At 37.3% G+C, this 52,500-nt stretch overlaps 1 long non-coding RNA gene across 3 annotated transcripts; it reads left to right on the top strand.

The window, feature by feature from the left end:
• The first annotated feature begins 18,732 nt into the window (after positions 1–18,732).
• LOC119088142 lies at positions 18,733–25,906 on the top strand. Of its 3 annotated transcripts, none has more exons than XR_005091720.1 (4): positions 18,733–18,852; positions 19,427–19,482; positions 19,987–21,073; positions 24,512–25,906. It is a non-coding gene; the product is annotated as an uncharacterized LOC119088142 (long non-coding RNA). The 3 variants fall into 3 exon arrangements; XR_005091721.1 differs by having other exon boundaries at positions 18,733–19,482; positions 19,987–20,158; positions 20,956–21,073; XR_005091719.1 differs by having other exon boundaries at positions 18,733–19,482.
• Positions 25,907–52,500: the final 26,594 nt, after the last annotated feature.

Genomic DNA, 52,500 nt, shown 5'->3' with positions numbered 1-52,500 from the left:
TTGTTATCGCTTATGGTAAACTTTGTGTTGATACCAAGAATAAAGATATTTATAACATTGCATGGCTGTTGGATTTTGGAAATATGTTAAGTGAATTATAGATAATTATTGCACTAAGTTTTCAAACTCATTTTCATGTAGGGGGAACATTAATCATGTCTGATTGTGCAGTCTGTACTAACTTCAGGTTTGGCTCCAGCCCCCACACAAAGCTAAATCCTTTGATATCAGTAACCTTGCTGTAGGGTACCACTCTTCATGGGAAGAAACATATTATATTGAGTGGCAGGAAAACAAAGAATGTGGGAATATTTTCCGCCTTAAGAAATCTGTTATCTATAGTTAAGCTATCTAAAATGTTACCATAAATTGCTATGGTATTAATTACTTTAAATTGCTTAATGTTAGTAATACTAAAAAGATTTTGTTTTGATTTCTAAGGAACATCAAGGGAAACTTAGAAATGAGCAAGTATTGTAGAATATTATTTCAAGATCTGTTACATTTGTTTATGTTGTGGAACACTTATTTTAATAATGCAAAGATGTATTGCATGATTTTATGTTGCATTTGTTTAACTCTGTGAAACTGTGTTACTTTTTGCCTGTCTGAAATACCTGATTGGTCTAATAAAAAGATGAATGTACAACAGCAAGGCTTGCAAAAGTAAAAAAAAAAAAAAAAAATGAAAAAACCCAGAGGCAAAAGGTAGGTGGGATAATTTAAGTTCAGAAAAGCTGCCTAGAAACAAGCCAAGCTAAGAGCAGGCATTTATAAGAAATAACAAGCCTCCCTGTGTATGATTTATTTGGGAGCTGGGAGGCCTGCCCCAAAAGAGTAAAGAGTAAAAATAAATAAATAAATAAATAAATAGAAATAACCAACAATAAAAAAAGTAATAGAACATTCTATGGAGAATGTTTCAGAAATATAATGACAAGAAATGAGGAAAGCTGAACTCCAAGTCTAAAGGGGAAAAGTTGTTTTGATGTTGTTGTGTGTCTGGAGGTAGGGCATAGGGGTAGAGGGTAGGGGTGATTGCTGATGCCATGAGGCTATCTTCAGATGTCACAATAGAATATTTGTCCCCAGTCATGAATTGCATGGAAGCATTGTCTCTGATGATGATGACATACTCTAGCAAAGGCTACACCCTGTACATTACAATTCTACCACTGGGAGTTAAGTGAAAAGAAGAATTTTTTTGTGTGATCCTTTTATTTTTTTCCTCTAACATTGCATCTTTTTGCTGTTTCTAAGATATCACCTGGACACTAGTTTACTGAAAAAAGGGCTATTTCCACCCTAATTATTTTAAACTGAAACATTCAAACAACAGAGCTTCCCTAAATCTGAAAATGTTTCACATATAAAGCACTGGAAGCTCTTCTTCAATTATTAGTTCTGTCTGCCTGATTTTGTCAGGATGGTAAACACAACTTCACGATATTCTAAGCAATATTCTTGAGAGCCTTCACTTTTGCATTCCTTTAATGAAGCTTTGCAATACCCCTTTATGCTGCTTCATAGTTTTTAAACAAACAAAAGATACACAAAGGATATTAATTTCAAAGTAATTAAGAAAAGACAATTAGTATTAGTGGAAAATTTTACACTGGGCTAACATTGAATTCTTAACACAGTGTACTTTGGTAATTAACCTAAATGGAAATTTGCTCAGCAAACATCTACTGCACCGGGTGGGATTTCATGACAACTATCCTTATTTGGATGATATAATTTGTATGCAGTTTTGTTCACCTGCTTATACATTTAATCTCTTTTTGTCTATTTGGCTTGGGTGTGGGTAATTTATCATAATTCCAAATGATCCTTTGCTTGGGTAAACTGGACTCTGAGGTCAATCCCCTGGACCTTTGTGGTAGACATTCAGTGCAGTAAGAGCAAATTGGGAGAGCTGTTTTCTTGATTCACAGACATAGTCCCATCACTCAATTGTTCCATTTAGCCACTGAACATGCACATTCATTCCACAGCTGAGCAATTCCAGGGCCAGAGGCAGCAGATGTAGAAATGAGAAGTGTGTGTCATCTGTCTAGAGCTTTGGAATGGATTCTATAGTCACATGTACATTGATATCAAGCCATCATCCTTGCTTATTTCTTCAGGGAATACATTTTAATGTTCTCAGGGATCTTGAGAGGTTACTTAAGTACTCATATATTCTTTAATCTCATTTGATTGCATTTAAGATTTTTTTCCTCTTTTCTTTTTTGTTCATTTTTGTTTTCAGAATTTGTTTTCCATTACTTTGGAAAGTGAAAAAAAATCATGCATGTATTACTTAAAATAGTTAAACAAAATACTTAGAGGAAGAAACATTTCTGAAGGAATAGTTTATTTTTTATATATATTTTAGATTTCTTATAGCAGTCTTAAAGGGAAAGGAGTGTTTGGAGTCCTTTTATGAGTGATGCTATATTCTGAAAGGGGTTTTCTTATTCACAGTTGAGAAATATGAGACTTGCTAGAATGCATTTCTCAGGTACTGTATATAAACCACTTACTTCTAATAATAAGCAAGTGATGCTGCCCTTCATCCCAATTTCACAGGTCAGGGAACTGCATTGAAAAGAAATACCCTTGAATTCTGCCTGACTCTAAATTAAGTCTGATGTTTTGAGCAATCACTCCATGGAGTTTTTGTAATAAAATTACACTTGAAAATGATAAAAGTAAGGCCACCCTTCCAACCCACCTATTCTCTTGGCACCTGTGAGGAGTACAACACTTTCCTTTACCAAGTCTCCTTAAATAGGTGGCAGTGTTCACAGTTGGGCTAACCCTGTGTTATCATTTCAATTTTTCTTTCTGGTTTTGATCTAGATGCAGTTTCTTAATTTCTCTAAGCATCTCTTTCTTCATCCATGAAAAGGGGAAAGACAACTTGCATCTCACCAGCTCTTTAAAAGATAAGATTAGATATCACATACAAAACATTTATTAGGATACCTTCAATAAGATGAGCCCTTTCTACTTGGTAGCCAGTTAGATGATATAATTTTTAATCTGGGTGTGCCTTCTGAGTCCAATAGCACACTTCTTTATTTTCAATCACAGTCTGTAAGCCCCTTTCCTTAGCCTGTAGCTCTGAGATTTTTTTTCAAGACTAGGTCTTGATGCCAATAAGGTAGTGACCACATGACAAAACAGAAGCATTTAAATCTACCATGGCCAAAAAGGTTATAGTAACTGATCATGCTAGATCTAAGATCCCAAGTCCTGACAGTCATTTGAAAGCACATCACAATGGTCACATTGTTCATCCAGTCCCCTAGTGTTTCCTTTGTCACCAGTACCATGGCCGAGTCAGACTCATCCTTCTAGTTCCCTGCTGACTGCTGTCTCTCCTCTCCTTTGCCTACTCTGTCATGATAGAGAATAATTATACTTATTTATTCTATTACCTTTTCTTATAAATGCCCCCCATCTTGATTTCCAGCATTCCTTGGAATAGTACATGTTCCATTAAAGTACAAAATTTACTAGGAGCCAAGAAGAAAGTAGAAGAAATCTCTTTCTGTTTTATGATTTATTTCTTTCTAAAAATATTTTGGTATTATCATATCATATATGTATATGTATATCATAATTTACATCTTACAATGTATATTATACAAGACCTAAATAACATGGGGGCTTAGAGGATGCCTCCCCAATCAGTGAAGTGCCTGGCAAGAAAGTGTGAAGACCTCAGCTGTATCTCTAGTACCCACATTAAAGCCTGTAAAGGTGTAAAGGTAGCATCCATAAATTTAGCCCAAGGAAAGCTGAAAAAGGAGGATTCTTGGAGTTTTCTGGTCAGCCAATCTAGCCAAATTGATGAGCTCTGGGCTCATTGACAGGCCCTATATCAAAGGCTAAGGTAGAGAGCAATTAACGAAGACATTAATGTCTCCACACACACACACACATGCTCATACACACCTGAATACATATACACAAATGAGATCAAAAAACAAAATAAAATAGTGTGCATGTGTGCTGATCAATGTTACAGATCAATTCTACTAGACTGTAGCACCCTTATTAGTCCTGTTGATCTGAATATTCTATGGAGGTATTTCTTAAATGAGAACAATATTCAGATTGGAATAAATTGGATTATCATCAACAATGTGGATGGGCTTCATGCTGAAGACCTGAAGAAAAATATCAAACCCCTACTTAATAAGAGCAAACAATCTATTGTTTGAGCAGACTGTCCTTGGATGTGAACTGTGATATCAATTTGTCCAGTATCTTGAAATCTTTAGACTCTCTCTCTCTCTCTCTCTTCTTTTCTCTCTCTCTCTCTATCTATCTAGCTAGCTAGCTCTCGTTCTCTCACTCTCTCTCTGTCTCAATCTTGTTTCTCTACAGATCATTAAAATGTACATAACATGCTCAGAAAGTTTTTTAAATTTGCTACTTCTATGCTCACATCTTTTACTCATGACTTTAAGACTACTGACATCTATGTACTTACAAAAAGATTATGATATGATACCTGGCTCATTCACTAGTCTCTGCACTGTATATCACAACAGAGGTAGTGAATACCTAGTCTGTGCCATGTGTCACAACACAAGTACTGAATGCCTAGTCTCTGTGCCAAATGCCACAGCACAGTTACTAAATGCTTTCTATCCAAGACTATCCAGGATGTATGGGTATGAAAGACTGTTGATGCATTTATGCATATTATCATTTCGATTTGCCCTTATTCCTACCCTGAATGTGTACTAGGGCTAATCTGGTAAACACCTATGGACTCTGCTCATGTTCCCCTCCCAAGAAATTACTAGACCTTTTCCACATATTTAGGTAATTCTTTCTGATTCAATACTATCTGATATATACATAATGTATCCCAATATTTATATTTATCAGCATTCTTCTTCATTACATTGTAAAATTATTTTCTAACAGTACTCATTGTACATAATGTCTAGTTACATACAACAAATTATTTCAGGAATATTGTTTATTTTGGTATGTTCCCCTTCTACACTAGACTGAAATTATTAGGAAATATGGGTTTCTTAATGCTTTTATATGTAACAAACTCAACCTATCTGAAAAATGCATAGTGAATTGAACCACATCAATGTATGTTCACATACTTGATTTCACATAAAAAAGTGAACCTAAATTTATTAGCTTATATAGGTTCTAGAAGTCATAATAGCCCTGATATATGACACAGATAAAGACATGACACTAAAATAAACCTACAGACTAAATTTCCTCATAAGGAAAGTTCAGTAAAATTTGGAACACATACACACACAAACACCAGTGAGTTTATGCTATTCATGTGAGTCAACATTGAAAGGTTAATGTAATTCACAAATTAAAAAAATTAACTCACAGAAATACTAAAAAATATCTGAACACTTTATCAAATCAATTTAAAAGTCTTAACAAAATCTAACACTCAGGTTTAGTAAAAATATTCTAATCTGGGAAATGAAAAAGGATAGGCCTGATGCTGGTAATTTCAGCACTCAGTGAGATACAGAAGATATCCTGAGTTTGAGGCCAGTTTTGGCTCTGTAGAGAAACTATGTTGGAGACCTTACCAGAAAGAGAGAGGAAGCAATGCTGAGAGAGTCTATAGGTGACCTAATGGTGAATGACTGACACTCCTCTCCTAAGATAGAGACAAGAGTCAGTCTGTCTGCTCTCACCATCATTAACCTTTCTATTCCTGGGATAAAACACTGACAGAAAACAACTTGGGAGAGGAAGGGCTTTATTTGGCTTCCTGGTTACAGTCTGTCACTGAGGGAAGCCAAGGCAGAAACTCAGGGAAGGAATGTAAGGCAGGAACTGAAGCAGAGATGATGGAAGAAATACACTGTTTTGCTCATAGCTTGCTTTTTTATATAATCCAAGACCACCTGCCCAGGGATGTTACTGACCACAATGGGTTGAACTGTCCTATGTTAATTATTAATCAAGAAAATGTCCCAAAGAGAAGCCCCCAGGCCAGTAGGATGGTAGAAACCCCTGAACTGAAGTTTCCTCTTTCAGGAGATTCTAGTTTTTGTCAAGGTAACAAAAATGAATTAAACTAATATTTCTATTCTACTCTATAGTTTTAAGTTACAGCTAGAGCAATAAGACTAGGAAAATATGTAGATCTCATCCATTTCTCCGTCATTGGGTAATCCCCGTGTCTTTCTTGGGGTCCTGTTTTACAAGTAGCCTCACTGGTGATGTGAGTAGCACTCCAGTCATCCTTGTTCCACATCTAGTATCCTCCAATGAGTGAGTATATACCATATTTGTCTTTCTGAGTCTGGGTTACCTCACTCAGGATGATTTTTTTCTAGATCCATCCATTTGCCTGCAAACCTCATGATGTCATTGTTTTTCTCTGCTGAGTAGTATTCCATTGTGTATATGTGCCACAACTTATTTATCCATTCTTCAGTTGAAGGGCATCTAGGTTGTTTCCAGGTTTTGGCTATTACAAACAATGCTGATATAAACATAGCTAAGCAAGTGCTCTTGTGGTATGAATGAGCATTTCTTGGGTATATGTCCAAGAGTGGTATAGCTGGATCTTGGAGGAGATTGATTCCCAATTTTCTAAGAAAGCACCATATTGATTTCCAAAGTGGTTGTACAAGCTTGCATTCCCACCAGCAGTGGAGGAGAGTACCCCGAGTTCCACATCCTCTCCAGCCTAAAGTATCTTCAGTGTTTTTGATCTTAGCCATTCTGACAGGCATAAGGTGGCATCTCAGAGTTGTTTTGATTTGCATTTCCCTGATGATTAGGGATGTTGAGCAATTCTTTAAATGTCTTTCAGCCATTTGAGTTTCCTCTGTTGAGAATTCTCTGTTTAGTTCTATAGCCCATTTCTTAATTGGACTATTGGTCTTTTTGATGTCTAATTTCTTGAGTTCCTTATATATTCTGGATATCAGTCCTCTGTCAGATGTGGGGTTGGTGAAGATCTTTTCCCATTCTGTAGGCTGTCGCTTTGCCTTGTTGACTGTATCCTTTACTCTACAAAAGCTTGTCAGTTTCAAGAGGTCCCATTGATTGATTGTTTCTCTCAGTGTCTGTGCTACTGGTGTTATATTTAGGAAGTGGTCTCCTATGCCAGTGCATTCAAGACTACTTCCTACTTTCTCTTCTAGCGGGTTCAGAGTAGCTGGATTTATGGATGAGATCTACATGAACAGCCTGGACATGAGTGGGAGCAATGAACGGCTAGGGTTGAGGGAAAGAGAGCGGGAGATCCCACCTGGATCAAGAACAGAGAGGGAGAACAAGGAATAGGAGACCATGGTAAATGAAGACCACATGAGAAAAGGAAGAAACAAAGTGCTAAAGAGGCCCACAGAAATCCACAAAGATACCCCCACAAAAGACTGCTGGCAATGGTCAAGAGACAGCTGGGACTGACCTACTCTGGTGATGGGATGGCCAAACACCCTAATAGTTGTGCCAGAAACCCCATCCAACGACTGAGGAATCTGGATGCAGACATCCACAGCTAGGCCCCCAGGTGGAGCGCTGGGAGTCTAATTAGCGAAAAAGACGAGGGTTTATATGAGCGAGAATTGTTGAAACCAAGGTTGGATAAAGCACAGGGACAAATAGCCAAATGAATGAAAACACATGAACTATGAACCAAAGGCTGAGGGGCCCCCAACTGGATCAGGCCCTCTGAATAGGTGAGACAGTGGATTGGCTTGATCTGTTTGGGAGGCATCTAGGCAGTGGTACCAGGTCCTGGGCTCACTGCATGAGATAGCTGTTTGAAACCTGGGACTTATACAGGGACTCAGTCTGGGAGGAGGGGACTGGACCTGCCTGGACTGAGTCTATCAGGTCGATCTCAGTCCTTGGGGGTGGCCTTGATCTGGAGGTGGTGGGAATGGGGGGGGGAAGCTGGGGGGAAGGGGAGGGGGGCAGGAAGGGGGAGAACAAGGGAATCTGTAGCTGTTATGCAGAACTGAATAGTATTGTAAAATAAAAGAAAAAAAAGACTAGAAAAATAAGTGAAAATCACACAGAATGAAAAGATGGCATAATATTCTTTATTTGGAAACAATTTGACAATACACAGAGAAAATCAATAACCATCCATGAACAATCCACAAGAACTAGTAATCAAATATAGCAAAATTATGTAATAGAATTATAGAAATACTGAAAATGAAAGGTTAGAAATATATACTATTCACATTCAGATCTTGAAATTTTTATGAATAAATCTAACATGAAAGTAAGCATATAGTATGTGGTGAAAATTACAAACTACTGCTGAGAGAACAACATAAAAGAAAACTGCTCTCTAGAAAATTCAGTATTTTAAAATTAATCAATTCTCTCCACATTGAATTTCAGGTTAAATGCAGTCTTAATCAAATTCCACCCATTTAAAAATGTAGAATCAATAAGTTGATTTTAATTTATGTGTAACTGTAAAGACTTAAGTTTTTTATTCTTGAAAAATCAAACATCAGCAGCCACACCATTATTTTATTTGTTTATTTTAGAATAAAGTCGCTTTAATATAGTTAACTCACACACACAAAAAAGAATATCCCATAGCTGGTTTCAAGAAGCCATTTAGATAGGTGCTTTGTCTCAAACTCTAGACATCTCAGTAAACTTATGTATAGTCAGAATTGCCATTCCAAAGCCAGCAACTTTGATTAGAGATTACATTTCACCATCTACTAAATTTTCATTTATTCATGACAAAAAAGAAAGAAAAATCTTGTGTATTTTAAACTAGAGAAACAAAACAGTATCAAGTGACTGCTACATTCAAAACTGCATGCCTTTGACCTAAAATTAGACCCATAAGACAATGAAGTAGAATACAGTCCAGAAATAAACTTGCACCCTCATCATGAAGCCAGTTTCCACTAAGATAAAAACCCATCCAATGGAGAAAAGAGTGTATTTCCAATGACCAGCTCTGAGATGACTGGCTAGTGGTAATAGCAAGGAGAAACTCCATTGTATATCTTACTTCATAGATACATTTAACTTGAGATGGATCTTGGAACCAGAAAACCTAAAACTACAAAGCTTTTAAAAGAAAATAATATATATTGTCTTCTACATCATGATACACAAATACTTCCAAGGACTCATGTTCTGCTTTCATTTCTGTTGCTTAGTAAACACCCTGACTAAAAGTAAATTAACTGAGAAAAGATTCCTTTGTATTTCAATTCCAAGTTACAGTCCACCATTTTAGAAAAGTCAAGGCAGGAACTCAAGCAACTAGTCACATCACATCCACAGTTAAGAGCAAAGAGAGGACAAGTACATGCTCATTTGTTCTCAGCTAGTCTTCTCTTACACTCACTGTTCAGAAACTCTGCCTTGGGAATGGTGCCACAAGCGATAAGCTGGGGCTTCCTACATCAATTAACAATCAGGACAAGCTCCCACAGACAAATCCACAGGCCAACCTGATGAAGATAATTCCTCATCAAGATTCTTTTCCCTGGTGAGTCTATGTTGTATCAAGCTGACAATTAAAATTAACCTTCATAACATACAAAACAATAATTACAAAAGAAAAATTTAGTAAGCATAATTAGTATTACTCAAAAGTTATTTGAAAAATCCTGATAGAGAGCAAATAAGCCACAATCTGACAGAAAATATTTGCAATCCATCAAAGTGAGGCTCAAATCCCAAATCAACCTAGACTACTATAAGTCAACCATGAAGATGGAGAGACATGCCAAAACGCTGGCAACAGATTTGTGGCTCCTTTCATTTATGAACTTGGGGGGCAAAATTAACAATGGGTAAGGTCAGGAGGTGTAATGTGTCCTTTGCACTGGCACCCTGTGTCTTCATTAAGTCCTAAAGACTTGCCAGCACCAATTTTCTTCTTCCACTTCATTGTAAAAGTGAAATGATTGCCCCAATCCTGTCTGGATCTAGCATTCTGTGATCTATGGTCTGTCCCTTGGTCTTTGCCAATATATGTCTTCTGTTTTGTAAAACTCAGGAAGCTATTTTAACAATGGCAAAAATATCAGTTAGGGTCAGGGAGATGTTTCAGTCAACTAAGTACCTGCTACATTAGCATGGAGACCTGAGATCAGATTCACTGGTTCCCAGGCATAGCAATGTGTGTCTATAACCCCAGCATTAAGGGTGGGGAGAGGGGTAGAGACAGGCAGATCCCTAGAGCTCAATGACCAGATGAATGCTCTTAGTAAGAGTATGTCTGAAAAAATAATAATAACTAATCAAAGAAATGCCTAAAATCAATCTCTGGCCCCCATAGACACATACCTACATACATGTAGGTATTACACACACACACACACACACACACACACACACACACTATATATATATATATATATATATATATATATACGTATATATGTGTATATATATATATATACTTCACACACAAATATTAATTTCAGTTGATACTTATGATACCATTAGCACATTATCTGTTCACAAGTTCTCATAAAGAGTGAATCACATCCACCCCCATTCCTGAGGCATAGTATATATTACAAGAACATATATCCTTCTGAGGTCTTTGATGTAGTTGAAGACTAGATAGTTATAATTTCCTTAGTTATGATGAAAGATAAGTTAGTTATGAAACCTTAGGCTCACAAATATAGGCTCGATAGGATATCTTCTTTAATTTTGCCAAATACAAATAGACTAGATATTATAAAGAGACTAGATATTGTAACTGTAATTCTTGCTTGATAATTGTTTTGTTATATGTAATTTTACTATGTGAAAGTTAAAATCTTCCTTTTTGAAAAAAAAAGAAAAGGGGAAGTGCTGCGGATATTGCTCTGTATAAATAAAATGCGGATTGGCCAGTAGCCAGGCAGGAAGTATTGGCGGGATAAGCAGAGAAGAGAATGCTGGGAACAGGAAGGCTGAGTCAGGAGATGCTGCCAGCCACCGCCATGAGTACCAACATGTAAGATACTGGTAAGCCACGAGCCATGTGGTAAGGTATAGATTCATATAAATGGGCTAATTTAAGATATAAGAATTAGATAACAAGAAGCCTGCCATGGCCATACAGTCTATAAGCAAAGTCTCTGTGTGTTTATTTGGTTGGGTCTGAGCAGCTGTGGGACTGGAGGGTGAGAGAGATTTGTCCTTACCATGGGCCAGGCAGGACTGGAAAAAACTCCAGCTACAATACTTATTTAGTACATTAATTACATTAATTATTTAGCTTATTAATTATAAGCAATATACTTTGCTGTGGGACGGTCTATATGTCAAATTGCTCTGATTGGTCAATAAATAAAACACTGGTTGGCCAGTGGCCAGGCAGGAAGTAGGTGGGACAAGGAGAGAGGAGAATTCTGGGAAGCAGAAGGCGGAGGCGGAGAGACACTGCAGCCACCACCAGGACAAGCAGCATGTAAAGACACCGGTAAGCCACCAGCCACATGGCAAGGTATAGATTTATAAAGATGGGTTAATTTAAGATAAAAGAACAGTTAGCAAGAAGCCTGTCACAGCCATACAGTCTGTAAGCAATATAAGTCTCTGTATTTACTTAGTTGGGTCTGAGTGGCTGTAGGACTGGTGGGTGACAAAGATTTGTCCTGACTGTGGGCAAGGCAGGAAAACTCTAGCTACAAATGGCGCCCAACATGGGGCAAGAGTTTCTACCTAAATCCCGAGAAAAGATTCTAAAATGGAGCTAAAAACAGCTTCCTAATTGTCTCTCTCAAATGAGCGGCAGCCTGTCGGTTTGAGCTACTGGCGGGTTCCTAGCGTGCGAGCTCGATCTGCAGTATGGCGGGAATGAGGCCTCTGCAAATGGCATATTAAGCTGGGCCTCTGCAAGTGGCACATTAAGCTGCATGGTGGATTTAGCTTTTGCGAGTACAAAACAAAAAGAGGTTTCTGGGCTACACGCTGCTTTGATAAGAAGCATAGACCCACTATTTCTGAAAATTGATGGCTCCCAGAGCTGGCGGAAAACGTACTACCGCCATGTTGGGAAGCTGAAGTGGGCAGAGCCAGCAGCCACAGTGCCGTTTCAGGCTTAAAAGGCTGCAATAGGCCTCAATTAAAAGCAATAGGCTCAAGCTAATATAAAAAATAAGCCACATAAAGATGGCTACCACACAGAGAATCTGGATTATGTTCTCTTTGATATTCGTAACTGAAGAGAAACATTTGATTGCAAAAGCTGTTGAGTTATGCCAAAATGTGTATTTTAAAGGTACCTTAACTTCAAAATTTGGATGTAAGGATATGTTGCTTTGGAAAGGAGGCTCTGCTTTTGTTTCCACAGAAAGCCAGAGGCTATGGATTTGTTCCAGATTAAGATACATCAAGTTTGACCAGCCAAGACCCCCTGAAAGGTCTCCGATGACACCATGGCCCAGATGATCCAACATCCAGAATCGTTTCAAGGCAACTGGCTCAGACGATACAGTCTCACAGACTACTCCATGATCCTAAAATTTTCTTTGTGTCCCCATAAGATACAGCGCCCCCCTCCAGCAGGAAGTAGTAAGAGAAACTATGCCCAAATTCCCAAATATACCAAGCTGACTTTGGAGATGTGTAAAAGTTAAAACCTTCCTTTTAAAAAAAAGAAAGGGGAAGTGCTGTGGGACGGTCTATATGTCAAATTGCTCTGATTGGTCAATAAATAAAACACTGGTTGGCCAGTGGCCAGGCAGGAAGTAGGTGGGACAAGGAGAGAGGAGAATTCTGGGAAGCAGAAGCCGGAGGCGGAGAGACACTGCAGCCACCACCAGGATAAGCAGCATGTAAAGACACTGGTAAGCCACCAGCCACATGGCAAGGTATAGATTTATAAAGATGGGTTAATTTAAGATAAAAGAACAGTTAGCAAGAAGCCTGTCACAGCCATACAGTCTGTAAGCAATATAAGTCTCTGTATTTACTTAGTTGGGTCTGAGTGGCTGTGGGACTGGTGGGTGACAAAGATTTGTCCTGACTGTGGGCAAGGCAGGAAAACTCTAGCTACAGTACTTATTTAGTACATTTAATACATTAATTACAATAAATTTGTTTTATAATAATGTGGATGTTACACACTTCTAGAACCTGGTATTTATAATACACAAATAAATGGCCACTAGCCTTTTACTCTTACGTTCCAGACATAGTTACACAAATGAATAGCCACAAATTAACAAGCTATATATCTGGTGGTGGGGGGGGGGGATCAGGTAGTTTCATTTTATTGATTTTTGTCACGATATCAAAATATATAATTTCTTACCTCTGGCACTCACTTAGTAATTTTATGTAATGAATTATTGGCTGCCAGTGGCCTAACTGAAAATTGCTTTAATGTAGGCTTAGTGCTTGAAGAGGGAGCAGTATTATAAAATGCATTCCACTGCTGTGTTTGTTTCTTTTTATCTCCAGTAAACAGAGTTAGAGGTAATAAAATGATGAAATGAATTAAAACCAAAGGATCACAGCACCAGAACAGTGGGGCTCGGAATATCTTGGAGGAGATCTTCTAGAGCTCTCCTAGGTCTCTTTAGAAATTTTTTTGATTTCTGTAGATCTATAAAAGTAGAGTCAGTATTCAAACACAATTCCAGGTACAAGCATTTCTGAAACCCTATAGGCCATTAATCAGTGTTAACAATGGGGGTTTGCATTGTGTGACTCTAGGCTAATGTTCATCTCTGTCTCCTGAATCTTTTCATGTACAATTTTTCTATGAGATGAGAAATCTGTTCCCTATCATTTTCCCTCTGTAGTGCCATTAACACTCTCTCCAAGCAGTCTTTATTGATTGTGATCTGATATACAGTCTCACAGTTCCACCAAAGTGGTGTTCCTGTGTCCTATCTCTGAGAAATAACCATCCAGCCTTCCTTAGACCTTGCCTGAAACACCCTGGCTGTCTCAAGTTGAATGAAACCTTAATTACACTGAAAATCTGAAAAGGTTCTGAGGGAAATCCAGTCTGTATCTAGCCCTGTTGCTATCAATGGGCCACTAAAAAAGTACATACCATCATTGCCAATGCTACTCTATCCAGACTTCTGACTCACTCCCTAGCTAAAATATCATTACTATTTCTTATGGTTAACAGGATAACCCATACTTGATGCGTTTTAATGATGTGTTAACTTCCCTGTTTAATTCCTGTATTTGCAAACCTTTTCCTTTAGTCAAAGTGGACTGTTGCATTTGTGTCCTCTCCATTGAACCTTAAAGTTCATACTGTCTGCACCAAGAACATTTTCCCTCCTGTATCAAGATGCCCTAATCACAATCATTTGCCACATGAAACTCAAACCCCAATGTCCCTAAAATTTCCCCTAGTCATTGTGGGGCTCAATCTCTTTTCTGGCCATGGCGCCACTGTGTCCCTCATAGTCAGCTCATCTTTCAACAATGTACATTACTGATTCTCATATATGTATTTTTTCCACCCATGTGTTCATTAATTGCTAAATCCATAGTGGGTTAAGTCACAGACTTTTAAAGAAACATAATATAATGACTTAGAAACCATGATCCTTCAGCATATGAATAAAGGCAGGCCATTCAGCATTATCAGAATGTTCTTTCCCTAGTCCACACACTTATAGACACCTAATTTTTTTTTTAATCAAGAAGCCAGAAATGCACACTGGAAAAAAAGACAGGCTCTTCAAAAAATGGTGCTGGCCAAATTAGATGGCTGCATCTAGAACAATGTAAATAGATTCATACTTATCACCCTGCACAAAACTCAACTCCAAATGGATAAAAGATCTCAACATAATGCCAGATACACTAAATCTGACAGAAGAAAAAGTGGTGAGTAGCCTTGAACTTATCAGCACAGGAAAAGATTTTCTGAACAGAACACCAACAGCAAGAGCATTAAGAACAACAATTAACAAATTGGACCTCATAAAACTGAAACACTTCTGCAAGGCAAAGGAAACCATCATTTTGACAAAGTGACAGACTATAGAATGGGCAAAGGTTTTGAGCAACTACATATCTGATAGAAGGCTAATAACACAAAATATATAAATAACTAAAAAAAACCTGAACATCAAGGAAACAAATAACACAGTTATAAATGGGATACAAACCTAAATTGAATTCTCAATACAGGAAACATTGGCTGAGAAACATTCAAAGAAACGTTCAACATCCTTAGCCATCAGGGAAATGCAGATCAAAACTGTTTTGAGATTTCATCTTACCCCAGTCAAAATGGCCAAGATCAATAAAATAAATGGCAGCTTGTGAGGATGTTGCCATTGATTGTGGGAATACAAACTAGTATAGCCACTATGGAAATCAGTGTGGTTCCTCAGAAAGATGAGAATTGCTCTACCTCAAGATCCAGGTATACCACTCTTGGTTATATATCCAAAAGATTCTTTATCTCTACAGAGACACTTGCTCAACCATGTTCATTACTTCTCTAATCATAAAAGTCAGAATTTGGAACCAACCCAGATGTCCATGATAAGAAAATGTGGTACTTTTACACAATGGAATATTACTCAGCAAATTAGAAAATGAAATCATAAAATTCACAGGTAAATCGGTGGAACTAGAGTAAACAATCCTGAGTAAGGTCTCTGAGAGATGATATGGTACATGTTTGCTTATATATGGACGTTAGCTATTAAGTCACTGATAAGCAAGCTACAATCTGTATAACCAGAGTTTAGGGAGTGCAAGCGGTTTGGATCTACCTAGGAAAAGGAAACAGAATAGATACCTATGGATGGACAAGGTGGGGGAACTGGAATGAAAAGATCAAATGGAGAGGGGGAGTGGACAGGGAGCAAGTGAGGGAATACTCGGAGGGACAGCTAAAACTAAAGACCATTTTAGGGGTCATATGGAAACTTAATACAGTAAAAACTTCCTACTGTGTGTGTGTGGGGAAATCTAAATGAAACTGCCAAATAACAGGGGAGATAGAGCCCTAACCGAACAACTCTTGTCATCAAATTAATCTTCCAGTATCAGGAATGGATTACATATAATTGAGTTGTTGGCCAAAGAGGTACCATAGGAACCCCAAAACAACCTAGACTATTGTTAAGGTATTGGTGGCTCTCCACAAACTGATGAAAAGGCCCCATTGTTGAGGACAACACCTACACAACTCAATGAATGTGGAGAAGTCAAACTGATGCCTACTATGGAATAGTACTCATAGTACTATGCTGCTAGAGGAGAAAGATAAATACCAACTCAGCTACAATCCCTCTACTCTACAAGCATGACCTGCCTGTAAGATATACTGCTGCAATACATGGGGGCCTTGACCTGAAAGGAGGAGTAGATTCATGCCCACTTTTGTCCTTTCTTCTTGTGGTAAGCCTCACATAACATACACCAATTAATTTATCTGGGAATATTGTTGTAGTGTCTTAAACTCCTGTTAGCATTTTGGATCAGTTAATACATTTCTGTTACAAAAACTCAACCTCTGAAGCATTTAGTTTTTCACAATAAACTAAACTTCAGTGTGGCTAGATGAAGGCTGGGGAAAGGTCAGTGTCACAATCAGGGAATCAAGCCTTTCCTATCCTTTCTCAAGTCAATTCTCTGAAACAGGCCTTGCCTGATGTTTATCAAGTCATGGCTGTGAACTATCTTCTGTGTCTTTAGATGCAGATCTGGGATTCAAACAGAAAATATGAAAACAAACAAAAAAAATGATAAAGAGCCAAATGTGTGATCATCCTAAATAGAACAAGACATTGTTAAACAGTGTGAAGTGAAGAGAAAAAAGTTGAGGGAGCAACTGGGGGTCTCTGCCCTATCTTCTTTTTTTCAATTAATTCCATATCCTTTGTTCTTTGAAAGGCCATGATGGCACATTAGTCACAATAGCTAGAAAGTGTAACCAGACTCACTGTCCATTAAAAGAAAAAAATATAAAGAAAATGTGGCACATATATGCAATAGTATTTTTATTTAGCTATAAAGAAGAATGAAATCATAACATTTGCAGGAAACCTACAAATACCATGTGCTTTTCTCACTTGCAGAATCTAGACTATATGCACATATATGTTGGTAGGGGACATGCAGGCTATGAAACTACAAAGGAAACAATGAGAAAGGAAGACGTTCTTAATGGAGGACAAAGGGCATGAAAAAATAGAAAGCATAGTGGAAAATACTTGACATGAAAGCAGCAGGGCTAACAGATGGAGTAAGGACCAGAAACAGAGAGGTAGGCAAATGAAACAGAACCAGAAGGATGATGAATAAGAACAAAGAATTCATGAAAATGTCAGATTAAAACCCACTATTTTGAGTGTTTCAGAGTCCGAAGCAAGAAAAACAATGGAAAAACTAGGCCTGTCAATGGCTATGTAGTGAGACCTGTCCATATTTTTTTAAAGGAAGGAAGGAAGGAAAGTCATTCTTGGTCATATAAAGAGGTTGAAGCCAGCCTGGGCCACATATTATGTCTAAAAAAAAAAACAAACAAACAAAAAAAAAAACCACACACACACAAATCAACAGTTTTTTTTTTATTTATACTTCCACATATACACAGCAGCTGACATGAAAAAGAATTGTGTTCTCAAACAGAATTGCTGATGGAAGTACTGAGATTCAAACCCACTTTTGATCTCAAGATTGGATTCTTTACAGGTGTCAACCTTCTAGAAATGAGGCAACTGTCTTTGAGAAATGTTTCTTCTGTATGCATGTGCACATGTTGTCCATTTCAGTTCAGGAACTGTACTCTGCTTTCTTCATGGGTCTGAAATTATAGCAAAAACATTTTCCCTTGTGTATGTGCATTGTGCAGTGTTCAGTGTCATATTTTTTTTAATCTGCCACTTGCTGTTAGAAATTCTAAAAACATTTTTGTAATATTGGGAATATGAACTATTTCTAGTTTTTTTCTGATAGAAAATGCATACATAAAGATAGTCATTTCTTTCTTTTTGCTCTTTCCTCCTCATCCTTTTAAAAATAATTTTTTTATGCAGGCTCTCAATATATAGCCAAGACCACCTTACATTTTCATTGCTCTTCCTGCATTATACTCTGGAGGCCTAGGATTGCAGGTGTGTGCACCACACCTGGTTTGCTGTCAGTGTCCTTAGATCCACTGTGATGGGACATCCCTGCAATTGTTGCTCCTCTTTCAAATTTCCTCAGCCATAAGTTACTTTCACCAATGTGGAAATTTCCACTGTCTCACTGAAACATCTGAGGAATGTTTCTGAATTGTAGGAAACTAGTAGCACTGAATGTAGCCAAAATTGATAAGTGCATTTTTCTTGGTTTCCCTGGCTATATTTCTCCAGGAGATTCCCAGAAAGCAAAATGGTGGGTCCTTAAGCTCTAGTGGGGGAAACAAAGAACAACGTTGGGGTTACACAAGAAAATGCCATGGTTCTGTAACTAAATGAGGAAGTATATACTCTTTGAAGACACTTCTAAAACAAAGGGGCATTTATTTGTTATTTGTGTGTATATGTGTGTGCACATGTATGGGCATGTGTGTGTGCACATGTGCAGGCACATGTGTTAGCATGTATATGTCAGGAATGGATGCTAAATCACTCTGTACTTTTTTTTGAGACAAGATCTCTTTTTTTTTTTTTTTTGTTTTTCGATACAGGGTTTCTCTGTGTAGCTTTGCGCCTTTCCTGGAACTCACTTGGTAGCCCAGGCTGGTCTCGAACTCACAGAGATCCGCCTGCCTCTGCCTCCCAAGTGCTGGGATTAAAGGCGTGCGCCACCACTGCCCGGCAAGAGACAAGACCTCTTATTGAACCTGGAGTTCACTGGTTGGCTAGGCTGAATGGCCATCAAGTGACAGGAGTCTTCCACTCTCTGCTTCTCAGCACTGGGATGGTAGGTGCATGCTGAAATTTTCTTGCATGATCCTATCTAAGGATCAGACTCAGGTCCCTGTGTTTCATGGCAGCACTTTACCCACTGAAACATCTCCCAGAGTCCTTGTGACAATTTGAACAGACTCCCAATATCCTTTCTTTTCTTGAAGTAAATAATCCATGGAGGATGGCATTTACTATGAGAATAACAGCAACAGGAACTAGAGAGAAGGATTTTTGCAAATATCAAGTGTCAAAATGCACAAAAGTGCATTTTTGGGTTGACAATTCTGATACCTCTATTCTATAAAATATTCTATTCCAAAAATTATTTAAATAAGCATCAACAATGATCATAAAGTTTGTTAATCTTCCTTCTACTGTGTTCTGTTGTGTAAATAGACACTGCTTTTTAGATGTCAGAGTACCAGGATACTTCAGCTAGGAGTGTACAAGTGAGCATGTCAGAGAGAGGGGAATGGAGGGATATTTGTTTTAATTATATGCCTGCAAAATATTAGATGCAGGCTTTTAAGGTGAAATATTGAGACATACTTAATAGTGACTTTCTCTCTGCTATAATTATTTTGTAGAAAAATATCTAATATCAGAGCTTCCTGAAAACCAACAATAGATCTGAGGGAAACAAGTAAGTGCAGTATGGATACATATTTGCTGAGTTTGACTGTTTGACACTTCCAAGTTATCATAAGAAGAGAAGCTTTTTCAACTCAGTGGAAATGAGAGGAGTCCAGAGAGTCCAGAGGAGTCCACCACCAACCTGCTAGCAAATATCAGTTTGATTGACTTCCTCTTTGCTATAGATGAGTAAAATAAAATTTGTGAGAAAATAATATGAACACTGTAGAAAGAAATATTACCTTGAAGACATGGTAAGAACAGATTTCCAAAGTTGACATTCTAAAACAAACAGAAGGAATCCTGGGTATCCACAATAAACCAAGCAAAGTCTTGTGCATTGGCTACGATTTTTGCTGAGACAAACACCTGACAAAATGTCAGTTCAGGGAGCCCATCACCGGGGGGGAAAATGCATGGCAGCTAGAGCATGGATTCCTTATATCTGCAGCCAGGATGCAAAGAGAGATGAATGTTATTGCTCATCTTGTCTTCTCATTTATTTCCCCAAAAGGAAGTCTGGTACCTCAGCCACTGGGATAGTGCCACCCACACTCAGGATGGCTGAGTTAAACATTCCTGGAAACATCTTCAGAGATATCCTTAGAGTTATGCCCTCACTATGATTTCAAATCCAGCCAAGCTGAAGATGAAAATTCCTATTACAACATGGTAAATAAAGTAAGGTAATTCACTTATAAGGAAATAAGATTGGAGAAGAAAAGATGGTAAAAATGGATATGGTAAAAATGAAAGGAAAATAGTGTATCTATCACACACATATGAAAACAAGTAGTAAAGCATGGAGATTGACAGCAAGATTTTAGCTGAAGTAAATATTCTGAAAAAAAATACACAGTCACAATAACAGGACAAACAGTGGCATGAAACTTGACTTCATGGTGTCTGAAAGGAATGAGAAAAAACAAAGAGATTTAGAATACTAATGGAACAGAGTAGAGATAAAGGCAAGTATCAGAGGCATTCCTCAGAGAAAGCTAGATGATATAAGACAAAAGCTATGAACAAACATGTATATTTTACTAGAAAAAAGAAAAGAGGCAGTATAGAAGGGAGGGAGGGAGGCAAAGAGGATAGCAATTCTGATAACAACAATTCAATGTCTATACACTTTGCTCCAAATTTTTGCATAATTAAGCCTTAGAAAAATTCTACATAGTTCTGTTTTCTTCAAGTACAAGCCTAAGTAGAGCTGTGGAGAAACTTCAGATAAACTCAGAATCTGATTAAATATTTTATTCTAAGCCAATTTGATGTTTGTAATAAAGGCAGCATGAAAGACATCAGTACAACACAAAGGCTTTACTGAAAAACTGAGGTTAACAAAAAAATTGAAATCCTTCATTTGTAGTGTGACTTCAATCTGAACTCTAAATACAATTTTTCAAAAGTGGAATTTTCTGGTTTAAATTAAAACATTCTTCTCTTGGCCATTTTGATCAAGCATTGTGTCTTCTGTCAGTTTGAACTTCATTTTTCAAGACAGCAGAAAAGTCAACACAGCATGATAATATTGTTGAAAGTTAGAGAAATGCAAACAATTTTCAATCATACCTGAAGCCAGAAAAAGTCTTCCAAAGGTAATTTTCTTATAAAATAATTTAATAATATACTTAAATTGATGCTATAATATTAAGGTCAAATGCATGCAGCCAAGAGTCTCCAGACAGAGAACTCCACAGCCTATAAGAGTATGACTCTATACACTGCTCACTTAGGAATGTCCCTTTACTGGTCATGAGACAGTGATTATTTTTATTTGTTTTTTACTTTTAACAATTTCAAATGTTCTTTATAATCAAACATTTCTTCTAATATTTATTGTTTTAAATGTGTGTGTGCATGTGTGTGTATGTGTGTGTGTGTACACACGTGCATCTCACATGCAAACACACCATAGTGTGTATGTGAAAGTCAAAGAACAACTTGAAGGTGTCAGGTCTCTCTTACCATGTGGGTATTCGGTATGGAATTCAGGTTGTCAGGCTTGGCAGCAACCTTTATCCATCGCATTGGCCCATATTTTTCCTTTATAATCAGAAGTTAATTGCTAAACTGTGGAGAAAAACTTGTGCTTATATTAAGCAACTTTTAAAAGGTGTTACATTAGACACTTTCTCATCACTGGGAAAATGTTTGAGCAAACAGCTTCAGGAAAGAAAGACTGATTTGCCTCATGTCTTCAGATTTCATGGTCACTGTACATACTTGCTTTTGACCTGTCAATGGTGAGGAAAATAATTGTGTGCTGGGACAAAGTGTTTTCACTCAAGCTGGACAGGAGATAGAGAGACAGGATTGGGCCAAATACAAAATATACTGCTGGCACAAGACAAGGCCTGTGATTTACTTTCTGCAATGGGTCCCACATCCTAACAGATCATTACTTCTGAATTCTTCAGCAGGTTGATTATTTCATGAAGTCAGATGCTCATGACTGAATCACCTCTCAGTAGGCCACCAGGTAGAGAGCAAGCCTTTAGCATATGAGCCTTTGTGGATAATTCTTCACATCAGAACTCACAATCATACCTGAGTGCAGACCAGGCAGCTTTAGAATTTATTGAAAATGACAGGGACCAGTCCATACCCAGCCATACCCAGGTTGATGACAGCTAACTGAATGTTTCTTTACTCATACCTCCTGCTGTGTGTGACTCCCAACTTCCTCCTTCCCATTTCCAAACCTAAGACCCTAAGAAAACATAAATGAGGAAAGCTGGATGAATACTTTTAATGTTCAAAGATATTGTCAGGAATGCTGAGTATTAAATACATTGAATATATTTTATAACTGTATAATAAATTGTAATTTTCAGCATTGTTACCATTAAATATTTTTGTTCAAAGTAATTTCTCAAGAAAAATGGAAACTGTCTACTAGCATATTTTGATTAATTTGAAAAGTTGATCACTAGTAGTCAGTTGTAAGAAATACAGATTCCAGTGTTTGGAGTAAAATTGTTGTATTCTGTTTCAAATTAACTATAGCAAATTTCATGTTATAGGTGTGGTGATATGGCACGTGGGAGGCCTTGGTGGGTTTTTGGACCAAGGTTCCCCAAGGTGGATGAGTTATGCCTTGTGGGCATAGTGGACGGTGGAAAGTTACTCACATGGTAGATGCAATATCCACATGTCAATTTTATTTTGGGGTTTGGGAGAAGGGGAGAGGGAGTAGAGGAGAGAGAGAGAGAGAGAGAGAGAGAGAGAGAGAGAGAGAGAGAGAGAGAGAGAGAGAGAGAGAGAACCTCTGGCGAGAGGGGGAAGAGAGCAAAGGGGGAGGAGTTTTTTCTTAAAGGGAACATAGAATGGCATCAGGAGGACACTGGGTGAGTCCCCAGGTGTAGGTCGAAATACTAACATTTCTCCATTTTGATTATTATAAAAAGGTGAGTTATGGTTAGCAAGTTGGGGGTGAATGAGGGTGCCAAATTCTCCAAACTTCTTCCTGCTGATTTTGGAAATGGGAAGGAGGAAGTTGGGAGTCACATACAGCAGGAGGTGTGAGTAAAGAGACATTCAGTTAGCTGTCATCAACCTAGGTATGGCTGGGTATGGACTGGTCCCTGTCATTTTCAATAAATTCTAAAGCTGCCTGGTCTGCACTCAGGTATGATTTATCCTTCTCAGATCTCTGATTCCATTTGACATGTAGATGTCACATCTGCTTTCCACCATCCACCGTGCCCACAGGGCGTGTCTCGCCTCCCTAGGAGTACCTAGGTCCAAAAACTTTCAAGGCCTCCAGCATGCCATATCATTATAATAGATAAATGCTGCTTGTTATAATTGATGGTTATTTGAGTGAGAGCACTTTGACAGTCAATACTAATCCTGTGGGAATTTTGCAAGTGAGACCCTAAGAAAACTTGTGCATTTAATAAGCAGATGAGCAGAGGGAAGAATTTTTATTGCTTACTTTAATTGTTTGACCATACTTTGAATTATATACCAAGAAGTGTGGTGGTCTGTCATTGAAATTGTATTTAATGATCTACAACATGATGATTAAATTATGTCTTCCTTCCATTTTGTTGGAAATAAAGTATGAAAACTGCTTGATCTGTAATGACATCTGTTATCCAGTAGATTTATCCAATTTTTGAGTGCCAAAACTACACAAAAATATATTTTTATAAAGAAAAGAGGTTCCATTATTAATTATATTGCTACTCTTTCACTGAAAGTTAACTTTGTTTAACATATAGCAATATGTTAATTATATGTTTAACAATAAAAAGAAAATTTTTACAATGCTAATGTCCTTGATAACCTATAATTTTACAGTGGCATGTACATGTTTTATCACATGTATAACATATATTCATAGAATCACCATGGCTCCATCAAGTGATGAATATATCAATAAGTTTGGTAGTACTATAGTCCCACATGGGTTAAAATAAAATAGATATATACCTGGGAAATAGATTTTAGCAACAAAAACAAGGAAATACTGGTAGACTGTACATTTGGATAGACATGGAAAAAATGTGCTTCATTAGAGAATGGTTGTAAATGGCCACAATTCATTGATGAGAGATATTCAAAATAAGCAAGTGAAGTCACAATAGAAGAGGAGAGGGGATGGATGATGACAGCTGACAGACTTACTAGGTTTATTTAAGGATGACAAATACTGCTTATTAAACAATCCTGAGAATATCTTAAAACCCAAAAGATTATCCATGTTTTCTTCTCCAGGATAGGCATGGAAACCAAGGCCTTGTACATGCTAGGTAAACACCATAACACTGAGCAATATTCCTAGTACCAGGCTATACACTTTAAAATAATAAAATGTGTTTGTGAGCTAGATAATCCAATTCAGCTTCTAGAAAGGATTTTCAAGCTTCAAATGCATGTACTTCATGAAAAACAAACATGAAAATCATCTGTTATCAATTTCATCACTAACCCCAGTCCTGATTGTTTTGCCCTAAAAATTACCATTGTTCTAAAGTATATTGTCTTTTGTAACTATGGTTTGATGCTATGTGTTACTTTCTCCTCAGCTGGTGGTGCTGTTTCAGGAAGCTACTGAAGCTCCAGAGCAGTGGCCTGACTAGGAAGAGTGTCTCCTGGGCGGGGGCCTTGGAGATGATACCTGACTTTGCTTCAGAGTTTAGTGCTTTGCCAATCTGCCCAGATATGAGGAATCTGTCACCACAAACTGAAGGCTCATACTACCACACCTTCCTCTCCAAGATGAATGAATGATAATACAGTGAATCAAAATAAACCTCCTTACTCTTTTAGATCATTTCTGCCACAGCAACAAGAAAACTAAAGAATGCAAACAGTTAAAGTATTTCTCTTTTATGGTCCTCAGTTTTTTAGCTACCCAAGTAGCTAAAGGTAACTTGACCTCATTAATTTATATATCTATTTTTAAAAACATACATCAAAGACTCTGAAATCCTTGTGCTAGTTGTTCTAATGGCAGCAGCTGAGGATCTGTGAAAATTGTTCCTTTGTTTTACAGGGAGTATAAATTACATTGTTTTTTATTTATATTTTCCCGATTTGTGTCACGTCTGTAACACTGTCTATGGCATTCAATTTAGTTAGCTGGTGCTATGCTGATCTTTATGGGGTTCACATTGGAGGTTTGATGTGTTGGTTGCAGTGTATCTGCTAGCCCTGCAAAGAGGGTGTTTCCCTTAAAGTCATTCCTGTGTGTTATGAGTAGAGGGACCTTGGGATCTTACCAGCTAGCGGGCCATGTGGTATGACTAGCATGGTCTCACACTGTCATCAGCCTGGTTCAGAATCATAGGTGGTGTGGCCAATTGCTTTCTTTTCTAAGCTTCAGACAGTTACCAATCACTCCAGCAAAGATTCCTGAAGTGGTTTTTTTTTTTTTTTTTTTTTTTTTTCCAGATCTTTTACACAAATGTTAGCAATCTTGTTCTCCCTACCCCGGGCTTTTGTGTATTCATGCCTGTGTGTTTCTGCTTCCCTCCGCTTTCCCTTTTTCAGTCAAAACTTGCATAGTCACAGGATTGGCATTTGCTCTCTCAGAAACCATGACCTGTCCCCTGTCTGCTGCAGTCTGGCTCCTGCTGCTTTACAGTGTGTTGGCTTCCTAGTTCTCAAAGAGAAGAGATACATCCAAACTCCCCTGTGAGAATGTTCCCCAGACCTACAATAAACAAGTTTTATTACAATCCCCAATTTTCCATTTTCTACTTTTGAGGATAGACTATGTCCCAGCAACCAAAATCTAGATACTCCTTCCTCCCATCACTGAATCTAGAAACTCTGTGCTCCCTGTTCACTCACCTTCCCATTTTTGAGCAACAGACATCCAGGACCACCAAATGTCACTCAGTTCAGTCTGAAAATAGTAGTAATTGCTATTACTATTATTATTATTATTATTATTATTATTATCAGCATAATTTTAACCTGTGTGTATGTGTGTGACTTGTGTGTGCCTGTACGTGTACCAGTGCATGCACATGGAAGTCAGAGGACAGCTTTGCAGTTCAGTAATCCTTTCCATCTTGCTTAAGGCAAGGTATCTTGTTGTTCAGTACCACATTAGCCAAGGTAGCTAGCCCACAATATTCCAGGAGATAATACTATTTCCCATCTCCTTTTGATGGGAGGGAGAACAGGAGGTGGGGAGGTGGCTGAGGTTACAGATGTATGCAGTGGCATCCAGCTTTATGTTAGTTTGAGGGATTTGAACTCATATATTCATGCTTATCTAGCCACTGATCCATCTTTGCAGCCCAGTAACTATTTTTAAATTGTCTGTTAGTTTTACTAGATTTTGCTGTTTGGTTATATTTATCTGTATCATGTTATTTTAATATATTTACCCAACCGTCATATTTGTTGCATTATGAAAGAAGAAATGCAATCTGAAACTGAGACCATGTACTACATTGGAACATTTTATACTGAATTCATTAAGTACTGAATCATTAGACAAGTTATGGTTTATATGGTTTGTATTCTTCAGAGAGTCTTGGTAAATAATGCAATAGTTTTTGCAATATTGGATGTCCAGAGTGTTTTTATTTTATTTTGTGAAAAAGAAGATTATTGTCTCCCCAAATCCATTCCCCAGTTTCAACAGGAATGGATTCAAATAACAAAGTGTGCATCCATATCTCATCATGGATCACAAGAGCCAAAGCAGCATGATCAGCAGCTCTTCTCATGTGGACAGCCCTGTTCAACAGCTCAGTGCTACATAATGGCAATGATTCTATTTAAAACTATTTGTAATAATACTGAGAAACACTAGCAAGCATAGTTAATAAAATCAACATAATGTGTTCCATAAAAGTAAGCCATGTTGTCAAACTTTCAAAGAATATGTGGAAAGAAAAAGATTGTGATATAATATTAAATAAATTAAGAAGAACATTAAATTATGTAGTGGTAATGAACTGAATTTTATCTGAAACTGGAAAATAAGTGAAGATATACAACTATCTCTGAGAGAAGAAAGTCCATATGTGTATGTTCCCAAACCCATATTTCTATGATTAAAAATGAAAAAAGTTACTAGATTTTCTGATTCTCAGATGGGAAATATTTTCAAAACAAATGGATATTTTTTAAAATAAATACATGATGAATATAATGCTGGAATAATAAGTGTTTATGTGTATACTTAACTTACATGAAGTTAAAGGGGACTTGCACAAGTACATATTAGCTACTAAAATATTAGTAACATTTAATTTGTAATGGTACATAAGGTAATACCATAACTGGTAATGATACATAAGGTAATATCATAATAGCAAAGCATCCCTATAGAAAAATAAGCAAAAGTTACATCATTTACAAAGAAGCACAGTAGACAGTTATATGAAAGAAAATGACTGTTACTATTAAAACAAACTCAAGCTAAAATAAAACAGTTTCAACTACTGTAATGAAAAAAATTAAATAAAACATTGACAGCTGAAAAGACCATTTTCCACCAGCGGTGTGGTTTGGAAAATAAATCAGCACCAGATGTAAGGTATGACTAAAGAGGAAAATTCAGTAAATAGGAGATTAGAAAAAGAGGTGACCAAAGGTATCTGGATATGGTGATTTGTACCTGTAATCATAGCATTCTAAAGGCTGACAAAAGTTGCAGGCCTGATGCCTAAAGTAAGACCCCACCTCAAAGACATAACAAGCTGTATAGTTAAGGACCCCATATCGCTGCTGTCAACTCAACCTATTCACTACAGCTTCCAGTCTAAGGAGGACCCTGAGTCCTATGACTGCTTATCTCTTCACTCACCCCTCTTTTCCAAGTCAGGACAATAGTTTCTCACTGACAACCCTGTCTACCCATACTGTTCACTTGAGGACTGTATGTTCTCATCACATGCAAAGCCCCTTCTCCCTAGGTAGAGACCCCAGACTCCATCTATGCCTCCTGAAGACAAGTCTCAAACACTTCCCCAGACTATGAGAGTCTTCTACCTCTACAAAAAGTCAGTTCCAGGGATCAGAAACATCACGTAGCCCTAGCTAAGCCAAGATTATTTGTGATACCTCCCTTGAACAAGAACAATGAGTTGCCCAAGACTGAACTCTAAGTTCCATCCAGTTAATATATGGCCTGACAAATTGGGGCAGCAGCAAACAGAAATTCAAACACCCACTCAACATAGGAGCAATCAGATATCTATACCAAGAAATGAAACCAGCAACCTAGTTTTAGGTTCCTTTATAAAAAATACAGCATGAATAAGCAAGGTTATTATCTCATCCAAAAATCATTACTACCATAGTAATGTTCCCAGAGAAAAGCAACTTAGATGACAGGTAAGATGATAACTTCAGAGCAGCAATAGTAAGCATGATCAAGGAATTTTAAAAAAATATAAATAAGTGTTGTAATGAAGATCTCAAAAAGCATAAATAATTCAACAAAACAATTTAGGATATGAAAATAGAATTTAATAAAAAGTTAGACTCTCTGAAGAAAAGAAAATTGAAATAAAACCACATCAAAGGCATAGTATTTTCAACAAAATCATGGAAGAAAATTCCCTAATCTAAGAAAAGAGGTGCCTATAAAAGTGCAAAAGGCATACAAAGCACCAAATGGACAGAAAATAAACTCCCCAAATAACATAATCACAAGTCACTGGATGTACAGAACAAAGGAAAGATATTGAAACTTTCAAGAGAGAAAAGATCAAGTTGCTTATAAAGGCAGGCCCTTCAGAATGACAGTTGGTTTTTCATTGGAGAATTTGAAAACCAGAAGGCCTAAGGTCAATGTTCTACAAGTTATGAAAGACCACAGACACCAGCCTGGACTGGTATACCCAACAACATTATCAGTTGTAATTGAAAAAAAGTAGAAAAACTTTTCATAATAAAAACAGATTACTTTTAAGGAATGTATGTCCATTAAGCAAGTTCTACAGAGGATACTGAGAGAAATATTTAAGTATAAAAAGGTTAAAAACACTCAAGAAGACATGAGTAATGAATAAGCAATTTATTATTCACTTGTTTCTGTTTGTTATGTTTTAGCCATATTTTTGTCTCTACACTGAACTCAATTTACATATCAGATTCTTACAAAGGATAACCTACATATTTTAATGATGCATGTACATTCTATCCATGGCCCAAAGAAATATATTGAGCTTGTCATGATTTAGTTTTATCATGCATACTCTGCTCAGCCTAAACAAGTATAGCTGATAGTTACTGATAGCTTCCTGACGTCCAGGCTGCATCTTATGTGCTTTACAATGTTTAGGCATTTAAGTCTTTAAAAACAGAGACAGCTTCAGTTATGAATCCCATTTTAAATATGAGAAAACTCAATTCATATGGGTATATGGACTTACCTGTGTTACATAGACAACAAATTATTGATAGAGCCCACATATACCAAATTAACCATAATAATGTAATTATACATAGACAAACTACATACTGTTAATTTTGTATCATTCCTGAAATCAATATAGCCTTTCTATTGTATGCTATTCTGTTTTTGTGGAAGGCTTATGCTTAGAGGGCTTGAGTTACTTGCAGTAATCACACCTGAAAAATCAAGAATAACCCCCAGGCCCATCTGAAGGCAAGGCTGCCCTTTCTCACTGTGCTAAGCCTACACCTGTATTAAAAGACTAGGTCTTTTGTGAATGATTCTGTGAACTCATACAGTAGCAAAGTGATCAGTGCCTGCTACTTACTTCTTATACACTATAAATGGAACAACAATAATCAGGCTGTCTTAATCATACTTTAATTTGTTTGCCTTATATGTGATCCTATCTCTCCTGACAGCCCTGTGAAATTGACTTTGCAGCTGGTATTGTCCATCTTGTATAGATGAAGAGACAATTATTAATCTCTTCACTCAAAGTCACCAACCCAAGGAATATTCCATTGGAAGATTCCTTGGTTCTGAGCTAAAGTTTCCTTTCATATCACATTGTTCAAACATGATTTCTTGTAATTAGGTCTTCCTTCAGCTTTTTCTTTTTAGTATCCTCATCATTGTGTATATTAACCTAGAATTAAAATGCAATTCATTTCTGCTGTGGGGTGTTCTGTATGTTGTGAATGTGTTGCTCTGATTGGTTGAAAGCCCTTCTAGTGGACTCCTAAAAATACCATGAAGTTGCTGAGACCTGTCTGTGGCTGCTGCTCTGTAAGATGGTCCAGAGTATATTCTAAATTTTAAGTAACAGAAATTGATGCTAATGTAATTGCAACATAAATGAATTGAAAAGAAAAGGACATTTGGGAAGGATCAAAACTAGATTAGGGATTAACTTGGAACTCTTCTAGGCAACTGAATCCAGAGCCCAACCACTGCCTTGCCTCAAGAGCTAAGATATACCACAGACTCCATCAGCATGGGACAGTACCAACTTCATTGATCGTCTTTAATCTCTCTACAGTGAAAGAGAATCTCTGAGTCCCTATGAATCTGTAAATCTTTCCTTGGTGTTGAGTACAGGCTGGCACGAGCCCTTGGTGTAACTCTCATTCATTCATTTGCTAGCATCAAAAATCATAGAAACAGAAAACCTACCCACATTGACTTTTCTAAATGGGGCCACAACTACAGTAGAATCTAAAAGCAGATCATTAGAAAACCAATCTGTTTGTGAAAAACAAATAGGCAGAACAGACCCAATTAGTAAATTTATATCTGTGATTAAGCCTTCTTTGAAGTAAATGACTGGTACTTAACATTCAAGAGACACAAACCCACCTCTCAACACAAGCACACATGTAAACTCATGCTTTTAAGATGAATCATGGGTCCCCAAGCAAATGATCCCTTCCATATGTGTGCCTCTTCAGTCAGAAAGCAGGTACATTATGGCTGGCTACTTTTACCGAAGTCTGTAGGAATCTGTGGCAACAGTGACACCCAGAAGCCAAAAATCCTTAGAAAAAATATGTCTTAAGGCAAACATGAAGTTTTGTGTGTGTTACAGGTTAGCAACAAAGATGTTATCCACTAACTGCTTTACTGTTCTTTATATAATCAAAATGTTAAAATCAGTTACTAAAGTGAAAGGAACATTGTAAACTCAAGACACTTGGAAATGTGTAAGAAACTTAATTCTGAGCTAAAGGTAGGAGTTGGGGAGACAACACAAGCATGGGGACCAGAGTTTAATTCCAAGCACCCATGTAAAAGTTGGTAGTATTAATGTACATTTGTAAACTCAGGGCTTGGAGGTCAGAGCCAAGTTGATCACTGAACTCACTATCAAGACATTCTAATCTCCTTGGAAGTTCTAGGCCAGAAAGAGACACTGTCTAAAAAATATAAGGTGGATAGCTCTTGAATAATGGTACCTATGTTTGACGCCTGGGTTCTATACACACATGTGTACCTGCACATACACACAATTGTGCACATACATATATACACACTCACAATAAATAAAGAAACAAAAATGTAGTCTCCTAATGACCCTGGAGAAATGGGCCCAGTTCTGCCATTAGTTCCATGTGTTATTGACAAGATAATCCATGGGTAGGTGGAATCTCAGCAGATAGAACTTCCTGCTATACCAATTTTCTAAGCAATCATTAATTGTGATTTTTGAAATCCAGCTTGAATTCTGATGACTGTAATGAAATTGTCATTCTTTTGACTCACACATATGTTACTAATGAATGACATGAGTTCCAGGGTTTTTATGAAATTAACGGTAGCATGATTTCTCTAAGCAAAGTGAAGTCAGTGCATGCACATATACCTCCTTGGAGAAGGAGAAGAAGTAAGAAAGGAAAAGGTTACAATATGTTATAAAATCATAACTCCACGATGGAGTAGATTTATGATCACATAAAAATTTTGAATTAGCATAAGATCTCAGTTTCCTGCCCTGACAATCTAAAGACATTTACAATTTTATTTTTAAAATAAAATTGTGGCACCAAGGATGCCCTGAAACTTCAATAAAAAATCTTACATGGGAGCGAAAAGATTGAAAAAGCTATAGAGAGCATGTAATACCAGAACCAAGTTGCATATCTGAGCAGTAAATATCTTGAATAGGTGTTTTTGAAAAGGTTACAGATGGAACTGTCAGTTACTGAGGTAGATTCTGGTGAAACACTGAGCAGCATGTGTAATGATCATTCCTGAATACTGATTTTTTTCCATCTTACTCAGGCAAAATGCTGCCTATTTACATTCCTTAGCCAAAAAGGGAATGAGTCTCAATCTAAATAACTTTATTAAATGTTAATTTCTTAGAAAAGACAAATCCTGATGTAAGGAACAATGTTATGAAGGAATGATCCCTTCTTACAAAAAGTTTGCAGATTATGTCTTACTAGAACCAAACTTATTTGGACCGTTTTTTTTTTTTTTTTTGAAGTTATTTATGTTCAAGATCTAAGGCTTTGAGGTCAAATCCTTAGTCATTCACTTGGAGAAAGAATTAGTCAGAATAGAGAAACAGGGTCCCCCAAAGCCAAAGTTCCACAGCTTTCCATGAAGGCACCCCAGAGTGAAAAACTTAATATAACATGAGCTCTATAAACACAAATTGAATCAGATACTTGAGATGGGAATGTAGTGAGATAGTAACCAATTATGCTGTACATCAAATGTTTCAACTGGGTACCCAAATAGAAAGGTCTTTGCTAAGAATGTTACAATCTTTGGCTAATGAAATAAAAACAGAGGGAAAATATAAAGAGTAACACTCTAAATTTTTGCTTTATAACACTGATGAAATAAGACTGTATCATTCTAACCCTTCAACAAACACTGATCTAAAGGTGAGCTGTGCTGAGTCTCCTTTCTCAAGAAATCATGATGTGAGTCACTAACAGCATTCTGTAAACAACTCTCAAGCATCAATACACTCCATGAAAGAGGCACTGCAGTACTCAAGACTCATTTGCCTTGGGCTGTGGTACAATTTTCACAGTGCTGAGCACCCTGTGGAAGAAATCCAGGTAGAGAGAGACAATTTGATCAAAAATATTCAGATAGAAACAAAACAAGGCATAAACAAGAAGGAGGAAAAGAAGAAGAAGAGGAGGAGGAGGAGGAGGAGGAGGAGGAGGAGGAGGAGGAGGAGGAGGAGGAGGAGGAGGAGGAGGAGGAGGAGGAGGAGGAGGAGAAGAAGAAGAAGAAGAAGAAGAAGAAGAAGAAGAAGAAGAAGAAGAAGAAGAAGAAGAAGAAGAAGAAGAAGAAACATTGGCATTATGTTGGTTTGTAATATGTCTCTGGAAAGTCCATGTGTTAGAGCAACCAGCCTAACATTCTGGAAAAGGGAGACTTTGGGGGAAGTTTTCATGAATGGAGGAACCACTGAGGTGTCTTTGTCACAGAAGTGCACAGTCCTTGTCTGATTTTCTCTGTTATGATGCAGTAAGAAGTCCATTACCAGATGCTGAGCAGAGATGCATTGTGCTTGTGATCATCTCAATCACTTTAAATGTCAACTAAAAGAACTTCTATTTACATAGGATTCCTGGCCTTTTCTTTTCTAATAGCAGTGGGAAGTTAACTAAGGCATGTATGTTTGAGAAGGAGAACCAGTAAGCTCTAGAGCAGTGATGAGGATTCTATAGGATCATCCAGTAAGGTGCATAAATTTCAATGGACTAATCACACTTCATGAACATTCCCTTCCCATGTCAGGAAAATAAAATCCTTCTTCATAACATTTCGCAACTGGTGCAATGGGATAAAATACGAACTCAGAGAAAACTCATTGTCAGTATAAATGAAAGATTACCAAGTGATTTCAACTTAACTGGCTTAGTTGTGGCCACAGACCACACTGGCCAGAAAACTAGATGGGAAATAGAAACCAAAGAACAACACACCCATCCAACAAAGACAAACTCAGTTATTAGGACATAGACCCCAAATATATATATATATGTATGTGTGTGTGTGTGTGTAGTCACCCCAAACCCAGATTTCTAGACTCTAGCATAAGAACACAATCAACAGCAGCCAGGGCCATATATATATATATATATATATATATATATATATATATATATACCACCAGAGCCTATCTATCCTACTACAGTAAGCCCTGAATATTCCAATACAGCTGAAGCACAAGAAAGAGACTTCAAAATTTTTATGAAGATGATAGTGTTCTTAAAGAGGAAATAAATAAACCCCTTAAAGAAATCCAGGAACAAAACAAAAAAAACAAAAAAGAAAATTAGAGAAAATGAGTAAATCCCTCAAAGAAAGCCTAGAAACCTAAGAAAAAACAAACACAATCACTAACAACCAGGACAATACATCCCTACTAGAGCCCAGCTATCCTATCCCATAAGGGACTGAACATTCAAACATAATTGAAGCAGAAAACAACAACAAACAAAACAAAACAAACAAAAAAGAAAACAAGCCCTTAAAACCATCTATAGGAAGATGATAGAGGTTCTTAAAAAAGAAATGAATAAATACATTAAAGAAATTCAGGAAAACATAAACAATTGGACAAAATGAATAAATCCCTTAAAGAAACTCAAGAAAAAAATCAGTTGAAACAAAGTAGTAAAACTGTTCAAGAACTGAAAATGAAAGAAGAAATAATAAAGAAAACACAAACTGAGGGAATTCTGGAATTTAAAAATGTAGGAATTCTAACAGTTACTACAAAGGCAAGCTTTACCAACAGAATTCAAGAGATGGAAGACAAAAATCTCAGGCATTGAAGATATGATAGAAAAAATGGATACAGTAGTCAAAAAAAATGTTAAATCTAAATAATTCCTGACACAAAACATCAAAGAAATCTGTGACAATATAAAAACAAGAACCCTAAGGATAATAGGAATAGAGGAAGGAGAAGAATTCCAGATCAAAGGCCTAGAAAATATTTTCGACAAAACCATAGAAGAAAAATTTACTAGCCTAAAAAATGGAGATGCTTATAAAGGTACAAAAAGCTTACAGAACACCAAACAGATTGGATCAGAAAAGAAAGTCCCCTTCACAGAAGAATCAAAATACTACACATACAGAACAAAGAAAGAATATCAAAAGCTGCAAGGGAAAAAGATCAAATAACACAAAGGCAAACCTAATAGAAATACACCTGACTTCTCAATGGAGACTATAAAAGCCAGAAGGGCTTGGATGTAAGTGTTGCAGATTCTAAGAGACCACAGGTACCAGTAAGACTACTATAATCTAGCAATACATTCAGTCAACATGGATGGAAAAAAATATTCCATGATCGAGTCAAATTTAAACAGTATCTACAAATTCAACCCTACAGAAGGTGCTAGAAGGAAATCTCCCACCTCTAGGAGGTTAAATCCAACTCCTTCGAGGTTAAATACACCCACAAAAACACAGGAAATTAATATCACACCAGCAAAACCAAAAGAAGGGAATCCTCCCCTCTCACCATATACCACCACTACCAACAGTAAGAAAAAAGGAATTATTGGTCATTGGTTATAGATGTCACTCAATATCAATCAACTTAATTAACCAATAAAAAGACACAGCTTAACAGAATAGATATAAAAACAAGATCCATCCTTCTGCTGCATACAAGAAGCATACCTCACCATAAAAGATAGACATTATCGAGGAGTAAGGGGTTAGGAAAAGATTTTTGAAGCAAATATACCCACAAGCTGGTATGGCCATTTTAATGTCTAATACAGAAAAGACAGGGAAGGACACTTCATACTTATCAAAGGAAAAAAATCCAGCAAGATGATTTTTCAATTCTTAACATTGATGCCCCAATGCAAGGGCAACCACATTTGTAAAAGAAACATAACTAAAGCTTAAATCACACATTAACCCTCCCACATTGATGGTGGGAGACTTTCACCAATGGACAGGTCATTCAGACAAAAACTAAACACAGAAATACTGGTGCTAACAGACTTTATAAAACAAATGGGTCAGAGGCCTGCTCAATTGCCTTATGGCACAGGTGGCAGTTAGATTGCCAGAGTCTGGCCTGCACAGCCAGGCACCACTATGATGAGTATATGATGGAGGGGAGAAAACGAGAAGTGTAGAGGTTTGTGCACTATGAAGAGAGGCAGAACTAGAGACATGATGGCTGTGAGGAACAGACTGATGAGAGAGGCCGGTGCTACCACCTTAGGTGGTGATGTCTGGTGGTGATGACATGGTGATGCCTGGGCTTGTGCTGCCTCTAAGGACCATGTCTGGATCTGTGGCTCTATCACAGCTGGAGTCTGTGCTTATGTCTGTGGCATGCATTATCATCAAAGGCCATGTGGATGTCTGTGGTCTGGGCTGCCACTTGAAACCATGGTGATATCCTGGGCTGCTTGGGAAAGCTAGCTGGTGGTGGTGTGAGCATAGGAGAGATGGTAAGCTGACAAACTGAGCTACCACCCAGGTCCAGATCCAAGGTCTAGAATTAGCCCACCCCAATATCTACCCCAGCTATGAACTACTGGACTGGATGAAAAGGCTTATCAATCATAGCCACAGGATCTGTCTGACTTGAGGCAAGATAACCAAGAAGAATCTCTCTTGGTGAAGGTATAGTGTTAATGGTATGGCAGAAGTCAGAGGCCTTGGACCAGACAAATGACTCAATGCAATGAACCTTTGCAAGTGAAGCATTTGGGCAAAAGGATACACTGCATGACACACTACAGCTTCCAATGCCACTGTGATGGACAAATATGTGATGGAAAAGAGGTAAATACAATGGAATAAAAAAGGGACATGCACAGCAGAACTGGAGTAACAGGTCTTCCTGGAGAGGTCAGTAAGACTTTGTTGTTGTTGTTATTGTTTTTGTTTTTGTTTATGGTGGGAAGTTACAAGGGTGGAGGACTGGTAAATGAGTGGTATTGGTTGCATAATATGAAATTCCCAAAGAATCATCAAAAAAGTTTTAAAAAATTAAATAAAAATAAAGCAAATGGACCGAACAGGTACCTACAGAAATTTTCACAAAACTCAAAAGAATATACTTCTTCTCAGCATCTCACAGAACTTTCTCCAAAATTGACCATATACTCAATCACAAAGCAAGTCTCAACAGATACAAAAAAAACTGAAATAATTCCCTGTTTTCTTCCAGACCACCATGGATTAAAGCTGGATATTATCAACAATAGAGACAACAGAGAGTCTATGAACTCATGTTAACTGAACAATTCTCTACTAAATGAAAAATAGGTCAAGACAGAAATAAAAAAAGAATTAAGGACATCTTAGAATTCAATGAAAATGAATGTACAATGTACCCAAATTTACAGGAAACAATGAAAGTGGTACTAAGAAGAAACTTCATAGCATCGGGAGCTTACTTCAAAAACATTGGAGAGATCTCATAATAAGAACTTAACAGCACACTTGAAAACTCCAGAACAAAAAGAAGTGTGTACAACCAAGAGGAATAGGGGCAGGAAATAATCAACTCAGTGCTGACATCAGTAAAACAGAAACAAGGAGAATAATACCAAAGAATCAATGAAACAAAGAGTTGATTCCTTGTGAAAATCAGCAAGACAGACAAATACCTATCCAAACTAACTAAAATATGGAGAGAGAATATCCAAATTAAGAAAATCAGAAATGGTCAGGCAGTAGTGGTGCACACATTTGATCCCAGCACTCAGGAGGCAGAACCAGGTGGATCTCTGTGAGTTTAAGGCCAATCTGGTATCTGGTCTAGAGAGAGAGATCCAGGACAGGCACCAAAACTACATAGAGAAACCCTGTCTCGATAAACAAAAAAAAAAATAATAATAATAAAAATAAAAAATAAAAGGAAAGAAAAAAAGAAAGGAAAAGAAAAAAAGAAAATCAGAAATGAATAGGACATTCAAACAAATACAGTGAAAAAAATTAAGTCATACTTTAAAAACCTATACTCCACAAATTGGAAAATATAAAAGAAATGAATAATTTTATCAATAGATATCACTTACCTAAGTGAAATCAAGATCAAATAAACAATTTAAATATACCTATAAACCCTAGTAAAATAGAAGCAGGCATTAAAAGTCTTCCAAGCAAAATTTTTAAAAAGTTAAAAAAAAAGAAAACCCAATATTCAACAAAGAGAGACAAAAACAGACTAATTTCCCTTATGAACATAGATGCAAAATTACTCAACAAAATATTTGAAAACCTTAATCCAAAAACATATAAAAAGATCACCCACCATGATCAAGTAGGATTCATCCCAGAGGTGGAGGGATGGGTCAACATACAAAAATCCAAATAACATGATCTACTATGGAAACAAACTGAAAGATAAAGAGCCACATGACCATGACCATCTCCCTAAATGTCAAAAGGCCAAAAGACAAAATCCAATACCCCTTCATCATGAAAGTCTTAGAGAAAGTATGGATACAAGGGACATACCTAAATATAATAAAGACAATTTACAGGAAGCCTATAGCCAACATCAGATTTAATGGAGAGAAACTCAAAGTGATTCCACTAAAATCAGAAACAAGAAAAGGCTGCCTACTCTCTCCATATCTATTCTAGCTAGAGTAATAAGGCAACTGAAGGAGATCAAGGGAGTATTATTTGGCAAGTAAGAAGTAAAAATATCATGATTCTCAGATGATATGATAGCATACACAAGTGACCCCAAAAATTCTACCATGGAACTCCTAAAGCTGATAAACACCTTCAGCAAAATGGCTGGATGCAAGATTAACAACAACAACAATAAATCAGTAGCTTTCATGTATACAAATGACAAACAGACTGAGAATGAAATCAGGGAAACAGCACCCTTCACAATAGCCATGACCACATGCCATGATAATATTATCAGAAAGTAAAAGGCATGCATTTCTTTTAGAAAAAAGGAAAAGTAGTCATCAACAGAAAGGAAGTTGGAAGATCTGTTTGGGAAATCAGTTGTCAGATAAATTAACTTTAGGATACAGTTTATGTGCAAGTCTAGAGTATAGGTGTTTTTTCAAAAACTATTAATGTAAGTGCCTATATTCTTCTTTGAAAATCTCCAAATCTCAGCCTGAAGAATTCCAGTATAAGCTATTATTAAAGATTACCCTTACTGGGGAAAAACAGTGCTTGGAATTTTATAGCTTAAATATAATACTTCAGAGGATTCTAAACTTTTAAATCTCCACAAATATTAGGAATCAAATCTCATGGATAAAAATATTGACTGTTCCATCATAAAAAAGATTGTGTGAGATTGAAATAAAGCAAATGGAACCACTGAGGCAAGGGCAAATACCTATGTTAAGGAAGAATTGGCCTTGCCAAAGAAAAGCCATAGAAATGGCTTGTGTCTGAGAAATCACTTAGCATTGCACATAGGCAAGGAAAGAAATATTCCTTCAGGGCAATGGGACCACAAGCAGGAAGTATGCACAATGCTAGGTGAACTAAATGAGGAAGAATTAAACATTTTAAAGGGGAGTAGGCCTGTGTTTTCTGGATGTAGCTCTAACAAGCCGAGTTAGTCACTAGCTAATGACCTTGCTTAGATTTAAGGCAGAGCTGTGCTTTGGAGGTTCAGCTTACTCTCAAATCCTTTGGACACTCTTTCCTTGTTCAGTGTTTTGCTCAGGGCTTTCCTATAAACACTGAAGAAAAAGACAAGTGGTTTTCTGACATTTGAAGGCCTATTCCACAAATTAGGGTGCCCTCAGGAAGCAGACCCAGCAGTTCTAATGCGGTCTACATTTCCTCTGTCATCCCTCTCCAACCCAATCTCCATTTCAGAAAATGAAAAGTAGAACACAGCTGCTCCCTTCCTTAAGCTTCAGAATGGCTTTCCACACTGTGTTTATGATAAAATTTGATCTGCTTTATGCTCTAAAGCATTATTGTGTGGGAACTGGCTCACACCAACCTACTAAAACCAAATTTTAAGTTTTATGAGCTAATTGTTGAAGATAGTTTGCTATTAAATCACATAGCCAACAAATACTCATTGTGTTTTTTAAGAGCACAAATTGTCTTTTAAAAAATTTATTATTCCATTTCTAGACACTGGGAGACTTTTGTTTTTTAAGTATTTCAGAGTGTAACCTCCTTGATCATGTTGTTGATTCATAATTAACTGTTCTTATCATGTTTTCTCTCTCCATCTTTCTCTTTTACCATAATCTTATAATTACATGGTAAATAATTTGAAGACATTTTGTTAAGTACTTTGTGGAACTTGGCAAATCAGTTACTCTGCAGGTGTTTTAAGATTATACTCTCTGTGTCTGACTGTGACCACATGTATAAGATATCTCCTGAACTGCATCAAGGGAACTGAAAATTAAATTATAGTCTTTTTAGCACTGCCAGTAATAAAGATTTGACAAACATTTTGCCAATATGCTTGATAGAATAGATATAATCCTATTTTTCCCTGTCAATATTGACTTCATAACTCTCTTATAGGACTTCACACTTCAGAAGCCCATCAGAAGGACACGGTCACTCGCCATGCAGTCCTTTATTACACCTTTAAAGAAAGAATTTGAAAGATATTTCATTTAAGTCATCTTTGACTTAAGATGAAGATTGCTTCTAACTGTTGTTTATTACATGGGTCAATGTTATTTATTAAGTGGCACTGTTTACCACGCAAGAGAATCCAGGAGGCACAACAAAACCCACTATAAGAGTTTATTAAGAGAAGGGAACAGAGGAATGTGCCTATGGAATGACCGTGCAGGAAGAGAGGGGAGAAATAGGTGGAACCCACTTTTATAGGTTCCCCCAGCACATACACATATGGGCTTAAGTAGCTACACCACACATGCACATAGATTGTGTGATCATTCTGCGCATGAATTACATAGGACGTAAGGCCCTGGGATATCTAAGCATCTTGCCTGACTATTGAACAATGCATGTGAGGTCATGTAGCTGAGGAACTGGCTAGAAATTCTAACAACTATTCTTTCCAAAAACAAACCCAAGGTACCTGTTAATATGTCAAATACATCTTACTTCAAATAGAAAATTTTAGATACTGTAATATGCCTGGGGTAATTTCTGAGTCACAACCACGTTAATGAAAATGCACAGGTGAGCGTCATGAAGAGCTGGGGAGATGGAGGGGCACTCTGTTATCCAGCAGCAGATGTGGAGCACTCTGTTATCCAGCAGCAGATGGGGGGCACTCTGTTATCCAGCAGCAGATGTGGGAGGGGCACTCTGTTATCCAGCAGCAGATGTGGGAGGGGCACTCTGTTATCCAGCAGCAGATGTGGGAGGGGCACTCTGTTATCCAGCAGCAGATGTGGGAGGGGCACTCTGTTATCCAGCAGCAGATGTGGGAGGGGCACTCTGTTATCCAGCAGCAGATGTGGGAGGGGCACTCTGTTATCCAGCAGCAGATGTGGGAGGGGCACTCTGTTATCCAGCAGCAGATGGGAGGGCACTCTTGTTATCCAGCAGCAGATGGGGGAGGGGCACTATGTTATTCAGCAGCAGATGAGGAGCACTTTGTTATCCAGCAGCAGATGAGGGGCACTCTTGTTATCCAGCAGCAGATGTGGGGCACTCTGTTATCCAGTAGCTGACCAGGGTATCTAGGAGGTGTGTGCACAAGTCCATGGAAAATAAATGTAAAAGAAATTGGCTGGTTTTTGGTCTGCTGACAATTGCCTTTGTTATTTATCTAGGTATCCAAATGTTTGTGCTTCTGAACAAAAATAATGTTCTTGAGTTTCATCAGTTTTCTATTTTCAAGTGGATCCAAGTGTTATAAAACTTAAGGATTAATAATTTGGTAGAGATGGACTATTTTAAAAAAAATTTCAGTTGTAAAGCAAATCACATTCAAATCACATTTATTTGGAAATAAGAAATTGTAATACTTTTAACTTTGAAAACTTAAAAATCCCTTTAACCTCACCAATGTATTTTTATATGTCTGGTGTATCTCTGTCAGCTCTTTTCCTGCATTTCTGGCTGTACATCTGTAATTGGATCTTTATAGAGCAATAATTTTGTAATTTTTTTATGGAGAGAAGATAGCGCTAACTCAATCATTTCTCTGACACAGTTGATTGAATTCCAGTTTTACTGAAGATAATTGGGGTGCATAAAATGCATAACTTCACACATAGGTACAATCACTGTGGCAGAAGAAGCCTTGTGCTTTAAAAACAAAGAGATTTTGTGTTTTATTCTTGTCCAGAAATAAAAAGCAAGCATACAGTACATTTAGAACTGTGTGGATTCTGGAGTGGTTAGGTTAATTTTCAACATGATAATCTGGAATCACCTGGGACAAGGGATTCTGAGAATGAGGGGTTTTCCTAATTACATTAGATTCTATGGAAGGATCCTCCCACTGTGGGCAGCAACATTCCCTACATTTGGGGTCCAGAAATGCGTAAGTGTACAGATGGTACTGAGCAGCAAGCATGCTCTTGACTGTTTATGTAATGCAATTCACTGCTTCATGTACCTGCCACCATGCTTTCCCCAGCAAGCATGGGCTATAACCTGGAATTGTAAGCCAAATAAACTCTTTCTCCCAAGACTTTTATTTTTTTATTTATTTATTTATTTATTTATTTATTTATTTATTTATTTATTTGTCAAGCTATTGTATGACACCAACAGGCAAAGAAATTAAAATGAGCTATGATGTTAGGCACATTTCTATTGTGAGGGAATTTATTTTGTCTAAGAACTGACAGAAATCACCTGAAAGCATCAACAGTTAGGAGGTGTTTTGCCTTGCTGGTCCTCTGTCTGCATGCATGGACCTATTTCTTGCTTCTTTGCCAGCTTCAACAGCTGATCCCTGATGTTGGTGTTGTCTTTAGTGCTGGAGACTGACTGAGCCTTCATTTCCATGGTGATAAAGAGAAGACTAGTGTTTATGGATGTTCTCCCTACACCAGAACTTTCCTTGGAAGTTACTACAAGCCACTGAATATAAATTGAATAAATCTCCAGTCTAACTGCCTTGTAGCTGGATCCAGAAGCCAAACCCCAAGAGAAGCTTGAAGAATTTTCCAGGCAATCTTAGCCAACATGGGAAGACCTATGTTTGCAAAATTAAATATCTATATGTGCTGTGGGATGTTCTGTATGTTAAATGTGTTGCTCTAATTGGCTAATAAATAAAACACTAATTGGCCAGTAGCCAGGCAGAAAGTATAAACGGGACAAGGAGAGAGGAGAATTCTGGGAAGTGAAAGGCTGAATCAGAGAGACACTGCAGCCGACACCATGACAAGGGAGATGTAAGGTACTGGTAAGCCACGAGCCACTTGCCAACTTATAAACTAATAAAAATGAGTTAATTTAAGATATAAGTACAGCTAACAAAAAGCCTGCCACAGCCATACAGTTTATAAGTAATAAAAGTCTCTGTGTGTTTACTGGGTTGGGTCTGAACAGCTTCGGGACTGGCAGGTGAGAGAGATTTGTCCTGACTTTGGGCCAAGACCAAAAAAAAACTCCAGCTACAAATGGCACCCAACGGTGTCATTTAGGTGTCAAGAGTTTCCACCTAAAACCTAAAAAAAAGATTCTAAAATGGAGCTAAAAACAACTTCCTAGTTGTCTCTCTCAAATTAGCTGCAGCCTGCGTGTTTGAGCTACTCTATGGTGGATTTATGGTGTGCGTGCGGTCTTGACCTACACTATGTTACACAGAGGTGTCTCCAAACTATTCTGTGTGTTAGATATAGTTTTTGCTAGTCAAAAAAAAAAAAAAAAAAAAAAAAAAAGAGGCTTCTGGGCTACACAATACTAGGATAAAAACATAGACCCACTGTCTCTAAGAGTTGATGTCTCACAGAGCTGGCGGTAAACTGTACCACCACTATGTTGAAAAGCTGAGGTAGATGGAGCCAACAGCCACAATGACTGTTTCAGTCTTAAAAATACAACAGTTTAAAACAATAAATTCACAATAAAACAGAACAGATTCAGATAAAACAAAACTTTAAATGCTTTATAATTTACATAAAAATGTACATAGGCTTAAAAAATATATACAATTATATAAAAAGATAGATAGTTTTTAAAAATAAAGTCTTTAAAGAGACAAAAAATAATATAAAATATAAACCACATAAAAATATATTCTACACCAAAAAATCTAGATTAGGTTGTCTTTGGGATTTTTAACTACAAAGAGACATTTGATTATCAAGACTACTAAGTTAAATCAATATATATATATATATATATATATATATATATATATATTTTAAAGGTACCTTAACTTCAAAATTTAGATGTAAGGATATGTTACTTTGGAAAGGAGGCTCTGCTTTTGTTTTCACAGAAATCCAGAGACTATAGATTTGTTCCAGATTAAGATACATCAGGTTTAACTAGCCAAGACCCCCTAAAAGGTCTCTGATGACACCATGGCCCAGATGATCCATCATCCAAAACAGTTTCAAGACAACTGGCTCAGACGATACACCCTCACGGACTACTCTATAATCCTAAAATTTTCTTTGTGTCCCCATAAGATACAGCGCCCCCCTCCAATAAAAAACAATAATAATAAAAAAAACTATGCCCAAATTCCCAAATATACCAAGCTGGCTTTAAAGATAAAATTGGTTCACTCTTTCTCTAAACCCAAACATACTACTAAAAAAAAAGGTTCAGAGATTCTTTTGTCCCATATCAAAAGAGCCCTGTGGTGTGGGACAAAAAAAAAAAATCTCTCAACTTTTTTTTTTTTTTTTTTTTTTTTTGCACTAGTAAAGGCTTGTAGCTGGATCCAGAAGCCAAACCCCAAGAGAAGCTTGAAGAATTTATCAGGCAATCTGAGCCAACATGGAAAGACCTATTTGCAAAATAAAATATCTATATGTATTTACTAATGAATAAACCCCAAGCCTCCTTTTGCTTAGTATTTTAGTGGGTATCAAAGAGCTGAGGTGCTCATTAAGGCTCACTGAGCTTTTAAGCAAATATGTCTGCAAGAAGTCTAGGACGTGCTGCTGGGCCTTCCAAGGAAGAAAATGTTCCAAGAGCATGATGTAGAATAAGAGTTAGCTACAGGCTAGCAAAATACCAACAAATGTTGGTTATGGGTTCTAATATGAATTAGTGTAATCTAGACCAGGACACCCAGCCTGTTTTACCCTTAGAGTGTTCATCTCAACCATGAATTGGCTTTTCCCACACTCTTCACATTTTCTCCTACTAGCAACTACTAGGGCCATATCTCTAAACTATAACACGTCTTCCCAGTGTTTTACATCTTAATATTTGTGGCCATGTTATCCATTGCCTTGCAGCCAGGATCTTAAAGGCATTATGGTTACACCTTTGTCCCAATACCACATTTTTAATTCATTTTAAGGTTGGTGTGGGTGTTAGTTTTCTGTCTAAAGCCTCTTGGTAGAGTTAGGGCAAATGCAAATCTCACACTATTATCTACAAAGACCTAAAAGATTTCATTTCTGCTCCTATTTCTATCTCATTGTTTATCCACTCTACACAGTTATGCCTGATGTGACCTCAGCATTCTTTCTGGGCCTCGCGTTTGTCATGTTCTTTCCTGTCTTGAAGCTCTCGATGCTGTCCTTCCTCCAGGAAGCAATTCCTGGTCTTCCATTGTAAAACTTTTCCTTTTCACTTGGAACATCAGTTCCTTAGGAAGAAATAAAAAAGGAAAAGAAAAAATGTATGGATCAATTTTAGATGTCTTTTTAAGAACCATAGAACTGGGCGTGGTGGCGCACGCCTTTAATCCCAGCACTCGGGAGGCAGAGCCAGGCGGATCTCTGTGAGTTCGAGGCCAGCCTGGGCTACCAAGTGAGCTCCAGGAAAGGCACAAAGCTACACAGAGAAACCCTGTCTCGAAAAAACCAAAAAAAAAAAAAAAAAAAAAAAAAAAAAAAAAAAAAAAGAACCATAGAAATGTCAAATACCAAAATGACAAGCAGAAAGAAAAGAGGAAGTGGCCTATCTTACAAGTAACAGCAGCAAGGAACTAAGAGGGCATCCCACTAATCTCAAGTATTTTTTCTTCAGTCTGCTCCATTCTCCCCTGTCATGGTAATCTGTTTGTACTGAGACATTCTCTCTACTAAAACTAGGTAATATTTCCTATTCTCTACTTATTTCTCGGAATCTTCCAGGCAGTTGCCATAGAAATGCAGAAGAATCTTTTCCTAAATGTGTGAGACTAAATTTTTAAAGCTGTGCATTGATTATTTCTATTTTTTAACACTGGCAGGTTTTATTATAACAAGAGGATCAGGGAAATATTTTCAGCTCATCTAAAAATGCCAGACTTTCATCTTTCCTTCAAAGCAACCCTTTGAGTCTGGTAGTAGTTATATCAAAACATATACAGCGCCATCTTTTGATAGAAATTCCTGCCCCACATCTATCATCTCCATCACTGAAGCACATTATTTTAGCTTTGCAAGCTTTTTAAACACGATGACAATCTGCAACTCTTTCAAACATAGACTAGCATTTTCCCATCATCTTTCACTTGCATTTTGTTGTTGTTTTTAGATGAGACCAGCTGCCTTCTGATCACTAAAATGTCAGAGTGAGAAAAAAAGTCATTTTACAAAAGAGAGAAAAAGTTAGATATTCTCGGAGTCAAAACTCCCACAGAAATCTTTTTTAAAGGTCTGCAGAAGTGATTCTCCACTCAATGTACACAGTTGACTGCTGTTACTGTCAGTGGCAGTTAGAGATGCTGTGACAGGCATGTCTGTCAAATAGTCACTCTGCAGACAGGTCTCCTCCAGTTTGTATTTACAGGGACCACAGTGACTTTTGGCTTTAAAGGGTAAAACAAAAATGACAAATAATATGCAAGCGAACACAGAAAAGTTTTCTCTGCCTGCAACCATGGCTGAATCCAGAACCTCTCTAGATAACATTTCTCTCATTTCTAAAGTGAACATTGAATGTGAAGAGCTTTTAATTCCCCATTCAGCAAAAGAGCTCTTATTTGTGGTTCCACATTAATCCACCACCACAATTGTGTCAACAGGAAGGCATGCATAAGTGGATGCCAAGCCTTCATCATACCACCAATTAGATATACATTCTCCCCCCGCAGGAAACTGTGGTGGTAATCTAATTGTACTGAAATATTATTTTGATTGTATGTAATAAATAAAGTTGTCTGGGGGTCAGAGCTATTAGAGCATAGCAAGAGTGTGGCGGTGGTGGCACGCCTTTAATCCATAGATATCTGTGTGTTCAGGTCAGAGCTATTAGAGCCATAGCAGAGTGTGCGGTGGTGGCACACGCCTTTAATCCATAAGATCTCTGTGTGTTCAGGATACAGTCAGCATTGAGACATATGCCTTTAAGACTTAGGGGCTGTACATTCAGACAGTGACAGGCAGTCATGTTTTGGGTTTACAACCAATGAGAAGGCAGAACGACATACTATAAAAAAACGAACCGACAGGAAGTAGGTCTCTCTTTTCGCGAAGCTGGGACAGCAGAAGGAAGGGTGAGATTTAGCTCTGAGCTCTGACCTCTCGGCTTTCTCTTTTACATTGTTTCTGTGTTTCTTATTTAATAAGACGGTTGGTTACATCTACAGGAAACCTGGAAGACATTGAAAAGATGGATGATTTCACCTGGACACATCCAACAGTTTATGAGCCTGTAGGTTGTAAGAGTGGCACTGTAAAGGAATAATTTCTTTTTAAAAATTAATTTTAAAATAATATAAAATTTTAAAACATAATGATTTAAAATAATTTAAAATACCTTCTCTGGTTACTTCAATTATGTTTAGATAGTTGTGCTTATCATTGAGTTTCCTGTGTGTGTGTACAAATGCACATGTGAACACATAGGTGCATGTGTGTGGAAGGACCAGAGGATAAGTTCAGTTGTTGTTCCTTAAGCATGGTCCACCTTGTTTATTGAGACAGGCTCTCATTGGCCTGAAGCTTCACAAGGAAGTGAGGCTGGTTAGCCAGTGAGCACCAAGGCTCTGTCTGTCTCTGCCTCTCAGGATTAAGATCACAAACATTAACCATCACATCCAACTTATTTATGTGGGATCTGAGCATGGAGCTCAGGTATTCAAGCTTACACAGTGAACACTTAACCTAAGGAGCCACTTTTCTAACACGTCATTCTAAAGTGCTTAATAACCAACAAGGGTCTCAGAACACATTCCTATTCTGACAATTAAATGGGGTAACAAAAAAATCATAAGTATAAAATAAACCTCTATCTGAAAATTATTAAATAACTAAAGACACATGAAAACTCAATATACACATACACATATTTTTTTTCTCTCTAGTCTTCTTTAAAACTGAAAATCACTGCATCAAAGACAAACTTCAGGGAGAAAGAGAAAAAATTTACTCTCTTTTAAAAGTCATATGTATACATATGTATACACATAATACATATGACTTTTAAAGCAGAATAAATATTTTCATTAAAAATATTCATTAAGTGTCTTATTATATGTTGTTGTAAAATCAGGAAAAATTCACCATCATTTATTTCAGTGCTGTATATACTCCAAAACAATCAATGATTATGTATAAAATATGGTTATTACAGGGGCAGTCATAGTGACTAACATAGTTCCAAATAGCCTGGTCTTCAATGATCTCTTTTAGAAAGCAATCTATATCTTCCCCAAACTATAATTTTTTCCAAATACTTCTAAAACTCTTAAAATTCCTTTCCTGGTAGTTTATGAATCGTACTTTGGCAAGAAGAGAACATCAGAGTATCATTTTTAGCATCTAGTTTACTTTCCAGATTTTTGTCTAAATGGGCCTGAAGAGATGATGTCCAGAGGATCCATGACTATCTTAGACTTTCTATTTCTGTGATGAAACACCATGACTGAAGAAATAAGTTGGGGAGGAGAGGGTTTTGTAAGATTACACGTCAACATTGCTGTTCATCACTGAAGGAAGTCAGGACAGGAACTCAATCAGGACAGGATTCCAGGGTCAGGAAATGATGCAGAGGCCATGGAAAAGAGCTGCTTACTGACTTGTTTCCCATAACTTGCTCTGCCCAGATTCTTTTTTTTTTCTTTTTTGTTTTTCGAGACAGGGTTTCTCTGTGTAGCTTTGCGCCTTTCCTGGAACTCGCTTTGGAGACCAGGCTGGCCTTGAACTCACAGAGATCTGCCTGCCTCTGCCTCCCGAGTGCTGGGATTAAAGGCGTGCACCGCCGTCGCCGCCGCGCCGCCGCCGCCGCCACCACCACCTGGCCCAGATTCTTAGTTCAGGGATGGCACCACCTACCATGGTTTGGCCTTCACCCAATTGATCACTAAATGAGAAAGTGCCTTACAGCTGGATCTCAAGAAGGTATTTCCCCAGTTGAGCCTCCTTCCTCTGGTGACTCTAGCTTGTGTCAATTTAACACAAAATCACTCAGGACAACTGCCTCCTTCTGGACTCTGAGGACACTACACTCACACAGACATACAGACATACACATAAATAAAAATTAAGATGATTAAAAAAAAATAAGACTGTTATGTAGAACCCAAATCATATACAATGGGAAGCTTTTGGGCCATTGAGATATCTCAGTGGGTAAGATGGTTTGTCAAGCCTGATGACATTTGTTCTGTTTTTTTGGCACTCCCTTATGGAATGAAAGAACTAACTTCAGCAAATTTTTCTCTGTCCTGCTCAAATACAAAGTGGTACACATGTCCCCTTCCATGATATAGGTTAGTTAGATAGACAGACAAATACAGAGAGAGAGGGAGAGAGAGAGATATAAAAAATAAACAATTTTTAAAGGAAGGCTTTTGTTACTAGTCATAATATTTATAAAAAATGTCTTCTAAGCTATGAAACTGTACGGTCAGTCTTCCAAAGACTTTATCAGTGATGTCCCCAGAAACCTCCTTGGAGGGGCCACATAGATGAACATCAAGCATCTGTATATTCTAAATTCATTTCCAACTTCACTCAGTAATCAGGATATAAATGGGTACTTTCTCCATAGATGCTTAAAAATGAACAGAGTGACTGTGTTCAAAAGCATCAATATTTCAAAATGAATATAAGGGAAGGCCTGTAGTTCAGTATTATATCATTTAACTACCATAAATGAGCCTTCAGGCTTAATCCCGAAGACTTAAAGAATTACCTTCTAAGTTCACAGCTTCCACAGAACTCAGAAGGCACTTCCTGGGTACAAACTCCCTTCTAACTACTGTGAACAACAGCTTACCTAGCACTGTAACTTCCCTTAACACAAGAAGAGCAGCTTTCCCTCTTTGTGGTCATCAGCATCAGAAGTGGTTCCACAGTAAACAGAATGGGCCTCTGGTAGACCACTGTCTATTTAAGTCCTATGAGCATTTCCCAGAGTCTTCCCCTCTGCCATTTCTAAATATCTAGTACTTTTCACAAAACTTGAACAAGCTATAAGTCATATATCTACTGGTGTCTTGAAAATCTTTTAAATGGCAGTATTTGCAAATAATGTCAATAAACTGGAATCAATCTAACCTATTGCCCAAAAGAGAGGGAATTTGGAAGGCAAGACTAGATTTACTGCTAGGAACAGAGTGCCTTAGTACAGCAAAAAAAAGCTGACATTAAAGAGTAAGACCCAGACAGAAATTAGCAATTCAGGAAAAGATCTTTTTAAGTTCCTAAAGAAATGAAGAAGAGAAGGCAAAATAAGCAATATTTGAAGAAATACTGGTCAAGAGTACTAAGTATTACTAATCAAATAAGATAATTAAGCTGTAGATTCAATCATCCTCATGCAACAAATAAATGCAAGAGAAAACAAACAGATATGTCATGGTCAAACTGCTAAATAAAACAAAATATTGCCATTGCTTTAAAGTGATGATAATTAACAATAACAAACTGAGAGTTAACTCTTCAAAGAAGATTATAGAAGCCAGAACACAGTGTAGGAACAGCTTTCAAATACAAAAACAAAAGCCAAAAATACCTGTCATCTTTGTTATTCAGAGCTCAAAGCATGTTAAAAAATTAAAGTGAAAATACAATTATTTCAGACTGAACATGAAACTATAGGAACAAATGGCAAAATAGGGAAACTATGTTGATGAATCTTCATTTCTAGACTTGGTGGTTTGAGGCTCCCAAAAGTTCATATATTCAAATGCTTAGTTCCCAGTTGTTGGATTGTTGGCAAGTATGAGAAGGTATGTGCCTATGGATCTAGATGTAGTTCTCAGCTACTTCTCAAGCACCAGTCTCCTTGCCATGCAGACTAATCCTTTGAAACTGTAAGTAAACCTCCAATGAAATTCTACCTTTTGTAATATTTACTGTAGTGGTGGTGTCTCTTTCACAGTAATAGAGTAGTAACTAAGACAGTTGGTACCAGGGAGTGGCATATTACTATGATAGGCCTAACCATGATATTTGTTGGATGAGCATGACTTTGGGACTTTGGACTAGAAAAACAGTTGAACACTTTAAATAAGGGTTAAATGGGCAATACTGAAGAAGCATACACAGTGTTTCTGAGTATGATATAAACTAGGGCAGACTAGATCAAGAAGTTTCAGAGGGGGAGAATATTAGCAGTTGATTTAGAGATCATTGTTGTGATATTTTGGCAAAGAATGTGGCTGCTTTTTGCCCTTGCTTTAAAAATCTGCCTGAGACTAAATTGAAGAGTTTTAGGTTAATTGCATTGGCAGAAGAGATTTCAAAACTGCCTCATGCTGACTGTCTCATGTGATTATTGTTGTGCTTGTGTCTCTAAACCCCCAGAGACCACCAAGGAGCCAGTTTCTAATGTAAGCACACAAGGGTCTTCTTATTGTCAGGTTCAAACCTGGACAACCACCCAGCAGATAGAGGGAGATGCTGCCCAGCCCCAGGCTCAGGGGTAGGAGGATTTTTAAAGAAAAAACTACAAGCCAGGAATTATATGCCTTGACATTTTGGGATTGGGAAGAAAGGGATATGGCGCAAGGTGATCGATCTTTTGAAACTATTGGTCTAGACTTTTGGCAAGGAACAACAACCTGCTGATAGGATATCTGGATATCTGCAAGGGCCATAAACCATGACAAGATGTGTGCAGGAACATCTGGGTCTTGTTAAACTTTACTGTCCTGTTTCTTAGTTGGCTGCTTTTGCGATATCTGTTTGAGTTGTCATGGCACATTCCTGAGGTTCTTCCTGGAACTGAGTACAGCCCCTGGTCATCAGGTGGTCTAAGATGGTGGTCCTTCCCTAAGATGGAGTCTGTAAAGTCAAGTCTAGGCCTTCATATTGTCTTCACAGTAACTAGTGATCACTTTTATGCAGATCTATATTGAAAAGGAATAGATGGGGCAAAAAGAAATGAAAAATGTGCAATTCGAGTGGAAAAAAAAAAGAATACCAAGAAATCACATGTTGGAGCTGAGTCCTGTGCTCAAGGAGATAAAAGTTTAAAGAAAAGCCTGATGTTAAAAATGGAATAAAAGTAAGACTCCATGAAACTAAGCTTCCAATTTGTGAAAAGGAATTAAAGGAAAGCTTATATAGCAAATGAAACCATCAATAACTGAAAGATTATGCAAATGTAATAGTAGGCGGGATGCATATGGTGATATTTTATTTTGTACTAAAATGTTAATAGTATGTT

The sequence above is a fragment of the Peromyscus leucopus genome, chromosome 6 (assembly GCF_004664715.2).
Source record: "Peromyscus leucopus breed LL Stock chromosome 6, UCI_PerLeu_2.1, whole genome shotgun sequence".
Classification (NCBI taxonomy): Eukaryota; Metazoa; Chordata; class Mammalia; order Rodentia; family Cricetidae; genus Peromyscus; species Peromyscus leucopus.
This window is presented reverse-complemented; position numbering and strand designations above follow the sequence as displayed.